The sequence below is a fragment of the Gossypium arboreum genome, chromosome 7, assembly GCF_025698485.1.
Source record: "Gossypium arboreum isolate Shixiya-1 chromosome 7, ASM2569848v2, whole genome shotgun sequence".
Classification (NCBI taxonomy): domain Eukaryota; kingdom Viridiplantae; phylum Streptophyta; class Magnoliopsida; order Malvales; family Malvaceae; genus Gossypium; species Gossypium arboreum.
Window position 1 is genome coordinate 6,659,738 of NC_069076.1, and position 72,089 is coordinate 6,731,826.

The following is a 72,089-nucleotide window of genomic DNA, read 5'->3' on the forward strand; positions in this document are numbered from 1 at the left end:
TAATTTAATTGAATTTTCGAACTTCACTTATTTAATTATAATTAATTAAATAATAATTCAAAAATCCTAAATTAATTCTTAAGTCATATCTATACTTAGTGAGAAAACACATCCATTTATCAATGTGACCCATTTATTTGACTTCAACATTTCCATCTATTTCTATTCATTTGGTTCTACATGCAATTTGTTTTTGGTTTCAACGAGCTAGTGAAGGGAACGATTGGACATATGTAATTAAGGCTCAAATAATTTATATTTAAGTTTTAGCTTTTTGCTTATTAATTATAAACTTAGTTGCAAAGTCATTTCATTATAGTATCGTGATTGAGTTCTCCCCAACAACATACCATTAAGAAAGCAACTCGATCAATGCTCATCTAATGACCTTGTCATAAGTGTGTTATTCTTATAGGATATCCTTAATCTCTCTATGATAAATTCATTCTACAATATGACCTTATTTTATCTCAAGGTAACCATTAGATCTTCCTTCATGAAAAGTCAATTACTATCAAATAGTAATCAAGTCATTTACCAAAAAGATAAATGACTCGTGGCCACGATTACTTTTCATTTATCATGTAATGTCAATGAAAGGATATCATTTACCCATTAGTTAGGTTATGAATTTCATTATTGTGAATGGTGCTACATACAACAAAAGCCATATATCCAATGCACCAGCTTTTGATTCCTTATTTATTTAAACTTAGACTTTTACTTAAATCAAATTATATGAGTCATGTATAGTGTTGGATCTAATGCCCTAAGTTTAGTATTTTTGTCTATATACATTTGTAATTTTTTGAACAGATTGGTTAATAAAATTATTCATGAATTACATTAATACCCTTTGTATACTATCCTCATGTGGTTTTTGCATGTAAATTAAAATAGAAGCAAATATTAGCTCATTAGTTGTCTAATATTTAACTAATACCAAGTGGTATTACGTGGTCGGATCATAATACAGAAAGACAACTTATATTAGTAAATGAACCTAAATATGTCATTAGTCTAATCGAAAATGAGCAAACCAATTGAAAGACTAATTTACCGTCTATCAAGTCCAATTATGGAGATGCCTTGTTTTGGGCATCGAAGCGGATGACTCTCAAAAGATAGAGACATAGATGTGACTGACTAGACTGACAGTACATCAGACTAAACCAAAGAAGAATATATCTTGAATCTGTTTATGAATTTATTCACTTGTGACATTCAAATTATAGCATACCTTAATCCTGAGTGGGTGATAGATTTTGTATGCATGACTTGTATACTTTAATGTAAGTAAAAGTCTGAGTTCAAATAGATAGGAACCAAAAGCTAGTGCATTGAGTATACGACTTCTGAAGTATGTAGCATCATTCACAATAGTAGAATTCGTAGCCCAAGATACAGGTAAATGATATCTTCTCATTGGCATTACATGATAGATCAAAAGTAAACGTGGTCACAAGTCATTCGTCTTTGTGATGAATAACTTGATTACTATTTGATAGTAATTGACTTTTTATGAAAGAAGATGTAATGGTTATCATGAGGTAAAATAAAATCATATTGGGAGAACGGATTTATCTCAAAGAGATTAAGGATATCTTATTATGGTAACACACTTATAACAAGGTCATTGCATGAGCATTGATCAAGTTGCTTTCGTAATGGTATGTCAATAGGGAGAGCTCAGTCACGATACTATAGTGGAATGACTTCGTGAGTAAATGAGTTTATAATTAATAGGCTAAAAGTTGGAACTTAATTATAAATCATTTAAGCCTTAATCGCATATGTCTAATCGGTCCCCCTGCTAGCTCGTTGAAACCAAAAATGTATTGCATGTTGAATCAAATGGACAGAAATGGATAGAAATGGTAAACTTAGAGAAATGAAAAACATTTGGAGATGAACGTGGTTTTCTCTAAATGGAAATGGCCTCAAAATTAATTTATAGCTTGTCAAATTATTATTTAATTGATTAATTAAATAGTTGAATTTCGAAAATAAAATTAAATTAATTGGTCATTGTGAATCCGTTGAATGTATAAATATTAAATATATTTTCTCATAGACTCTTTTATGGTAAAGTCTTCATGAATTTAATGTAATTAGAATCGGGTTGAAAAATTATTTAATTGGGAAATTAATTTATTTAAATTAATTTATAATGTTTATTTTGAGAAATAGAAAATATGTATTGGGTTGGATTGAATTATTAAGTACTAGATTACAAGTCTAGGAAATACTTATAATTGAATCCGATACGGGAAAGACCCAAAAGTCTTTCATATGTTGCTCACACAACTACCTATATTTATCGTCATCCATAATTAAATTCAATTCCTGTTGAATTGAATATTCAAGCATATTGTATTTTTCAGCATAACTCCATTTTTTTGTCGAGGTTCTGTTCATCCAATTTGATGCTTTGTTACTATTTTCATCAAATGGTTTTGTACAATCTGGTTCAAGATGGTTGATAGCAACACATGGGCCTTCGCGATTCAAGTTAGAAACACCATGCACGACCTCATCCAATGGAGTCATTACTTCGTTTCCGTGTTGCTGCTCCATAATGAGCAATCTACGGTTCTCCTCAATCTCTCATTCTTCGTAAAATCATTCCTCGAATATGTCATCATAGTGTGGTCATTTCGTGTTCCTCATCCTAACTGCTATTATCATTAAATTCATAATCAACTGCATTTATGATTAAATTAAATAATCGACAACATATCTAAAAATATTTAAATAAATAAAAATAGAAAAATAATGAAAATAAAAAAAATTAACACACTATCTAACTCGTTTATCTTTCAACTAGTATTATTTTACAAAGCAATTAAATTAATAACAAATTTCACCATTGCAATCCCCAACAACGACACTAACAACTTGATTGCTGCCAGATGTGCCAATGTTTGGACTAGAAATATTGTAGCAAAAAGATAAAAAATAAAATAAAATTAAGCAGCAATGTCCTCAAGCATACGGATCAAATTGTAATATAGTTTGTTTACAACGAAACACTTGAAAAATATTCCGAGGATCGTACCCAAGGGATTATAGATAGAGGTGTGCATGGGCCGGGCCCATAAAAAATTTTGGCCCGTTTTCAAGGCCCGGGCCCGGCCCGGCCCGAAATATGGGCCTGGAAATTTGTCCAAGCCCGGCCCGAGAAAAAAATGATAGGCCCGAGCCCGGCCCGACCCGGCCCGGTCATATTCAAATTTTTTCCTTTTTTTATTAAATAAAAACTTTAAAATATAATAAATCAAATACATTTTAAACATAAAAACAAATATTAAAACAAAAAATAAATAAATAATGGGACTAAAGTAATTATTAAAATAATATATAAATTAAAAATATAATAAAAAGTAATTATATTAAAATTAAAAATTGAAACAAATTAAAACTAAATAAAGAATTAAATTATATTAATAACAAAAATTTTACAATATCAAAATAACATCAAAACAACAAAAAAAGTAAAGTAAAAGTACTAAAGTTATTTAAAATTAAAAATAAAAATTTTTAAAAATAATTTGATATTAAAATCGGGCCGGGTCCGGGAAAAAAAAATCTTACCGAGGCCCAGCCCGTTTTCTAAATGGGCCTCGTTTTTTGTCCAAGCCGTTTTTCGGGCCTATATTTTTACCCAAACCCTCCCATTTTTCTGGCGGGCCTTCTGGCTGGGCCAGGCCGCCCAGCCCATGCACACCTCTAATTATAGATTAGAGAAATTTCTTATTAAATTAATTACAGAAAATAAGTACTAACTAATCGAGTTCCGAATTAGTAGTGCGAATTCAAATTAAAGTATTTATTAAACTAATTAAATTAATTAACCTAAACTAAACTAATGGAATTTCTTATTCCTAGTGTTGACAATGCAAGCTTTCGACCTATAATCGATTAAATCCCTAATTATCAACTAAGTCATTAATTACCCTTAAAAGAGTTGTTTACCATCCTCAGCTACGAATACCCTCTCGATCTCACTACTTGGCACAAGTTATACTCGACAGGCTACCCCCTTTCAGTCTCACCTGTCTCGATATTCTATTAGGGGCGTCACTCCCTAATATACTAAGTACTCTTGAATAAACTCTCAATTTAGGTAAATAATTACTTAATTAATAAATCAGATCCATAACCGAAATATGCTAGATATAAAATAAGCACAACTTATTCTAATATTCATATAAACATCAGTTGATTAGGCTAATGAAAATATATATAAAAGAATAAGAAGTAGAAGAAAGCTCTTGAATAAATATATGCACAGTTCCGGAGCAATCTCCGCTCACAATCGTCTTCACATCGGAACAAGGAAAATCCCGACTAAGTGAACATAAAATAAACAAATTACAGCTTTAAACAAATTAGGCACAAATTAAGGCTACCTTAGGGTAATTTATTCCTAAAATACCCCTGGTTTAATAAACAAATTATAGCTTTAAAATTCTGTTCACGCGACTGCTGATGTCATCATCTAATCATGTTTACATCATGACGTCACGACGCCAAGACCCCCATGTTGCAACATCAACTCTATTTTCAACCATTGATGCTTCGAAGTTCAATGCCGCAAAGCTGGATGTTGATGTCGCGACACGGTCGTCGTTCCTTGCATACTTATGCCCAAATTAATGCCCTACACACTCAAATAACCCATTACTCATACCCGAGGCCTGAGTTGGCCTTACATGTCATCAAAACACTAAAAACTACATAAAAACACTTATTTTACCGAAATTAAACCTAAGTAAATAAAAATAAAAATCGAAATAAAAACATATAAAAGCACTAGAAAACAAGCTTGTTAAGCGTCGGAAAGACCTTAATTTTCCACATCGAATTATGAAAGATCATGCTACATACTGCAAAAGTCGTATACCCAACGCACTAGCTTTTGATTCCTTATCTATTTGAACTCAGGCTTTTACTTACATCAAAGTATGTGAGTCATGCATATATAGTCTATCATCCACTCAGGATTAAGGTATGTCACACTATAAGCGTCACAAGCGAATAAATCTATAAACGAATTCAGGATCTATCTACTTGGGTCCTATTCGATGTACTGTCGGTCTAGTCAGTCACATTTATATCTTAACCTTCTGAAAGTCATCCGCTCTGATGCTCAAGACAAAAACATCTCCCCAATTAGACTTGATAGACGACATGTTAGTCTTTCAATTGGTTTTCTCATTTTCCAATTAGATTAATGACATGTTTATGTTCATCTACTAATATAAGCTATCTTTCTGTATTACGATTTGACCACGTAATACCACTTAGTATTAGTTAAACATTAGATAACTAGTGAGATAATAATTTTATTAAATCAATATGTTCGAGAAAATACAAGTATACAAACGAATATATTACACTTAGGACACTAGATCCAATACATTTCACCTTTGAAGTCGACTTTGACTCATTGCTCATCACTTCTATTTTGTAGGTGTATAATAGCCATCATTCTATAACATCTAAAATTTTGATAGACAAATGTCATTATTATAAAGAGAGTTAATAAGATATTGTAAATTTAATAATATTAGATATATAAAAATTAATTATTAAAATAGGATGTAAGTTTGACAAAAAAAAATTATATGAGTAAAAGATATAGTGTTTTTTTAGTGTTTAAAATTTTATACAGATGGTGAAGAAAAATATTGTGTAATTCATCCCTCTAAAATTGTAATGTAAAAAGAAAAATGTTTCCTTGAGAAGATCGGTTTGAGACTTTTGAGTATTTTAGGTTGACTTAAACAACTTAAAAACGAATTATTCAATAAAATTGCTTGATTTTGTTGATTAAAGTCCAATGCTCAGTTCATCGAATCTAATGTGAAAACCAAATTTCCCAATTCAATTCATCCAATCTACCGGACCACGTTTAGTTCGGAGTATTATGTAAACAGTTGTGGGGAAGGAGCATTAAATCATGTAAGTTGATAATATATATATATATATATATATATATATATAATTGATCACTTTTCTAATGCTTGCTTGTATAAAGAATAAAGAATTTAAGATTATTTACTTAGCTCAAATACATTTATTTTTAAAAAAATTAATCAAATAATTTTGATCACATTTTGATTTTTTTTAATTTATTCATTAAGCTTTAATTCGGTTGACATCGGTATTATTATCAAACAGAAAGACGTGAATTTGCGCCCACTGAAGTGTATTTAACCTCTTATTTAAGCTAAGAAAGAGTTATTAATAATTTTATAGATGGTATCATCGACAAGAAATCTCATAATCCAACAGCAAAACTAAAAGAAATGTATAAATCCGAAACCAAAGCACATAAAAGTTGAGTCTCAAAACTAGGAGAAAAAGAAATCAGCCGCAGCAGCTGCCTGCCTGAGAAGCCGAACCATCTCTACCACGTGATAAACCAGCGCCAGATTGATGTCCAAGTTTTATACCATAAGACTGTACCAAAGCAGAAATGAACTGAAGATTAATGGTTCAACAAGTATTCATCCATTCCATTATTGCAGCCTTGTAAAAAGCTAATCTTCTCCGAAACCCAACAATTTCTTACCAAATCCGGAATTTATGTACTATCCTAAAACTTGAAAAGAGAAATGAAATTGCAAAGTAACTATAAGCATTACAAAACTAACCTCATTAGATATGTCAATAACTCCATCCTGAATCTTCTTGTAGATTTTGGCAGCGGTGCTTATAAATGCCTGCAAACGAACATCATCGACAACCTTAATTATACGGGTTATCTCAAGTACAATGAAATCATTTTTTATATCACCTCTTCGACATTTTGAGCCGTTTTTGCTGAGGCTTCCATGAATACCAGGCCATGTTCCTTGGCAAACTGCTCACCTTCCTCTGTGCTCACAGCCCTTCTATGAGCCAAATCGCACTTGTTGCCGATAAGCATAACGGTCATGTTTGCATTTGCATGCTGCCTTGCATCCTCCAACCAGCTAGTCAAGTGATTGAAAGTCTCCCTCCTGATTATTAATCATATATTCATGTAGACATGGGTTGCTTAAAGCTTAAGCAACTTCATTGACTTAACTAAAGAGATCCTAAACCAAAGAATATATACCTAGTAATATCATAAACTAGAAGTGCACCGGCAGCGCCTCGGTAGTAAGACCTTGTAATGGATCTGAATGACTCTTGGCCCGCCTAAACAAAACCAACAAAATTCATCATCCACAACACAAAAGAAATATGTTTCAGATTTTAATGGCTTAAGCAGTACCGTAATTCTATACATAAGAAATCCCGAACCTTCAATATACAAATAAGGGTCCAAAAGCACTTACAGACATATTAAAGAGGATGTAACTTTAAAGTAAAACATTAAGAAGCTAAAAGAACAAACCGTGTCCCAGATTTGAAGCTTTATTGGGTTGTTGTCAATGCCGATCAACCTGGCTCCGAATTCAACACCAATGGTTAAATCATGAACAGGCTGGAATCTTTTGTCGGTGAATTGCAAAAGAAGACATGATTTCCCAACTCCTGCAGAAACAAAAATGAACATAATTGTGCTGTAGTAGCATGTAGTAATACACAGAATTGCAAACATGGCCAAAATGAGTATATCACATGCAAAATTGCTTAAAGAAGGAGAGTTTCATTGGTTGTGCAATTCCAGTCTTTATTGTCTCAGCAATGCTAACACATTGTGAAGCTTAATAAAGCCATTACTCGGTGCTAGATTCTGTTCAAACATAGGAATCAAGGGCCTAATCACATTACAAATTCTGATAATGCACCCTTTAGGTATTTAATTGGCAAAGACGAGCTTACAAGCAAAGAAATTAACAGTGACAACAAAAAGAAAATCCCAGAAAATTCAGATGATAATCATAAAACATATGAGAAACGACCCAGATATCCAATTTCAAAAAAGAAGGGAAAATCGTACCAGTATCTCCAATGATAATGTACTTGAAAAGGTAAGAGTACGACATCGTCTGTGGTCGTATTTTTACAAACCCAAAGACCCAAAATCCTAAATTTGGAACTCTAGTTTTGGAAACTGAATGATCAGATCTTTCAAACAAAATAATTCGATTTTATATTACCAAAATAAACAAATCAAACAAGTAAAAATAAGTTGTTTCTTTGAAAAAATGGTATTAACAGTGTTAAGAGTGCGCGAACCATGACAGTGATCAAAGAAAATCAAAAGAAATAAAAGAGAAATTGATGATCTCCTTCTTCTCCATTTTTCTTTCTTTCCTTCAAAAATTTCATTTTCTTTTTTAATTTGAAAAAAAGAAGAAGGATTTTAAATATAAAAATCACTTAACTTTTTAAAATTTATCATTTTTAAGGTTATTTAAATTTATCATTTAAACCTTTTATTTTATTTCAAATAATTAAATTAAACTCATAAGAATTTACTTATAATTTTAAAAGAAAAACATTAACATTGTGAATTTTGTTTGAAACGAGCCGCATTTCCTTATCACATATTGTCACTGACTCCCAATTCATCACCATTTGACTGACTTTTAACATTAATTTTTATTAAATTTTAATCCAGTTAGTATTGATATTTTTAGAGAAATTTCACTCATGAATGATTAAGGGACAAATAAAATAGATTAAATGAATGTAATAAATAATAATAATTTAAATGATATATTTATTTAAATTACAAGAGCAAATGTCCAACTAATTAAAAGCTTCAATGTTTGAGACTGTAAGGAGTCATAAATCCTCCAAATTGTAAAATTACGAGTTAATATAATAATAATATTATATTTTAATATTTTTAAAAGTTTATAATTCAATTATAATTTTTAAAACTAATTTTTGATTTTCCCTGATTTTATTTATTTATAACTTTTATAGAATTTTTTTTATATAAGGTCTATTTATTTACATGTAAAAAACAGTTTGGTTAATGGAAAATGATTTATTCTTTTAAAATAACTTACCCTTCTAAAAACGTAACTCATTTTCTAGAAAAAGTTCCTCTATATATAATTTTATTTTTATACAAAATAAGTTTAAATCAAATTTAATATTATTATATTGATAATAATTTTTATTTTATTTTAAAATTATTAAAATATTAATATAAAATATTATATTTTTAATATTATTAAACATACATATTTAATTATTTATATTTAGTTATATAATAAATTATAAGCAGCCAAAATAGTTAAAAATTTTCGACCAATGGGGTGAAAATCCAAAATCTCTAAAGAAATTTTCAACCACATTTACAACTAAAATTGACCAACACCCATATTTCACATATTGGGATTACCAAATAGCCCGATACAATGCCTTTATAATGAACAATCAACGTATAAGACATTCCTGACTCATATATTTCAAATGTGGTACCCAATTCAAATTCCTAAATTGGTTCCAAGAATGGAGAACTGGTATAGATCATCATCTTTCGATATTCTACCAGAAAAGATTCGAAACTTATAGACCAAATTCTTTGACAAATTTAAACCCGATCCAGACCAAAAACACGTCTACGGAATAATCTATTTTTTGTCAAAATTGTGTATTTCTTAGATTGTTTCTTAGAATTACTCCTATGAATAGTGTCGAAACCATTTTTAAAGAGTTTTAAAAAAAAACGGGAATCGACTTTTAAAATGAAAGTTTAGAGTCGCCGCCAATCTTTTTTTATTTAGGTATGATCGGATCACCTTGAGGTTGATCATTTTAATAAAACATTTGATTTATTAAAATAATAATTTTAGGTCTACAAAAGTTGAGAAAAAGGGTTCGGGAGTCGATTACGCACAAGGAAGGGTTAGCACCCTCGTAGTGCCTAAAATTGGTACCAATTGATTATTTAATGTCCTATCGTTGAAAACTTAAAGAAAAATTGCCAAAATACGATTCCTTTAAAAATGTGTAATCACTCGAATTGGATTTCAAGATTCACTCATTTCAAAGAAATAAAATACCACATCCAGCACGTTAGGACATGATATTTTAAGCCTCCAAAAATTGAGATCACCTCAAAATTTCCCAAAACACGCAACAAACTCTTAAAAGGGTACTCCGTTATTTGACAAAACAGAAAAAACGAAACCCAACACGTTAGAGCACGATTTTCTGAATTTCCCAAACACGAAACATTGCCTTGTTTTGAAAAAGTTTCCCAAATAAGCAATTATAAAATCGGCTCAAAATATATTCGCTTGGGTTACTTTAGGTTAAAAAGCAGTAATATGACATGGATAGATAATGAGAAAAATACAAAGGATTAGGATACATGTAAAAGCGACATACCATATATTAAAAAACCAATATTCACATTTGAAGGCTAACGAATTAAAAGCAAATTTAAAGAAGTTCCAAGCAAATTAACACAGACAATATGTGGCAAGTTTTAAAGCTAACAAACAAATAAGTGACATAGAAGAAATGCAATTTGGAATTATCAATATGCAAACAACCAAACATATATACAAATCTTAAAGTACCATACATGAAAGATCAAAATAGATAAAATAATTAAATAAAAATCATATATGAAATAATAATATTTGAATGAAATTTCAAAAGACATAATGTATATATAAAAAAAGTGAGTAACATATAACATAGTATTTGTCAATCTAAATAAATAATATACATGAAATGAAAATTTTATATATAAAACAAAGATACTAGCATATGAAAGTATTCAAAATAAATATAATATACCATTTAAAATATGATCCTTGGAAGAAGATATACATACATAAAATAATATAAAATCAATAATATATATATATATATATATATGCATATGCATATAAAGAGAAAATAAAAAAAGAAATTTAAAGGAAATATTTACATAAAATAATAGGAAATCAATAATGCATACTTAGAGTAAAAAAAAAGTATAAGTTATGTATATACATGAAATAAAGAAAACTTAATATAAGTAAAGCATATAAATACAAAATAATATATGAAAGTATTTTTGGAAAAAAACAAATAAATATGCACATGAAAAAGTACATTTTCATTTTGTTAAAATAATATATACAAAATATATACATCAATTTTGTTTAACAAAACTAAATGTTAAAATAATATATTCTTATTTTGTAGGGAAAAAAATGAATAAAAACTTAATTGGAAGAAAAACAAAATTAAAGGGACAATTTATGAACAAAGCAAACCATTTAAACAGAATTTTGGGCCAAAGTAAAATGCGCTCCAATGTTTGGGGACTAAAAATACAAATTAACCAAACCCTAAAACGAACCGCTTCAGCACGGACTAAAATGAACACTCGCGCAAATTCCTGGGACAATTTAAAAGAATTAAAGAAACCATGGAAAGGGCCCAATCGAATACTAGCGGAAAAGGGAAGGACTGGCCGCGCAAATAACCCATTTAAGGGGAACATGCGCAGAACCAACCTGTCCATACGCAGGCAATCTCTTTCCCTTTCCCAAAAGCTATTAAAATTAAACCTTTATTTTTTTAAAAAAAACATTAAAGAACTTTTAGAAAACTCAAATCCCCTTTTTAAAACCCCTTTTCCTTTTAACATTCACCCTTTTGTTTTTTGAAAAAATCTTAAGAACTTTTGAGATGCTCTCTCAACTCATGCACTCCTCTTCTCCTTTTCATCAGACACCGTCAAAGGTCCCACATGCCATGGCCGCCGACGACACGAGCACAACTCCGGTAAGACCTCTGTCTTTTATACTTCGTCTTTGTTTTGGATTCGAAAAAAGAGAAAAACAAAAAAAAAACAGAAGTAAAGTACAGTAAATGATCACCTTCAAAAATATTCTTCTAGTTGTTCTTCTACTGATTTTGTGTTTCTTTTGTATAAAAAAAAACATCCGTTTTACAATGAAAATACGAAGGCTTTATAGCCAAAATACAAACAGTTTCTCCCTATTTCTTTGCTCAAGTCGCAAGTATGGTGGACGTGGGGCGTGGGTCGTGCTACATGCTAGTTGGCCGGACATGCGAGGTGGAGTGCGTGGTGGTGGAAAACGTGGGTAGTGGCAGTTGAAGGGAGGCAACAAATCTAGGGTTTCCTCATTGCTAAAATGTTTTGTGGGCTAGGGTTTTTTTTTTAAATTTGGGCCTGTTTAATTTGGGTTTGTGGTTTGTATTTTGGGCCGAGCAAAATATGGGTTTTACAGCTGCCCCTCTTTGCTCGTTGTCGTGTAACGAGAATGAAGCAAAAGACTACAAAAGAGCTAATTTTGTCCGGTCTTGCTACATCTCAACTTCTTTATGCACCTTTTCCCCAAATAACCGCATTCTAACCCACTGCATCTTCAGGGGTATAGAAATTGTGCTTCCAATCCACTCCATATCCTTAGTCTGCTTCATTGCGACTTCGGGAAGATAAAATTTGTAATTTTGAGCCTACTCCATTGCAACTTTAGGGAGATAAGGCTAGTGCCTTAAATCTGCTCCATTACCGATACATGGAGATAAGATTCGCCATCTTCGATCTGCTCCATAGCCGATACATGGAGATAAGATCTGTAATTTTCAATCTGCTTCCAGCAACTTCAGGAAGATAAGACTTGCTATCTTCAGTCTGCTCCACTGCAACTTCAGGGAGATAAGACTGGTGGCTAAAATCTGCTCCATAGCCGATACATGGAGATAAGACTCACCATTTTCGATCTACTCCATAGCTGATACATGGAGATAAGATCTGTAACTTTCATTCTGCTTTCTACAACTTCAGGAAGATAAGACCTGTATCTTTAACCTGCTCTCTGCAAACTCAGAGAGATAAGGTTAGTGGCTAAAATCTACTCCATAGCTGATACATGGAGATAAGACTCGCCATCTTCGATCCGCTCCATAGCCAATACATGGAGATAAGATCTGTAATTTTCACCTATGTCACTACATTGTCCTCTGAGGAACATGCCCTGCAGACTGGGTTTCATGTCTATGTTTATGCCAAATGATTAGAATGCTATGATCGAAATGAATCAGATGCACCTAACCAAATGTGTTATGAACGATACGAATGTAGAAATGAAAATGACTTCTCTTTTTTAAAGCTTTAAGTGTCATCACTCATTATTCATCAGAGTTTTATCACATCGTATTATGCTGCCTTCTTGCTCAACTAGCGAAACCCACAGAAACAACCCATTTTGCTCAACTAGTTTGCCCCATTGCAACTTCAGGGTCTATTTCACTGTATTTCTAGGACTTCAGATTTGTACCATCTTCAAAACCCCCTCTTCCATCAATTTGGTCTATTACACCACTCCTCGAGCCCTATGACCAGATATGTACGCCCGATATTTCATTAATGAAGAACATCATGATCCCCTCTTATGCTTTGGTTGTCACAACATCCTGTTTTCTTATTCAATCAATATCTTTGACTGAAGAGATAATCCCAATTTGAACACAAATATTCCACCCCTAAGCTGGGTAAGTTCTAAACGATAGTCCTGTTTCAGGTTCTTATACCATTTAGAAACTTCCAGAGTAATATGCAAAACCTCTTTTGCAAAAGTGTTATTAGTCCATTAATCGTTATTTCAATACAAGCACGTGAACATAAAGATAAAGATGGTCAAAACTGAAGTTTATTAGGAACAAGATTCAAGAAAAATGGATTAATTACAGGAAGCAAATATTGCCAAAGTACAAAAATAGGTAAAGAGGAACAAAAATGAGTGCCTCAGATATCACAGCCCAAGCTTCTCCGTATGAACTCCACGAGAACCATTTTGAGCTTATCATGTGCCTAGGAGATCTAGCGTATTTTGTCGATGCCCCAAGACATGCGTACTTCTTCTTCATTAATTCCAGCATATCAAGACTACCTCTTGCCCCATCCTTGGTCAAAATTTGAATTGCCCTTTTCGGGTTTTCAATTCAAAACCCCTTTGGTCTCAAGGCGTCCTTTGCGGGTTTTCACCTCGGCCTCTCCTTTTTTTTTGTGCCTTTTGTTGGTTTTCACCTCTTAAGTGAAATACTTCTTGACTGAATCTAAATTTACTGGGTTAGGCAGGCTCCTACCATCCATCTCAGTTAATATCAGTGCTCTTCCAGAAAAAGCCTTCTTTACCACATAAGGTCCTTCCCAGTTTGGCATCCATTTCCCTCTGAAATCTTTTTGCATAGAAAGAATTTGTTTCAATACCAAGTCCCCCTCACAAAATACTCTGGGGCAAACCTTTTTGTTATCAGCTCGCATCATTCGCCTCTGGTACATTTGACCATGACGAATAGCCTTCAGTCTCTTTTCTTCAATCAAGTTCAGCTGATCATACCGAGACTGAATCCATTCTGCGCTTCAACTCTGATAAAACCCGGAGAAAAGGACTTTCGACTTCAATGGGCAAAACTGCCTCCATCCCATAAACCAATGAGTAAGGTGTTGCCTCGGTAGAAGTTCTGGTAGATGTTCGATAGGCATAAAGAGCAAATGGTAACTTTTCATGCCAATCCTTGTAGGTCTCAGTCATTTTCCCCACGATCTTTTTGATATTTTTATTAGCTGCCTCAACCGCACCATTCATTTTTGGACGATAAGGTGACGAGTTGTGGTGCTTAATCTTGAATTGCCTGCAGACCTCTACTATCACACTGTTATTCAAATTCAACGCATTGTCAGATATGATCCTTTTTGGCATGCCATATCGACATATGATCTCCTTCTTCAAGAACTTGTCGACTGTCGACTTTGTGACGTTGGCGTATGAAGCAGCCTCTACTCACTTGGTGAAGTAATCGATGACCACAAAGATGAATCGATGCCCATTAGAAGCCTTTGGTGAAATCGGCCCAATGATGTCCATGCCCCACATTGAGAAATGCCATGGAGAAGTCATGACATGAAGGGGTGAAGAAGGCACGTGGATCTTGTCACCATAAATTTGGCACTTATAGCATTTCTTGACATAGCTGATGCAATCTCCTTCCATTGTGGACCAGTAGTACCCGAATCTCATGATTTGCTTGGCCATTGTGAACCCATTGGCATGCGTCCCGCAGACACCTTCATAGACTTCTTCCAGGATTTTATTAGCTTTAACAGCATTAACAAATCTTAACAGCACTTGATCTTTTCTTCTTTTGTACAAGATTTCTCCATCTAAGACATAGTCACTGGCTAGCCTTCTCAACGTCCTTTTATTATTTTCAGTTGCCTGATCAGGATATTCATGGCTTTTCACATATCATAAAATATCATGATACCAAAGATAATTATCTCTCTCTTCTTCGTCGTATATACTGCAACAATGAGCTGGAGCCTCATAAATACTCATTTGGATTGGCTTCATATTCTCTCGTCCATTTACTCTGATCATAGAAGCTAACGTAGCCAGAGCATCTGCCATCTGGTTTTCGTCTCGCGGGAGATAATAGAAAGTGATATCATCAAACACCTTAATTAAATCCCAAACTAGCTCAAGATAGTTGATCAACTTTGGGTCTCTTGTCTCTCACTCCCCCTTGAGCTAATAAATCACCAGTGTAGAATCCCCATACACCTCCAACACCCTAATTTTACGCTCGATGGCTGCACGGATTCCCATGATACATGCTTCGTACTCTTCTATATTATTTGTGCAATCAAAATCCAATTTGCAAGTGAACGGATAATAATCTCCACCTAGGGAAATCAAGACTGCCCAAATTTCATTACCAACGGCATTTGATGCTCCGTCAAAATTCAATTTACACGGATGATCTTCTAAGGTGTCCTCTTCGGTAGTTGCCACATACATTAGATCTTCATTTGAGAAATTAAAGTCCAAAGGCTCATAATCTTCCAAAGCTTTGTTGGCTAGAAAATCTGCTATTGCACTCCCCTTTATAGCCTTTTGACTCACATAAACTATGTCAAATTCGAAAAGCAGAATTTGCCATCGGGCCATCCTTCCACTCAAAGTAGCTGACTCCATCATGTATTTTAAAGGGTCCAATTTTAAGATTAACCAAGTCGTATGGTATAACATGTACTGCCTCAATCTCTGAATGGTCCAAACCAAGGCACAACATAATTTCTCAATTGACGAGTATCTCATTTCACACTCAGTGAATTTCTTACTGAGGTAATATATCGCCTTTTCTTTCTTTCCCGTCTCATCATGTTGACCGAGTACACATTCTATTGAATTGTCAAATACTGGCAAATACAATATCAATGGCTTACCAGGGCTAGGTGGCATTAGCACCGAGGGATTAGACAAATACTGTTTAACCTTGTCAAAAGTTTTCTGGCACTCATCATCCCACATGCCTGAGTTGTGTTTCTTGAGAAGGCGAAACATAGGGTCACATTTCTCAGTCAGCTGTGAAATGAATCGAGCGATATAATTTAATCTTCCTAAGAAACCTCAAACTTCTTTCTAGGTGGACGACGGAGGCAATTTTTGTATAGCCTTAACTTTGTCAGGGTCGACCTCAATTCTCTTTTCGCTGACTATGAAACCAAGTAGCTTCCCTGACCTAGCTCCAAAAGTACATTTTGTTGGATTGAGCTTTAGCTGAAACTTCCTTAATCTCAATAACAAATTCCTCAAAACTTGCATGTGCTCCTTTTCTGTCCTGGATTTTGTGATCATATCATCGACGTAGACCTCAATTTCCTTATGCATCATGTCATGAAACAAGGTTACCATGGCTCTTTGATATGTTGCCCCCGTATTCTTTAACCCGAATGGCATCACCCTATAGCAAAAAGTCCCCTATAAGGTTATGAATGTGGTCTTTTCTATATCTTCAGGATGCATCTTTATCTGATTTTACCCAAAGAAACCATCCATGAAGGAGAACAGCGAGTAACCTGCCGTGTTGTTGACCAAAGTGTCGACGTAAGGCAGGGGGAAGTTGTCCTTTGGGCTAGCTTTGTTTAAGTTCCTATAATCTACACACATCCTCATCTTTCCATCTTTCTTGGGGACAGGGACAACATTAGCTACCCATTTTGAGTAATTAACAACTTGCAAGAACCCAGCATCAAATTGCTTCCGGACCTCTTCTCTTATTTTTACTGTAACATCGGGTCTCATCCTTCGAAGCTTCTGTTGAACAGGCTTGCACTCTTCTTTTATAGGGACGCGATGCACCGCAATATCAGCGCTTAACCTAGGCATGTCCTGATACGACCAAGCGAAGATATCTTTGAACTCTTATAGTAAATCAATGAGGTCCCGTCTTGTTTCCTCAGTTATGCAAGTTCCAATGTTCACCTTTTTCCCTTCTTCCAAGGTCACACTCTCGATTGTCTTTTTATGGGGTAGAATCTGTTTCTCCTCCTATTCTACCATCCTTAACAAATCTAAAGGTAAGTTACAGTCTTCATCATCTTCAAAATCCTGAGATCCCTCCAGACACACGTCTCGCTCAAAAAGGAATTCTGGGTTTGTAACAGCGTCACTCATGCCATTGATATCTAAAGACCTATTGTAGGAACGAAAGAATATCCAACAAAAAAATGAACCTGAGTATAGCGTTATTTGTATGGTATGATTATAAATGAAATGCAAGAAAAGAAAATTTGCTTAAGATAAAAGAATATTTGCTCAGAATAAAACATGAAAGTGTATTTATATTGAAATAAATGTTTTGAACATGTGCCTATTTCGCAAAAGATTCTTATTGCTTCTAAGATTTTAAAACAACAAGTGTGTTTTGAACATTACTCTGTATTAGCACTAAAAATTACAGGAATTTCCTCCGCAGTCCAGTTGTTCAGAACACTTCCAGGCTCATAAGAGCGAATGCTTGCTAAGTCATGTTTCATCACTTTCTCTTCAGATATGACATTGATATTCAAATTTTTGATTGCGTCTTCAGCTGTTCCCTCTCTTGTCATCTTCAATTCAGGATAAATAACTCCATCCGACACAAATGTATAGGATATATGGAGAAAAGTGATTGATTCCTACTCGACTTCTGCCCCATTCAGTCGCGCTCTTCATCTCTTTTGCCTCATTTCCATCTCCTTTCTTTTCTACTTTACATCTGGCCTATACCCTAAGCCAAAGCGATCTTGTTTATCAGCCAAAATCGGTACCTCAACTCGTCCATGAAGATACTTTCCAAGTCCTCTTCCAGGCAAAGCTCCCTTTCCCACTGTTAATTGCAAGCTCATCCTCGTAACCTCAGATATTTTTGGCATTGGGACCCTGCCCCCTTCAATGATGAAAGTTGCATTTACAAACTCCAATGACCGAAAGGAACACTCAATTGCTTCATCATCATTTTCTATATATGGTGCACTACTAATAACAGATGCAATAATGTCCTCCTCATCATTTATCATTATCAAGCAGCCCTCCATCACCAGCTTTAACTTTTGGTGCAAAGATGACGGTACTGCCCCTACCGAGTGAATCCAAGGCCTCCCCAACAAGCAATTATAAGAAGGCGTAATATCCATCACAAGAAAATCTACCTTATATGTGTTTGGTCCGATCAGCAGAGGTACCTCAATCTTTCCCATCACTTTCCTCTCAGTGTCATCAAATGCCCTCACTATGTTCTGGCATGTCTCCATATGAGAGCTGTCAATTGGTAACCTAGTTAATGTGGACAAGGGAAAAACATTCAGTGCTGACCCATTATCAATTAATACCCCCGGCAGTGTATACCCTTCGCAACGAGTGGTGATGTGCAAAGCCTTGGTGGATCCCATGCCCCCTGGTGGTATTTCATCGTCACTGAAGGAGATGAAGTTATCGGCACTTATGTTACTGATAAGGTGGCCTAGCTTGTTCACTGAAATATCTTCAGCGACATAGGTCTCGTTCAAACCTTCATCAATGCATTTCGGTGAACCTCCGAGTTTTGGAGCGGAGCCAGTATCGATGTGCGTGCCGACTGCTTGTGCAATTGTTTCACAACACTATACTCACTGTGTTTTAGGAACTTCAGAAATTCCTTAGCTTCATCTTCAGTTACTGGTTTATTAACCAGTGGTTTTGTCCTCTCTTTCCCTTGTTCAATCATCATGGACTTTCTTTTTCCATGCTCGACCTTTGTACTTAGTATGCTGACCAGACTCTCTTCCCCTGGATATATCACATTACAATTGTAATTCCAAGGCACCCTTTTGTTATCCTTATACGGAAAAGCCGCGGGTCTCTAGATTACAACTCTCAGTGTAAATTTTGCTCCAACTTCATTAATTTTCGGTCGCGAAATGATCACCACTGGGTGATTGACCTCAGAAACCTTCTCTATCAACCACTCCTCTGAGGAACATACATCTTCTTTCTCAGTAAACTCAAAGAACTCCACTTTTTTATTGTCCATTAGAGCCTATACCAAGGCCCTAAATTCATTACATGTTTCTATCTCATGGTCCTCCTCTCCATAGAACTCACAATAGTTCCTTACTTCTCGGGATTTGCTCCCAAAGTCTTGCATAACTAGACCTCTCTCTATCATTTTCTTCAAAACCTTCCTCATCGGGGTTCTCACTTCTGCTACATCCAACTTAATTCTTCTCCTAATATTCTTGACCATTGCGTTTACCCTTTTATCAGTAGGATTGGGTAACGGATTTCCTACACCAGATGCATCATCAAATTTCACAATACCCATGTTGATAAGCCTTTCGACTACCTTTAAAAGAGGTGCAGTTCTCTATCGAGTGTCCCGCGATTCCAGCATGGTATTCACATTGAGCACTCGCATCATACCACTTGGGGTATGGAGGTTGCAGTGGTTTTAAATAAAAATGAGATACGACGTGTGCATCAAACAAACTTTTGTACAGCTCCCGATACGTTACTGGAATGGGAGTAAATTGGGGCTTCTCCGTGTTCTGCTTTGTATTGGGCTCCTGTCTTGGCGAAGCTTGCTGGCCTGTAGCTACCACTTTCGGTTGATTTACCATGATTGGTTTCGCATAACCCATATTCACATTGCTGACTTCATTTTCTTTCTTTTTCGGGCTTGACCTCCTGTTACTTTCCTCTGCCTCTATCTTTTCACACCTTATTGCATTCTCAATCATTTCACTAGACATAACTATATCCGCAAAACTCTTAGTTGCACTTCTCAACATGTGATTAATAAAAGGTGCCTTCAAGGTATTAATGAAAAGCATGGTAGTTTCTTTTTCCAACAGTGGGGGTTAGACTTGTGTAGCAATCTCTCTCTATCTTTGAGCGTATTGCCTGAAACTTTCATTCGACTTCTTCTCCATGTTTTGTAATGTGATCCTATCAGGCACTATGTCAATCACATGGCCATATTGTTTCATAAAGGCCTGCCCTAATTCTTTCCATGATTTGACTTGGGTACGACTTAATTGATTGTACCACTTAGCCGCAGCCCCAGCCAAACTATCCTGGGAACAGTGGATCAATAACTGATCATTATTGATATGACCAATTATTCTCGGACAAAACATCATGATATGAGCCTCAGGGCAACTAGTTCTGTTGTATTTTTCGAATTCTGGCATTTTGAACTTCGGAGGGAGTACCAGATCTGGGACCAAGCTCAACTTATTGGTATCCATTCTGCAATGATAATCAGCGCTTTCCAACGCCCTAGATTTTTCCTCCAACCACTTGTATCGGTCTTCTAGCCGCTTTGGAAATTCTGCTCCTGCCTTTCCTACTTCCGCGACCTCATCGAAGTCAGGGACTATAGGATTTGTACGATTGTCTTTGGGGTTAAAACACGAGCCCGTTGGAAAATTTAGCGGTACCGAAGTACCAGTCTGATATTGAGGTTTGATATTGACGGACACCTTTTGCGGAGGCACTAGGGTGTTTATTGGGGTGAAACCCGGAGGGTAAGTAAGAATCCCGCTATCATCTTCAGCATTGACCATAGGACTCTTCCCCTTTTCTGGCTTTCCAACTAGTAGCTGAGTCAGTTCGCTCATCATACTCTTCTGAGATTCCAGCATTTGATCTTTCATATCTTGCTAAATCTTAGCTAATTGCTCTTGCATTTGCGCTTGCATCTGTTCCTGCATTTCTTTTTGCATTTGCTCCAACTTTTCCAACTTTGATCCATAGCTTTGATTTTTTTCCGTATGTAGTATTGATGTTCCAAGGTAACTATAATATAATTTTTAATCAGGATTCTTTTGTGAAATTTAATGCACATGATGCGATGAGATGCAAATGCATGAAATGAATGCAAAACTAAAGAGACGCCGATTTTGATTCAATTCCATTTAAAAAAACTTTATTAAAAAAAAAATCTTTTACATAAAATAGATCACATATACAGCTTAGCCCTAATGCTCAAAGTTTTAACTTTCTTAAGAAGACAAGCTAGCTCATGCTCTAACTCATACTGCACACTTACGACATCAGCCTGAACGCTAAGGTCTGTAAATAATCAGCCACTTCTCGAATCTGAGCCACAGCTTCACCCATGATGTGATCTCTATCTCTGACCTGGTCCTGCGATTGACGGAGCTATTCCTTCCACTGCTCATTGTTCAACTCAAGTAATTCAATTCGAAGCTCACAGTTTTGTAGTGCAGTCTCGAGCTCTTCTACCTTCCCTTTCAGATCTTCAATCCTACTTAAGCTGGCTTTTAATTCAATATCAGAGTTACGACCAGGGTACTGATGTAGGGCCTTTTCTAGCTCCGCTACCCGAGCCACCAACATCTCTTTCTCACATTGGCCTTCAACCAAGCTCTTCTTTAAGGCACTTTTATGTGCTCGAGCATCATGAAACCTCTTCTCCCACTGATCATGTAACGTCCCCCCTACCCGAGACCGTTGCCGGAGTCAAGCAGGAGACATTACAAAACTTATCTTAGCACTTAAACAGTTTTCGTAGTAAACTATCCATCTGCGTCACAGTCGCTAAAAAAATCATATCTCGAGTTACGAAACTCGAAATCCAATTCCGTAAATTTTCCTGAAACTAGACTCATATATCTACTTACTAATTTTTTCTAGAATTTTTGGTCAGGCCAATTAGTACAGTTTATTATAAGAAGTCTCCCTGTTTCAGGGTTCAGCTACTCTGACCCTTGTGCACTTCGAATCAAATTTCTTCCTGTACAGAAATCCAATGACTATGCCATTTGTTTCAATTAAAATAGACTCAATAATGAATCCATACATATAAAGTTTGAGTCCTAATTCTTAATACACAATTTATGGTGAATTTCTAAAGTCAGAACAGGGAATCCAGAAATTGTTCTAACCCTGTTTCACCAAAACGTAAATATCTCATAAAATACAACTCTTTTACCAATTTTGTTTCTTCCATATAAAATAGATTCATTAAGCTTCAATTACATATTTTATTCATCATCTAATTCACTTTATACTATTTTTGGTATATTTTCAAAGTTGGACTACTGTTACTGTCCAAATCTGTTTTAGTATAAAATGTTGATAACTAAGTTTATAACATCTTCATTTCTTCTTTCTACAACATTTACCAACAATTCCTCTTATTACTCTTCACTAACATATCAAAACATACCATTCTTAAGGTTTTGGTAACATTTACAAAACATACCAAAATATCATTTAACAACTTAGATACTTTCAATATAACCAAAAGACATCCTAGGTACAATGCCATTTTCCAAAAGATAGAAACTTCACCAATTTGAGTTTGGGGATCGGCTTGTATGTTTGAGTCCTTATACTTTCATACCTAGCTGCATGCGAAACAAACCGTGCGCTGAGAATACTCTCGATGGTATTTCCATAAACAATAGCTTAATCAACTTTAAAACATGGTAATTCAAACACATTATTGCTATTATTCAATATCAATCAGACTTTAATAACCTTTACTTTATTTACCCTTATTAACATAACTCGGACACTAACGGATACACGGATCCAACCCACACTCCGGGATAAGCACATAGTGCTTCATCGAACAAATCCGAACTTTAACATTATAGTACACAAAGTACTTCATCGGAACAAATCCGAACTTTAACGATGAGTCGACACATAGTGTCTCATCGACTCAATGTCGGAATATCCCAATACTTCCAATTCCTATGACATGTCAACTATATCCGACTAGCCCGACACTCGTTAATAGGGTATTCAAAATCACATTCATTTCAATATGGTAAAAATACTTACCTCATTCACATTTTCATACAATATAAATATCAAATATAGCAATAACGATTAAGCTCGGTTTATAGAAATACAAACCACTATTTATCGAATTTAATCGATATCTTCGTTCACTTTCTTTTCCCTTCTTTGATGACGTATCCGATTGCTACGTTTGCTACTAACAATCATACAATTAAAATTCATCAATATACTAATTCATAAAACACATTTTCACTTTCTATCAAACTTTTACAAGAATTCCAATTTCGTCCTTTTCCATTACTAATCTTTTTCTTTAACTTAAGCTTCATATTCTCTTTTAATCAACTCATTAACAATTTCTAACTCATAAAATTCATTATAAAACATAAATTTTGAGCTCTATTCAACTTAATCCCTATTTAAACCTAACTTAGAATTCTTTTAATAAATCACTCAATTTTCACTTCTAACTTCAATTCCTATCAATTTAACCCATAAAACCTCAATTTATTCAACTAAATCAATATCTAAAAATTTTCTATTTTCTTCATTTTAACCTCATACATGTAGAAATTTGAATTAGGCATCCATAAATATAAAAATCATAAGAAAATGAGCTAAAACAACTTACCAATTAAACTTTAGGGCCTTAATCCTCAAATTTCCTTTTCTTTTTCTTTCTTTCTTTCCTTCTTTCTTTCTCACGTTTGCTCTCTGTAACTCTTTCTATGTTTCTTTACTCATTATTATTTATTCATTATACTATATTATATTATTATTAACCTATAAAAATATAAATTAACATGTGTAATAGCTATAACATAAAATATCTTATAGCTATTACACATATATACCAACTATTACACATGTTATATCATACATTCACACACATGGCACTTAGGGTCTAATTGCTAGATTAGTCCCTTTTACTTCTTTAATCTATAATTAAACTTTTATTCCTTATGCAATTTAATCCTTTAAACTAAATTCAAGCTACTTCACTTAATTAAACACTAAATAACCATTCAACTATAATTCATAAATATTTCTAATAAATATTCATGAATAAATTTCACGGAAACAGTACTCAAGACTCAATTTCCGATACCGTAACTTTCGGTTCATTACAGATCAGCTCTAGCCTTTTTCGCTTGAATTTCCTGTCGCCACTGCTCTGACGTCTTCCCCAACTCGGCAGGTCTCATCGACATACGTAGCTTCTTGTAATCAGTTTTCAAACTGTCCAGGTCTTCTTCAACCTTCCTTTTCCCTTTTTTCAACTTCTCGGCCTCGAGTTTCTGAATGTCAGTGTCCAATATCAAATGCATCTTTTCTTCCCCCAGCTGTTATATCTTTTTCCCTAACTCCGCATTTCTCTCTTCGAAGTCCCGTTTTACGATTTCAAGCTCGGAGGGGATTACTTGCAAATATTCTTCCATCGTAAGAACATCCTCCAAACTCAGCTCAGGGATATTATCATTAACTCTTTTACTCAACCACCCCTTGTATTCAGGAGTCTTCATTGGTCCAACAGCCAATCTCTTCATCCGGCTTGTCTGTTTCCAAGCATCAGAAATCTTTTGAACTTTCTTCTTATAATTTTTCTCCTTATAAGCGTACTCACTCTGGGCTAATCCATGTGTCACTGGTACAAACTGCCTTGACCTGTATTGTCTTAAAACGAGCAAAGGGGCATATCCAGTAGCTCCCCAAGTTCCAAGTAGGGGTACCCAATCAAAACTCCCACACCTACAGAGAATCTCATCAGGAACAAACCAAGGAGCTATCCACTCAACATTCTCTTCCTGAATATTTCGGAGAAGCGCAACCCAATTTTCTTCTGATATGTCATCTCTCCTAGACATGGCTGCTATCTCCTTTAACTGGAAGTAACTCTCAGAAAAAACCCGATAGGAAACCTTATCTACCTTCCAGAAATGGCTGTGGAACCAAGCCAACAATAACTGCACACACCCAATAAATCTACCTTCACTTGCCCTCTGACATGCACTCAAGGATTTGAATGTTTCAGCAAGAATTGAAGGCACCGGTGTGACCCCTTTATCAAGTCGATCAAAGAAATCAGCAACTTCTTCATCTATATGCCTTAAAGCCTTGGGGAAAATCACCAAACCATAGATACTTAAGGCGAAGACGTCAACTTTCCTCTTTGTATCTGGATGTGCCACGATCAGGTCCCTCAAACTTACCCAAGGAATGCACCTACCATCACCCTTTTGCTGAATTCGAGCTATAACCCATTGTTCACTCATCCCAATGATACTCATTAACATCTTTACAAAAGCTGGGGCACTAGCAGCCTTGGAATAAACTTTATCGACTTGAACCTTTGGACAACGAAGCAAAGCCGTATACTCCTCCACAGTAGGCACCAAGTCCACCTTCCCGAAGGTGAAACAACTGTACGCCGGGTTCCAAAATTGAGCCATAGCCCGAAATAAGTACTTGTCCACCTTGATATCGAGCGGGTAGGGTAAGTCACCATAACTTTGATAGAATAGCTGCTTGGTCTCATCATCCCAATGAGCCTATATATCCCTCAATTCCTAGAACTCATTTTAGGTCACGTTGATACGAGTGAAGCCCAACAACCCCGATGTATACCACTCAGTTAGGCTATCCATTTTCTCAAGTTGCATCTTCTCTGACCACATACGGACAGCCGCATTATCCTCTACTTTATCAAGGAATTCGCTCTCCATAACAAGCTTTCTAATTTAGCAACCGAACAGAAATCGACACCTCTTTAATATGAAATGACATGCAAAACATAATCACAACAAAACACAACAAGTTAGTACCGAAAAATAAAAATTTAAGCGAATAGAAAATAATTAAACACCTAACTGGGTAATCACTAGAGTTCAACATAGCTCTACCTAGGGCGGGCTCCTAGAGTTCACTATATGCGGCTCGGTTCTAAGAAAATGGTACCTGAACTAGCAGATTCCTCAACCCTCACCCATTATAGGCTCATGCGGATCGAGTTCAGTTTAGGGGAATACATTTCCCTATGGCTATGTGGAGGTGAAAACCTCACGAAGACATAGGTACGGATGTATCCCGGAAGCAGTCCACTAGCCCATGCGGAGGTGAAAACCTCACGAAGGCATAGTTTCTCACTCCCACTTAAAAAAGTGCAACCACAACGGTCATGCAAGATGATGCGAAGGGATATAAAAACTCAAAATGTAAAACACGAATAAAAATGACCAAAAACCATAAAACCCATAAAATGCAATAAAAGGACCGTATGTTAAAATCTAAATTTTAAATTTTCGACAAAAGGACAGAAAATAATCAATTTTACGGCTTGACTCTCTTATTGTTCCCCAGTGGAGTCGCCAAACTGTCGAAACCATTTTTAAAGAGTTTTGAAAAAAACGGGAATTGACTTTTAAAACGAAAGTTTGGAGTCGCCACCAATCTTTTTTTATTTAGGTGTGATCGGATCACCTTGAGGTTGATCATTTTAATAAAACATTTGATTTATTAAAATAATAATTTTAGGTATACAAAAGTTGAGAAAAAGGGTTCGGGAGTCGATTACGCACAAGGAAGGGTTAGCACCCTCGTAGCACCCAAAATTGGTACCAATTGATTATTTAATGTCCTATCGTTGAAAACTTAAAGAAAAATTGCCAAAATACGATTCCTTTAAAAATGTGTAATCACTCGAATTGGATTTCAAGATTCACTCGTTTCAAAGAAATAAAATACCACATCCAGCATGTTAGGACATGATATTTTAAGCTCCAAAAATTGAGATCGCCTCAAAATTTCCCAAAACACGCAACGAACTCTTAAAAGGGTACTCCGTTATTTAACAAAATGGAAAAAACGAAACCCAACACTTTAGGGCACGATTTCCCGAATTTCCCAAACACGAAACATTGCCTTGTTTTGAAAAAGTTTCCCAAATAAGCAATTATAAAATCGGCTCAAAATATATTCGCTTGGGTTACTTTAGATTAAAAAGCAGTAATATGACATGGACAGATAATGAGAAAAATACAAAGGATTAGGATACATGTAAAAGCGACATACCATATATTAAAAAACCAATATTCACATTTGAAGGCTAACGAATTAAAAGCAAATTTAAAGAAGTTCCAAGCAAATTAACACAGACAATATGTGGCAAGTTTTAAAACTAACAAACAAATAAGTGACATAGAAGAAATGCAATTTGGAATTATCAATATGCAAACAACCAAACATATATACAAATCTTAAAGTAGCATACATGAAAGATCGAAATAGATAAAAATAATTAAATAAAAATCATATATGAAATAATAATATTTGAATGAAATTTCAAAAGACATAATGTATATATAAAGAAAAGTGAGTAACATATAACATAGTATTTGTCAATCTAAATAAATAATATACATGAAATGAAAATTTTATATATAAAACAAAGATACTAGCATATGAAAGTATTCAAAATAAATATAATATACCATTTAAAATAGGATCCTTGGAAGAAGATATACATACATAAAATAATATAAAATCAATAATATATATATATATATGCATATAAAGAGAAAATAAAAAAAGAAATTTAAAGGAAATATTTACATAAAATAATAGGAAATCAATAATGCATACTTAGAGTAAAAAAAGTATAAGTTATGTATATACATGAAATAAAGAAAACTTAATATAAGTAAAGTATATAAATATAAAATAATATATGAAAGTATTTTTGAAAAAAACAAATAAATATGCACATGAAAAAGTACATTCTTATTTTGTTAAAATAATATATATAAAAATATATACGTCAATGTTGTTTAACAAAACTATATGTTAAAATAATATATTCTTATTTTGTAGGGAAAAAATGAATAAAACTTAATTGGAAGAAAAAGGGACAATTTATGAGCAAAGCAAACCATTTAAACAGAATTTTGGGCCAAAGTAAAATGCGCTCTAACATTTGGGGACTAAAAATGAAAATTAACCAAACCCCAAAACAAACAGCTTCAGCACGGACTAAGATGAACACTCGCGCAAATTCCTGGGACAATTTAAAAGAATTAAAGAAACCATGGAAGAGGCCCAATCAAATACTAGCGCAAAAGGGAAGGACTGGCCGCGCAAATTACCCATTTAAGGGGAACATGCGCAGAACTAGCCTGTCCATACACAGGCAATCTCTTTCCCTCCCCCAAAACTATTAAAATTAAACCTTTATTTTTTTAAAAATATTAAAGAACTTTTAGACCCAAATCCCCTTTTTAAAACCCCTTTTCCTTTTAACATTCACCCTTTTGTTTTTTGAAAAAATCTTAAGAACTTTTGAGATGCTCTCTCAACTCATGCACTCCTCTTCACCTTTTTATAAGACACCGTCAAAGGTCCCACATACCATGGCCGCCGACGACATGAGCACAACTCCGGTAAGACCTCTCTTTTATACTTCGTCCTTGTTTTGGATTCGAAAAAAAAGAGAAAAATAGAAAAAAAAAACAGAAGTAAAGTACAGTAAATGATCACCTTCAATAATATTCTTCTAGTTGTTCTTCTACTGATTTTGTGTTTCTTTTGTATAAAAAAAAAACATCCCTTTTACAATGAAAAAACGAAGGCTTTATAGCCAAAATACAAATAGTTTCTCCCTATTTCTTTGCTCAAGTCACAGGTATGGTGGACATGGGGCGTGGGTCATGCTACACGCTAGTTGGCCAGACATGCGAGGTGGAGTGCGTGGTGGTGGAGAACGTGGGTAGTGGCGGTTGAAGGGAGGCAACAAATCTACGGTTTCCTCCTTGCTAAAATGTTTTGTGGGCTAGGTTTTTTTTTTAATTTGGGCTTGTTTAATTTGAGTTTGTGGTTTGTATTTTGGGCCGGGTAAAATATGGGTTTTACAAATAGGATCCATGTGTTGGAATTTCATTATTACTTCGAAATTTCAGAACTAAATGGTGAGACAAATTTAATGATAAAATTATGATTCAAAATATTTGGATATTTTTTTCAACAAGAATCCGAGATTATGTAAGGTCACAGCCCCAGATCAAACCATATCAAAATTCCTTTAAATAAAATCTGACTGTTAGTGCAATGTTAGCTCAAGCCAAAACCAAGAAATAATATAAAATACTTATGGCTAAAATGCTCAGCTCAATGGATTCTGGATCAGAAGATGAGAAATCCTCAACATCTTCAATCAAAACAATGGATCTTGCAGACGATACCACATCAATAACTATCACCAGAACTAAGAAAAAATTATCATAATTTTGCAAAGACAAGAGATGAATGAAAGCAAAAACAAAAGATGAACAGGGGAGATTCCTGTAGAGCAAAGGCAGAAATGAACAGGAGTGATTTCCTGCCAAAAGCAACTAAGAATGAATAGTGAGATTCCCTGCAGAGCAAAGACAAAATGAACAAGAGAGATTTCCTGCCAAAAATAACCAAGAATGAACAGTAAGATTCCTTTCAAAAATTTTGTAATAAAAAATATATTCTCTACAAATTATAATAATAATTTGAAAAATAACTATGATGCAATCTTTGTAATAATGTAAGGGATTGAATTTCCCATAGAAAAATATTGTAAAGAGGCATGAGCCCTCTATAAGCTCTCAATTTTGTAAAAAAGGACACGACCTCAAACCCTCAATACAGAGATCAAAAATTTGTTTCTCCAAACTTTCTAGCTTTCAGAATTTAAAATTTTCAAACTATTAAAATATTTAATTTTCAAACAAATCAAATTTAAGTTTTCAAATTTTGTTTTTCAAATTATGACTTCTATCCACTTAATCCTTATATCCTCGGGATTATCTGGTTATATAATTTATTATTTTAATAAATTATTTAATATTTCAATTTTATTTTAATAATAAATTTTAAAATAATAATTTTAAATAATATTCTTCACATTATTGAAAATATTCAATATTAATATTTTAATAATAAATATTTATTACAATTATAAGTATATTAATAATAAATATTTTGTAGTATAAAGGTTAAAATATGTCATAAATCTATATATTATTCACAAATTTGCAATTTAGTCTCTGTACTTTTATTTTCAAGAATTTAGTCTCTCTACTTTCCAGATTTGAAAATCAAGTTCAATTGTTGACATTATTAAAATTTTTGGTAATTTTGTTGATGTTACATTTTAAATAAAAATGCTTACTTGGCATCATGTAATTAAAAATGACATTGTAATGAACCCGAACTTAACAAAATATAATATATGCAAAAATAATGTAAAATATAAATTTATTTAAATAAAATAAACCTAATGAGACAATAAAAAGAAAAAAAATCTTAAATGTATATTTGTTTTATTGAAAATAATTTTTATGAAATATTTTTAAAAAATTTATCAAACAACAAAAATATTTAACACACATTCATCAAAACACTATAAAATATTAACTTTTCCTAGAAAGTAAGCCATTTTTCAGAAATTATTTTTGGAAGTTATTTTTAGTGAAACAAACATATCCGTAATTTTATCTTAGAAAAACAAATATAAAGTAAACTCTGAAATTTAATTTGATTGGCAAGTTAAAAAAGTAAAAGGAAAAATAAGAAGGAAAAGATGGAAAAGGTCTGATTCATCTAACTGGATTTCAATCATTTATTATTTGGCCTTGAAGAATAATATAGAACACATTGAAGGCCATGCCTAATGCAAATTAGAGGTAGCAACCAATGGGTTAAATCCAGGGATTAAAAACTTAATGCTAGCCCAAGCCTCTTTTTTTTTTTTTTTGACAGCTTTTATACTTTTAGACTGCCTTCACTACTATAGGACTCCTAACATAGTGTACATGATCTGACCATATCAACTGCCCATATACATATTCCTTAATTGCTTCACCTTTTTTAACCTTCAGGCTAACTATGAATGTCTTATCTTCGCCAACCTTTTTGAACTTCAAATTTTTCGGCTTAACCTTAACCGAAATTCCGACTGGTTTCTGCACTTGAGCTCTGTAAGTGCCTGGTGCTCCTACATTTTTAACAGTCCTGGTCACTGTAATGGATCCAACAAGGTTAGGGATAGTGATTGAAGGGTAGTTGAAGTTGGCAAGATTGATCGAACCGGGGCACTTGTAGTTGTCCTGCGAGAATGTTGATATTAGTGTGTCGTTGTACCCCAATGTGCATAGAAAGTTTAGGTAATCCTTAGTGGATAAGTCATAAACAAGTCCCGGATCCATAGCAAAGTTTGGTTGTATATGTCCCGATCCATAGCTGAACGGTCCGGCTTTGATGTATGATGCATTTAGAATCGGCTCGTTTGCGTTATCCAATGTGGTTGCTGCAACATGGGGGAATGTAGGGTTTATTCCGCAATCATAATCTTAATGAAAATTCAAGAACTAGAAACCCAGGGTTTATTCTTCAAGGTAACAGGTTTCTTACCACTGGTCATAATAGCTGATTTGATTGCTGCAGGGCTCCAATTAGGATATCGGGTTTTAAGAAGGCCAACAATGCCTGAAACATGAGGACATGACATCGAAGTGCCTGATACTGAGTTAAACTGAACTCGGCGCTTGTCGAAATCTTCATTTGTTGGCCCTTCTGCTTCTGTATAGGCAGCTATTACACTCACTCCTGGTGCAGTGATATCAGGCTGAATATTGGATACAAAAATACCGAGTATGAGATGCAATTTAGCAGATGAGAAAACAAATATATATATATAGTTGCTGCTGGTAGCAAGTACCTTGAGGATCTCAGGTGTGATGGTATTAGGTCCCTTTGATGAAAATGCAGCCATAAAGGGGGCTGGCTTTGTGCCAATTAGGGTGGTCACGGGCATAATACGAGCCATGGGATTCCTGTTCCCGATATCCATACATAGTCAGTGAACGTCTATTACTGTTGTCATATAAGCTCACAGAATGACTCGTAAGGGTAACATATTTATTGATCCTCGCACTTACTTTGTTGAATTAATGTAAGCGAAAACAGCAAGACCATCAGTGTAATTGATATGTGAAGCCGGGAGTAGATGAGCATCGGCAATAATTTCATTCCCTGTGAGAAAGTCATTCGCAAGAATCATGCCAACAGCGCCAGCCAGAGCTGCTTGCTGACCCTTGTCCACCCTCGCATTCTTCCCTCGAAGACAAACCAAGATCTTTCCAGTCACCTTTTTAGGATCAAGGGCACCAGCCTGGCATAATGTTCTGCATGATGTCTACAAATCAGCATATATATATAAAAGATAATGAGAAGAGAAGATACGTATAACAGTTGTTATAACTGAAACCAAGGTACACTATTTACAAGTGTTATATCCTTACGCATTTTGAATGGAGGCATTCGCCAACTTAGCATCCGCTGCACTTAAAAGAGGGAAGAACTTCTTGTCTGGCAAAACTTTAGATGATAAACTTTGTCCCTTCAAAAAGGAAACATAAGTATTTATAAGTGCTGGATGAAAACATATGAAGCATGTTATGAACCAAAAATCTTAAGTAGTAGTTTGCTTTCTCTCTATTTTTGTGTTTAATTTTGCATTCAATTGGATGATTATGTTGCTACTTTTTATTCTATTAGTCCTGATCGCATTTCGACTTATGTTTGACGATATTTATCATTTTGATCTTCAGTAACCAGACTTCAAGGAAGGGAAGAAATAACCTTGTAGTGCATATTGTTGCCAAGGACAACAACACTACGAAACTCCCTATCCATTGTGCTGGCTCCGACCGTTATCTGCCATGGTGCAATGTTGGAGACAGTCCCATCAGCAGGTCCTGAATTTCCAGCCGAGCAGACCACAACAATTCCATGCTTGATAGCATGAAAAGAACCGATCGCAACGCTGTCATTGAAAAAGGCAGTAGGATCTCCTCCCAGAGAAACTGACAGCACGTCGACACCATCCTGAATGGCCACATCAAAAGCTGCCAATATATCTGCATCAAAGCATTCATTTCCTGAAACTGGTGGCCAGCACACCTTGTATGCTGCTACTCTGGCTCTAGGGGATCCACCTTTTGCGGTTCCTTTGCCAAAACCGAAAACACTTGCCCTGGGTACCATGTTACCACCAGCAGTCGATAAGGTATGTGTTCCATGACCTTCTTTATCGCGTGGAGTATCGAATGACGAGTTGAGTTTGCCAACAACAGATGCATAGCCTTTGTTGAAGTACCTCGCTCCAATTAGCTTCCTTTAACATAAATCCAACAATTTAGGCACTAACATGGTTTAGAAATGCTAGAAAGAACACATATCATCAATAAACAAACTTAAATTTCGATTTAAATACCAACTTTATAAACCTAAACTACCTTCAGGAAAAGGGACAGTAGCTTTTTCCAGGATAAAAAAGACACCATAACAAGACAACAGCATGATAAAAATAACATTTCAACCCCAAAAAAAAAGGAGAAAGGTGATCTGAACAATGACAGCAAGGGAATATCAGAATAAGTATGAATATTTTATGCAATTGCAAGTTGCAAGCAAAGCAGTGCACGCATGCATGTGCCATTCAAGCTGCCAGAAGCTTTGTGTCACAGTCAGTGCGCTGAACCAATCACCTATACTGGCCCGAGCTTTGAGTCTCGGCCCACGACACTTTGCTGCTAACCGTGAAAAGTGAACCGTATTAAAGCAGATTATAGGGGATCTATAAAATGCCGGCTGACTATTGTGTGTCTCAAAGGTTTTTTTGGACTTGTCCAAGAACATGAACCTAGATCTTAAACAATTCAATGGCTTTCAAATTTCATTATATTTTATGTTTTTTAAATGGCAACATAAACAATTCTTTGCTGTCTTGCTTTTAGGCAACAAAGTGTTTAACTATATAAGAATATCAGATTAAACTATTCTGTCATTAGTGTGGAAGGGTAATACAAATTAGCTCATTGTTTGAGATTTTCAAACAGGTTGTGATAAACTATAAACAAAAATTTTCAGAATACAGTCAATTTATTTAAAAATATATATATTGCTAATATTTAAATCATACTCCATTGCAATACAGAGAGTCTTGCTTCACAGTGAAAAGCAACCCAAGAATTAAAAATTGCTCACTTACCAAAAATATATAACATGAAATTCTTTTTATATCAAGTAAACAATTTTAAACACATGACTTATTTTCATTGACAAATGTGAGGGAGAAAATAGGTGATAAAAGAATCTTATCTAGATTTTATCCACTTACAGACACTTCATTTTTTTAGTAAGTTTAATGACATAAAAAAGGGGTGGCTGGAACTGAATACTGGTTTTTAGACTAAAGCCTCAATGGTCCTACGGATGGAATCTATGTTATTCGGATTCATGTGTGAGTGTCTGATATCTACCCCGTATTAGAGCATTTTTATTTTTTCAGAGTCATATTTCATTCCTATATTTGAGTAGGTGTTGAACTTGAGTCGGATACAAAATAAAGTCATTGGAATTTTAAACTTGTATCTGTGTCTACTAGAAAAGGTGAACCATTATTTGTTCCCATGGAACTTAAACCACAGTATACACCCTTTTCTATTTGTGTTGAGTTTAAAATTCAGACCCCTTTTTTTTTAAAAAAATTCACTAACTCTTAGATAAAGTGGTACCCTCAGCTTTACCATGAAATTCCAAATAGCTATGCTTTTTATATTTATATTTATATTATTACAGATACCGGTCCATCCCCACCATCAAATTGGAACTGATGAAGATTCCTACATTACCTAAATTTCACCTCTGCAGTCTGCACACATGCCACATTCTTTCTGGGTTCACAACGATGGAGACATTTCCACAATTAAACCCTACATTATGCAATAACTAAGGGTTTCTATTAAGGGCATTCTTAGAACTGGGTTTTTAGCTACTTTCCTTTATCAAATTTAAACACAATAAGTGGTAAGAAGACAAAATGAACATCATCCTTGAAAAAGGTACACCACTGCCATGGGCGTGGGATGAAAGGTGGGGATGGCAGGGGAAAGAAACAAATAAAAAACAGACCTGTTGCAGTGAAATCCAGCATCTTTCTGATTTTGACAAATTCCCTTCCACTTTGAAGGAATCGGTCCATACCCATCATCACTGAAACTTTTTGATTCAGGCCAAACACCTTAGCATAAAAGCCAAAAATAAAAATAAAAATCAATCCCCATTCAACATGCGTTAATGGCTGTGAAAGTCAAAGCCTTTCACTAAAATACAAGCAAACCATGGGCAATATTCATCTTTGATTTCTTGTTTTATTGCACTACCTTTCAATCCTTGTCCTACCCCATTTTCTACTTCGCGTTTTTGCTATCTATTCAGTATTTAATTTTTGTTAAGCTGCCTTATCAATGGAATAGCTACATTATACATTTATAATATAGACGCTTCAACATGCACGAACAGGCAGTGGGACTAGAATATGACTGCATCTCAGGTTCATGGATTGGGAAAATCACCATCTATCATAATTTAAGCTACGTGTATGGTATATTTATACCAAATTGTCTATTTACATCATTATCTTAATTCCAACGTTGTAAAAAGCAAAACCCTTTTCTTTTTATTAAGTTCAACTTTCCAAATTAAAAATTATTAATATGTTAGATCCAATCTGTATTCATTTATGAGTTTTGTCATATGGGAACGAAGTTAACTGATAAAACAAACAAAACACATTGTCCAGTCAGTTCATGTAGTTATTATTTACAAGACCGGTAATCATATGAAAGATTAAGATGTAACTCACCAGTGTCAAGGTTTCCGATGATGGTGTCTTCACCGTATCTGGTTTTGTTCCAGATTGAGTTGGATGGAACGACACCGTTGTGATCCAAACCAAGGAAATCCCAGGATCGCGTTGTGTGTAGCTTTCTTCCCTTGTTCAAGAACAGTGAAACTACTTTCGGATGCCCTGCGGATAAAGAGTTTTTTTAACACAGTTTCTCGGGAAAATTGAAGCAGAGAAGAAAAAAAAAAAAAGAAATGGACATTTACTTGCGATCTGAGCTGCTACTTCATCGTCTAAATGGGCAGCGAAACCATTGATGTGCCTTGTGTAAGAGTAAAAGATAGCTTCTCGAGCATGCTCATGGCTGTTTCGAAACAAATCATTCAAGATGTAAAGAAAAAAAAATAGCTTCAAATATGTTTACTCCACGAAACGAACTTACCCGCCGAGGAATGATCCGAGAAAATGGTAGTGAGATTCCGTCACAGCATCGAGATCAACCGATGAAGATTGGATTCCATGCGAATGACCTCCCAAGTATACCACATATGACTACATAAACAACAACCAACAAGGAAATTTTGCTTTTTTCTTCAATAATCATTGTAAGCACCATTAATGGAAGAAAAAGGTGGGGGTTGAATCGAAATGCTTACCCTTTTGACAGCAAATGCGGGGCTCTGCAAAAAGGAGAAAACAATAAAGGAAACCAAACAAAGGATAGCATTTGAAAGTCTCATTTGCTTGGCCTGCAGCTTGTTCTGTATCACCTCTGTTCCAACCCCTCTGTTTATATAATAAAGTAGAATGGAACAGGGATATTGGAGTTGTGTTTATGACACTGTCTTGGAATTAATTAAAAACAATTTTTAATCATAATAGAATCTCAATTCTGACTTTTGAAAGTAAAATCATTAACATGTGAACTCCAATTGCAGGATCTAAATGGCTATGGCAGACTTATTTATAATCGGTTTATGAGTATAAATGAAACAGTAAAATAACAATTTTAGCGTGATTTTGGTTTGAATGTAGATTTGGAGTTGACGGGGCTAAACTTGACGACGATTAAAAAGAAAAAAGGATGGGTTTGTAGCAATACCATTAACCCTGCTTGTATGTTGAAGATAACAAAATTGACAATTATGAGCTGAAAAACATGTTTCTTTATTTATTTTTATTGAGCAAGGGAGATAGGAAGGCTAGACTTCGATATAGGGTCAAGAAGAGGAGTCAAGCATGTGTCAGCTGGCCGTCCGATGGGGCCACTTAAACACTCAACTTTGGACTAGTTGCTTTTGTCTACTTATTTGATGCCACGATCCAATCCATATCAAGAAATTATATTATATATATATTCGTATGGTATTATGATTGGTTTATAAGTATACATAACATGGTCCAAAGAGATGCTTTATTTAGCATTGAGATTAAGTTGAAAATGGAGGCAGGAGGCTTACTTTATTTTGCCTTTTATTGTTGTTTAGAAGTCAGCGGTGAGGTGGGTGAATATGAGTTTTCACTTCATTGTATGCCATTTGACTAATTGTAGTACAGATATTGGGCTAAGTCAATTCTAATATTATGGCTATCCCTATTGCCAAAAACAAAATATTACCTCTATTCCACAACTCTTTTCTTAAATTAAAATGTTATGAAGGTATTTTATCCTTTTATTTAAAAATTAATAAATTAATATTTATATTTAAGTGTTTAAACAATCGGTTCGATCTAAAATATTTTAGTTAATTCAATTGGTTAATTAAATTAACCAAAATTTATATATTTTTATTTTTGATTAAAATAAGTATAAAACATATAAAAAATAAATTGCTAATTTTTATTTTTTAATAGTTAAAAACATATATTATTTATTATTTATTCGGTTAATATAAAAATTATAGTTCAAAAATACATTACTAATATTAAAAATATATTATATATAATATACATTATTTATTTCGGTTAATTACGATCGAATTAATCGATAACCAAAATTCTAAAAAATCATTAATCGACTTCCAATCAACTAAATTCAGCCACCAACCGATTAATTGAATTAGATCGGTTCGATCAATTAATTTGGTTTTAATTGAACTGTGAACACCCTTACTTATACGTTAGGTCAAAAAGCAAACTAATCATTTTACTGTTAAAAACTGACCCCTTTACATTAGCATGTCACGTGTTATAGTCTAGTTATTCTATTGTTAGGGTCAATTTTAACCGCATAAATGAATAAAAATTTTAACAAAAAAATTAATTTATTTTTTATTTAATACACAGAGACTAATTTACTCATTTTATTTAATAATAGGATATGAAGCATTTATGAAAATTATCTGAGATGATAGTGTAAATACTCACAAGTGGCCACCCTTTAATTGACATGTGTACATTCAAAGCATTTAATATATTTGATCAAATTTGTATTTAGATGTCAAGCATTTAATTTTATTTATTTATTTACTTTAAAATTTTAATTCAAGTAATCTGTACGAATTTGTAAATTACTAAATTTCCTTCTTAAAGTTGCCAAATAAATATCCTTATTCTTATATAGTAAATACAACTAATCACATATATACACTATAGTAGGATATTGAAGCATTTATGGAAATTATCTTAGCTGGCTGCGTAAAATATTGACAAGTGGTCACTCTCTTTGTAACAGTCCGATTTACACCTTAATCTGAACGGTAGTTTCAGGACCATGAATTTGAGTTAGAAAAATATTTAAATATTATTTTTCGTATTTATTATATATGAATTTGCATGTGTGAAAATTTCGTATGAAAATTTGATTGTTTGTGTATTTAATTTGATAAAAGGACTTAATAGCGTAAGTTGAAAACTTGATAGTTTAATTCATAAAGGTCGAATTGATAGTGGCTTTTTAATATGGAGTATTTATGTTGCAAATAATCCTTTATATTAGTGATGGCCGAATGTACCCTTAATGTATATGTTTATGTTATTATTTTTATAAGGTTAAATAAGTAAAATATGTTAAATGTTAACATATAATATATTAAAACATAAAATAAAAATTATATTCATCATATTCCATCACCGAAACTTGATAAAAGAAAAAGAATCAAGAGCTTTGTGATTTTCGACCAATTTCAAGCTTGATTCAAGGTTAGTTTGGTTTCGGTTTTTGATAATTTTTACGTTTTTGAGATCATTGCTTCGAGTACTACCCGACCCATGCTTGAATTTTTTATTTCGGTGAATATTTTGAGTTATGCCATTGATGAATATTTGTGTTTTGTGATGTTTGATGATGAAATATCAAAAATATGTTTTAGATTAACATGTTTTGTATTGGAGTTTTTGATGATTTTTAGTTAATAGGACTAAATTGAAAAAATAATAAATTAAAGGACTAAAATGCAAAATAATTGGAATGTATGGATTAGTATGGACATAAGGAAGATTTGGCCTAGCTATGATGTGATGAGATTGTGAGTATTTTGTGTTTTATACAATTAGGACTAATTTGTAAAAAGTATGAAATATCAGGGGTAAAATGGTAATTTGCCCATTTATGTGTTTTTGGATTAAATTGAATGAAATTGTGTTTAAATGAGGTTAATTTGAAATTATATAGATCAAGAACAAAGGAAATCAAATTTGGATCGGGGAAAGACAAAAATAGTCGAATAGTCGATTTGTAACGTCTGTCGATATCCGAGGTAAGTCTTTAAGTAATTAAACATGGTTTATTTTGAACATAGAATGTTTTACTGTGATGATTTGAATTTTATAATCTATTAGTATAATAGCCGAATGTGATGTATCATTGAATTATTGTGATTGAGTTTCATTTGACTGATTTAAAACCTCTAAAAGTGGTATGTGTTACATAGAATATTGTATAATTCAATATATGAAATGTTGTGGAATGATTCTATATTTGTGATATTCGGGCTTTAAGCCTAGCAAGCCTTGTGCTGGTGACTTTGATCGGGCTTTGTGCCTAGTAGGCTTAGTGCCGGTGAATAAATATCAGACCTTGGGTCTAGCAGGCCTTGTGCCGGTGGGTGATTTAGGTTTATGCCTAGCAGGTTTTATACCGGTGATTTGTTTTCAAGTCTATAATTATAAGAATTCAAGTTATTGTGGATATTGAGCAAATGAAATTGAGCTAAATTTTGCATTGTATATGTTCAGCCAAAAAGGTAAGTACATGTGAGCTTATATTGAACTTGTATATTCAGTTAAATGTGAAGTTAACTTGAATGTGCATTTTCGGCCATATGTGACGTACTATTGAATTTTGAACTATAGGTCACATGTGATGTTATGATGAACCTTGTATATTCGGCTTTATATATAAGTGTCTATGTGATGATATAATTGATCTTGAGTAATTAGTTATATATGAAATATTTATATGGTATTATATAATTGATTGTGAACATTTGGCCAAGGTATTTTATTAAGATAAAGTATAGCATTATAAATATAATTTGTTTGAATATGTGAATGTTCGGAATTATGTTTTTGTTCAGTAATGCCTTGTAACCCTAGTCCGACGACGGATATGGGTTAGGGGTGTTACACTCTTTAATTGACATGTGTACATTCAAAGTATTTAATATATTTGGTTAAATGTAACTCTCCAAAAATTTGAGTGTTTGATTGTTGGATTTTATTGTAATTGAGTCCATGTATCTGTGATTATGTGGTTTGTTTATGTGTTTGAGGTCAGGGATTTGAGATGCGGTTTTAGAGGTTTTGCTATTTTATTTTAACTAACCTCTATTTCTAAGTCATTGACTTAGATTTTATTCTGTCTGAATTAATGTTAAGAATGAGCTTATTGGTTCAATGGTTAAGTATTTGTATACCCTCTAGTCTTATGTTTCAGTCTTGGTGTGCACGTTAGATAATATTTTTGCTTAATGTTGGAGTTGTGATAAGTGGTTAAATTAAATTAAACGTTCCTTTTTCTCCCTGCTTTTCCATTTCTCTCTCTTTTTTTTCCTTTCTTTTTCTTCTTTCTTTCTTTGTCTCTTTCCTTTTGAGTTCTTTTTCTTTTCTGTTCATTCGCTGCTTAGATTCATACATCTTGTTTGTTGTTGTTGTCGGGTAAGTTTATGTTCTGTTAATTTCTTGTGCTCATTTGTTCCCTTTTGGAAAAAAAAACATTAGTTGTTGTCTTTCTTGCCAAATGTAGTTTTTTGCGTAAACTGTTCGAACCTTTTGATTGTATGTTTAGTTGTTGTCCTTAGGGGAAGGTCTCGAAGATAATGATCCATCTAACGCTCTAAATTCGTGATTGTAGTGGTGCGGAGGTAATACGCGATTTAGGATTTTCTCGTGTCGAAATGTTTCGAAAATGTTGGTTGTGTGATAATCTTAGTGTTATTTCAAATTATCACTTAACTGGTTATGGATTGTTCGTTTTAGGTCTTGGGAATCTTCTGCATTTTTTCAGCTTTGAAACTACTTCAGGTGCGTACTAAAAACTTGAGCTTTTACGAATTTCAGATGTCGAAAAACATGGTTGTAGACGCTACATGGCCGTGTGCCAGGGCGTGTGGTAGGCTGTGTAATTCACTGTTCACTAGGGAAGAGTCACACGGGTAAGGGACACGGGTGTGTGTCCAGACCGCGTGTGGCCATGATAGTGCAGGGTTCACACTGGCCAAAGACATAGGTGTGTGTCCAGGCCGTGTATGTAACATCCCGAAATAGGGCCTAGTCAGAATAGTGGTTTTAGGACCACAAATCCGACATCAAAATATTTATTTTATGATTATTATGAGGCCTAGAATATGAATATATGCATGTGTTAAAGTTTCATGAAGAAATTCTAAGTATAAGATGTCCAATTGGAAATTAGGGACTAAATTGAATAAATTGCAAAACTTGATTTCTTGAAGCAATTTGTATGAAATTGCTTTGGGTTATGAATTAGAAGGTCTTGCAGAGCAATTTTCCCAAATTCTAAATTTTTGGACAAAAATGGGCTTGCATGGATGAAATTTTAAAAAAATAGTATAAGGGCATTTTGGTCATTTGTCATTTTAATGAATTAAAATGGGAAAAATCAAGCCAAAATCAGCCATTTTCTCCTTCATCCAGCTGAAAATTTGAGGTTCTCCATAGCTAGGGTTTCAAGCTTTCCAAGCTCAATAGTAAGTGCTCCCAAGCCCCGTTTTTCATGCTCTTTGTATTTTTGAAATCCCGGTAGCTTGCTCTCTCCATTTCTACCCATAATTCATGTTAGGGTTCATGTTTAAAAATTTACCCATGCATGATTTGCTTGTATTTTGATGGATTATGGAGGAATATGAAAGATGAATGTATATTAAACATCTTTTCCTAGTTGATTTTCATGAAAAACCCTTATAGGAACTATTTTGTAAAAGATGTAAATGTGTGGTAGAAATGAGAAAATAATGGATAATGTGGGCTACCATAAGAAGGAAAAGTGTTTGGCTAGGCTTGGGTAAGATAGAAAGTGCATGTGTTTCATTATACGAGCCTAAGGACTAAATCATAAAAATGTGAAAGGTAGGGGCAAAATGGTCATTTGGATCGAGGGTAGATATTAAACTTGAAATGCATAATGTAGTGAATTAATGAATTAATTTTGTTGTTATAGACCCCGAGAAACAAATTCCGGAGGTCGATCGTGGTAAACGTAAGGTTTTGGAATGACCGAAACGTAGCTCCGAAAAGAATACCAGGTAAGTTCGGATAACTTAAAATAAACCCCTAATATGCATAATTGAATGACTTATGAATGCATGATGATTGCAATTATTATTAGCCTGAAATATCATGAAAATGCATATTTGATGGTAACATGTGAAAAATGTCTCGGATGAGGTTGGCAAAGGGAATTCGATGGATAAACCCTCATTGATATGTGTAAAGAGATCCTACATGTGTTGCAGTAAGGATTTAGCCTGGACGGGTAATCTGTGATCTCGAGTATAGAAAGGATCTAACCCGGATGGGTGTTCCTTGAATGATCGAGTCTCCCGAAGAATATATGTGCATTGAGGATTTAGCCTAGACGGGTAATCCTATTAGGGTCTGAATTTAGCCTAGACTGGTAATTCAAATCCGAGCTCATTAAGGGTGTTTGTCGCTATAAAGGATTTAGCCTGGACTGATAATCCCGACATCACCTTATGAGTTTATGATATGGGGGATTTAGCCTGGATTGGTAATCCTGCCATGAGATGTGAGGTTCGCAGGAGTGCATATATGTGAAATGTTCATTCGTAAGAATTGACGGATAATGGGTATTTCATCGAAATTTTCCTAGAAACTCAACGGGATTAATATGATGTATGTCAAAATAAGATGATGAATGATGAGCTTATCTACATAAATTACATGATGCTTTGTTATGTGACTAACTTATTGATTGAGTGCATGTGATAGGAAATCATTTCATAATTGATGATTTCATGATTTAAGTATGGTTGTATGCTAATTACTCGGTAAGTTTACTTTCTGGTTATTCGAGCTTACTAAGCATGAAAATGCTTACCCCTTTCTTTTTCCCCGTCTCGCAGAGCTCGAGGACTCATAAGGACTGGAAGACGATTGGGGAGTCAACACACTATCAACTAGACAAGCTTTGGTATAAAGACTTAGTTTATTTTGTTCAATGGCATGTATAGTATTTTTGAGTATTTTGTTATATGTGTCATTTGATTTTCCAAATGAAGGCATGTAAAAAAAATATTTATCTCTTTGTATATGGCCATGAAAATTGACTTAATTGAAGTAGGCTATGACCTACAAAATTATGCATGGTTTTAATTACAAGTGATGGGTTGTTACCAATTGGCAATGAGTTACACGAACGAGCCAATTTTGGATGAATTAAAGTGACGTAGAAACCCATAACACTAAATGGAAAATAACCTTTTATGTGAGAAACCAATGATATGAGGTTTCCATACAACTAGCTTTATTAAGATTATTTACAAGTGTAAAATCATATTTTCTCTCAAACTTGGTAACCACTAAGCCTAAGTAGTAGAAAGGGGTGACTAAAGGCTTGGAAAATAGCCTATTAGAGTCCACATGGTTGGACACACGGGCGTGTGTCTAAGCCGTGTGTGACACACGGTTCTCTCCCATGGGTGTGTGCTATGGTTGTGTGTCCCCTGGACTTAAAATTTTAGCTCAAAGTTGTATACGGGTAGGCCACACGGGCGGGCCATGGCCGTGTTCAAATGATAGTGTCGTCCACGGATAAGCAGCACGGGTGTGTGTCCTGGCTGTGTTAATAAGTCAGTGTTGCCCATGGTTAAAGGGCATGGGCGTGCCCCAAGCCTCACGGGCGTGTGAGTCCCCACGACCCATCTACACGGGCGTATGCCTCTTTATGTTACAAAAAATTTTCTAAGGAAACTAAGATTTATCGAACGTGCTCAATTTGTCCCGCATTTCCTTTAGGTATGTTATAGGTCTCGAAGGCCTATACAAAGGACGAGATATACATGATCGAAAAGTTTTAATTTCAAGTGAAATTTTGTGACCCGAGTTAGTATACTGAAAGTGTAAAGTTCCGGTAATGCCTCGAGCCCTGTCTCGGTGTTGGATACGGGTAAGGGGTGTTACATTTATTGATATCAGAGCTACAGTTTAGTCGGTTCTAGGACTACCGTAGAGGATGTTAAAGTTGCTATACATGTCATTATTCGAATGTTGATAGTGTGACGTCTCCTAATTGTTTAAACTGTTTTGAATATAGTGAATGTCTTCCAATCAAGCACAATATGAGTCTGAGGCAACCAAGAGCCATGCTCCAGCTTCCGTACAGTGAGCTGTGTCTAGTAGTAGTAGAAGTCTGATGTCAGAAGGTCGAGAAGAGGCCCGAGCTGCCTTCTTTGATATGGTGAATGAATGGTTTGGGGATTATCTGAGATATCGCCCCAATATAACAAGACTTCCCCCGCCCCCTAACCAACCGGATAAGGATGTGCCACAAGGTATGGCACTAGTGAGAATTGATAAAGCCCTTGTAGATAAGCTTAGAAAGTATGGGGCTGAGGAATTCAGAGCTAAAGTTGATGATAATGCTGAAAGAGCTGAGTTCTGGCTCGAGAATACTACGCGGGTGCTAGATGATTTGTCATGCACACCTAAGGAATGTTTGAAGTGTGCTGTGTCCCTTTTGAAGGACACTACATACAATTGGTGGAAGACCGTATCCTCGGTAGTGCTGAAAGAAAATATTACTTGGGATTTCTTCCAAGCAGAGTTTAGGAAGAAATATATTAGCCAACGGTTTTTGGACTCGAAGCGAAAGGAGTTCCTGGAACTCAAACAATGGAACAAGACTGTAGCAGAATACAAGAGAGAGTTCGTACGACTAAGTCAGTACACAACTGAATAGGTCCAAACTGAATCGGAAATGTGCAAACACTTTGAGGAAGGTCTGAATGAGGTTGGGGTCTTAGAAATAAGGGAGTTTGCCTCATTAGCCGATCGAGCCAAGAAGGCTGAAGAACTTAATAATGAAAGAAAACAAGCTAAGAGAGAGGATCGAATTGCGAGCAAGAGGTCTAGCAATAAAACACTCTCGTTCTCCACGAAGAAGGCCAAGAGCCTGCATGAACTCTCCACTTCGTCAGTGGGATATTCGGGTAGATCGAGAAGCTCTAAATGACGAGGTCAAAAGTCTTCCTCCCCGATGGTGACTAGTGTGGGGAGTGTAGATGATCAAAAATCAAAATGTAAGAGTTGCAACAAATTTCACTACGGAGAGTGCCGAATGAAGAGCGGCGCGTGTTTCAGATGTAGTTCCCTTGATAACTTTCTTAGAGACTGTCCGAAACGAGCTGAAAAAGACGATGAAATAGCTCTGAAGTCGGATGTTCCCATTCTACGAGGTAGACCTTTGAGATACCCTGAGAGTGCTAGTGGCAGTCGAGTCGTGACTAAAGACGCTGCAAAATCAGAGGTTCGAGCCCCGGCAAGAACGTATGCAATACGTGCTCGAGAGGAAGCCGTTGCTCCTGATATTATTATGGGTACTTTCTCTCTTTTTAATATAAGTGTTGTTGCTTTAATTGACCCGGGGACGAAGCATTCATATATCTGTAGGAGATTGACGTCTAGTATGAACATACCTGTTGAACATACGGAAGATATTATTAGAGTGTCAAACCCACTAGGCAGATTAGTCCTAGTTGGTAAAATCTGTAAGAATTGTCCTTTGACGATTCAAGGTCGTTGTTTCCTGGTTAACCTTATGTTATTACCATTTGATGAATTTGATGTAATATTGGGTATGGATTGGTTAGCCCTTTATGATGTAACAGTGAATTGTGGTAGTGAGTATATTAAGTTAAAATTCCCGGATGGTAAGATTTTACGGGTCAAATCAAGAGAATTGGGTTCGTCACCGGTTGTAATCACGACAATAGTTGCCCAGAGATATATGAGGAAATGATACGAAGCTTACCTTGCATTTGTGTTGAATTCTAAGGAAACTGAATTGAAAATTGAATCTGTGCCAATAGTATGTGAGTATTCAGATGTGTTTCCTGAGGAATTACCTGGATTGCCTCCTGAAAAGGAGATAAAGTTTGGTATTGAATTGGTACCAGGGATGACTCCTATTTCTATTACCCCGTATAGAATGGCACCTACCGAGCTAAAGGAGTTAAAAGCACAGTTGCAAGAGCTGACGGATAAAGGATTTGCTAGGCCAAGTTTTTTACCTTGGGGTGCCCCCATGTTGTTTGTAAAGAAGAAAGATGGTTCGATGAGGTTATGTATCGATTATCGGCAACTGAACAAGGTGACTATCAAGAATAAGTATCCTTTTGCCAATGATCGATAATTTGTTTGACTAGTTTAGAGGAGCCACTGTATTCTCCAAGATAGACTTGAGGTCTAGCTACTATCAGCTGCGAGTTAAAGACTCGGATGTACCCAAGGCAGCTTTCAGAACAAGGTATGGTCATTATGAATTTCTTGTCATGCTATTTGGGCTGACGAATGTACCGGCTGTGTTTATGGATCTAATGAATAGGATCTTTCGGCCATACTTGGATAAGTTTGTCGTTGTGTTTATTAACGATATTTTAATCTATTCTAAAAATGAGATAGAGCATGCGAAGCACCTGAAGACTGTGTTACAGACCTTGCGGGAAAAGTAACTGTATGCTAAGTTTAGCAAGAGTGAGTTTTGGCTCCAGGAAGTTAGATTTTTGGGTCATATAGTTTTGGGTGAAGGCATCCGAGTTGATCCAAGTAAGATTTCTACAATTGTTGAATGGAAATTGCCCAAGAATGTAACCGAGGTTAGAAGCTTTTTGGGCTTAGCCGGTTACTATCGAAGGTTTGTTAAAGGTTTTTCCATGATAGCGACTCCAATGACGAAGCTGCTATAGAAAGACGTTGAGTTTGAATGGACGGAGAAGTGTCAGCAAAGCTTTGAAAAGTTAAAGACATTGCTGACTGAAGCTCCTTTTTTAGTGCTACCTGAATCGAGAAAAGAATTTATGGTCTATAGTGATGCATCCTTAAATGGATTGGGTTATGTGCTTATGCAAGATGACAAGGTGATAGCCTATGCTTCACGGCAATTGAAGCCTCACGAGAAGAATTATCCAATCGACGACCTAAAACTTGTCGCTAGTGTTTTTGCCTTAAAAATTTGGAGGCATTATTTGTATGGCAAAACTTGTCGTATATTCACGGACCACAAGAGTTTGAAATACTTGATGACTTAGAAAGAATTAAATTTGAGACAAAGGAGATGGTTAGAATTAATTAAGGATTATGATCTGATTATCGACTATCACCCGGGAAAGGCGAATGTAGTCGTCGATGTATTGAGTAGAAAATCCCTGTATGCTTTGAAAGCCATGAATACTCGTTTGACATTGCTTGATGATGGTTCAGTTTTGGCTGAGCTGGAGGCTAGACCAACATTTCTGCAGGAAATTCATGATGCTCAGCTTAATAATGATGACTTGCAAGCAAAAAGGGCTCAATGTAAGTCTGGTGTTGAGTCAGATTTTCGAATTAGTCCTGATGGATATTTAATGTTTAGAGACAGGGTTTGTGTACCCAAAGACAATGAACTTATTCGGACGATTTTGCAAGAAGCACATAACAGTCGTTTGTCTGTTCACCCGGGAAGTACCAAGATGTAAAACGATTTAAAGAAGATGTACTGGTGGAACGACATGAAAAGAGATGTTTCTGAATTTGTATCGAAATGTTTGGTATGTCAACAAGTTAAAGCTGAACATCAAGTGCCTTCAGGTTTGTTACAGCCTGTAATGGTCCCCGAATGGAAGTGGGACAGAGTTACCATGGACTTCGTGACGGGATTACCTTTAACTTCGAAAAAGAAAGATGCCATATGGGTTGTAGTGGAAAAATTGACAAAGTTGACTCATTTTATCCCGGTAAGGACAGATTATTCTCTTGATAGATTGGCTGATTTGTACATTTCCAAGAAAGTAAGATTGCACAGAGTACCACTGTCGATTATTTCAGACAGAGACTCTAGGTTCACTTTGAGATTCTGGAAGAAGTTACAAGAAGCCTTGGGTACAAAGTTGAAATTTAGCACAACTTTTCACCCTCAGACCGAAGGTCAGCCTGAGCGGATGATTCAGATTCTCGAGGACATGTTACGTTGTTGCATCCTCGAATTTCAGGGTAGTTGGGAAAAATACTTGCCATTGGTAGAATTTGCCTACAATAATAGCTTCCAAACAAGTTTGAAGATGGCGCCTTATGAAGCCCTATATAGTAGGAAGTGCCGAATTCCATTGTATTGGACATAACTCAAGGAAAATTAGATTCATAGAGTTGATCTAATCAAAGAAACTGAAGAAAAAGTTAAAGCAATACGAGATTGTTTAAAAGCGGCATCAGATAGGCAAAAGTCTTATGCTGATCTGAAAAGAAAGGAAATTGAGTTTGAAGTTGGAGATAGAGTATTCTTGAAAGTATCTCCATGGAAAAAAGTATTGAGATTTGGTCGGAAGGGTAAACTGAGTCCACGATTTATCAGAACGTACGAGATTACCAAAAAGTTGGACCGTTAGCCTATCGTTTGGCGTTGCCACCCGAACTGGAAAAGATTCATGACGTGTTCTATATATCCATGTTAAGGAGATACCAGTCAGACCCCTCTTATATGATTTCGCAGACTGAAATTGAAATTTGACCAGACATGACTTATGGAGAGGAATCGGTTAAGATATTGGCTCGTGAAGTTAAACAGTTAAGAAATAAAGATGTGGCTCTTGTAAAAGTTTTATGGCATCGACATGGTGTAGAAGAGGCCACATGGGAGCCGGAAGAAACCATGAGAAGTCAATATCCGAATCTGTTTTCTGGTAAGACTTTCAAGGACGAAAGTCCCTAAAGGGGAGAGAAATGTAACATCCCAAAATAGGGCCTAGTCGGAATAGTAGTTTCAGGACCACAAATCTGACACCAAAATATTTATTTTATGATTATTATAATGCCTAGAATATGAATATATGCATGTGTTAAATTTTCATGAAGAAATTCTAAGTATAAAATGCCCAATTGGAAATTAGAGACTAAATTGAATAAATTATAAAACTTTATTTCTAGAAGAAATTTGTATGAAATTTCTTTAGGTTATGAATTAGAAGGTCTTGGAGAGCAAGTTACCTAAATTCTAAATTTTTGGACAAAAATAGGCTTGCATGGATGAAATTTTAAAGAAATGGCATAAGGGCATTTTGGTCATTTGTCATTTTAATGAATTAAAATGGGAAAAATCAAGCCAAAATCAGCCATTTTCTCTTTCATCCAGCCGAAAATTTGGGGTTCTCCATAGCTAGGGTTTCAAGCTTTCCAAGCCCAATGTAAATACTCTTAAGCCCCGTTTTTCATGCTTTTTGTATTTTTGAAATCTCGGTAGCTTGCTTTCTCCATTTCTACCCATAATTCATGCTAGGGTTCATGTTTAAAAATTTACCCATGCATGAGTTGCTTGTATTTTGACGGATTATGGAGAAATATGAAAGATGAATGTATATTAAACATCTTTTCCTAGTTGATTTTCATGAAAAACCCTTATAGGGACTATTTTGTAAAAGATGTAAATGTGTGGTAGAAATGAGAAAATAATGGATAATGTGGGCTACCATAAGAAGGAAAAGTGTTTGGCTAGGCTTGGGTAAAATAGAAAGTGCATGTGTTTCATTATACGAGCCTAGGGACTAAATCATAAAAATGTGAAAGGTTAGAGGCAAAATGGTCATTTGGACCGGGGGTAGATATTAAACTTGAAATGCATAATGTAGTGAATTAATGAATTAATTTTGTTGTTATAGACCCCGAGGAACAAATTCCGGAGGTCGATTGTGTTAAACGCAAGGTTTCAAAATAACCGAAATGCAGTTCCAAAAAGAATACCAGGTAAGTTCGGATAACTTAAAATAAACCCTTAATATGCATAATTGAATGACTTATGAATGCATGATGATTGCAATTATTATTAGCATGAAATATCATGGAAATGCATATTTGATGGTAACATGTAAAAAATGTCTCAGATGAGGTTGACAAAGGGAATTCGATGGATAAACCCTTATTGATATGTGTAAAGAGATTCTGCATGTGTTGGAGTAAGGATTTAGCCCGGACGGGTAATCCGTGATCTCAAGTATGGAAAGGATCTAGCCCAGATAGGTGTTCCTTGAATGATCGAGCCTCCCGAAGAATATATGTGCATTGAGGATTTAGCCTGGACGGGTAATCCTATCAGGGTCTGAATTTAGCCTGGACTGGTAATTCAGATCCAAGCTCATTAAGGGTGTTTGTCGCTATAAGGGATTAAGCCTGGACTTGTAATCCTGACATCACCTTATGAGTTTATGATATGGGGGACTTAACCTGGACTGGTAATCCTGCCATGAGATGTGAGGTTTGCAGGAGTGCATATATGTGAAATGGTCATTCGTAAGAATTGACGGATAATGGGTATTCCATCGAGATTTCTTAGAAACTCAACGGGATTAATATGATGCATGTCAATAAGATGATTAATGATAAGCTCATCTACATAAATTACATAATGCTTTGTTATGTGACTAACTTATTGATTGAATGCATGTGATAGGAAATCATTTCATAATTGATGATTTCATGATTTAAGTATGGATGTATGCTAATTACTCTGTAAGTTTACTTTTCGGTTATTCGAGCTTACTAAGCATGAAAATGCTTACCCCTTTCTTTTTCCCCGTCTCGCAGAGCTCGAGGACTCATAAGGACTGGAAGACGATTGGAGAGTCAACACATTATCAACTAGACAAGCTTTGGTATAAAGACTTAGTTTATTTTGTTCAATGGCATGTATAGTATTTTTGAGTATTTTGTTATATGTGTCATTTGATTTTCCAAATGAAGGCATGTAAAAAAATGTTTATCTCTTTGTATATGGCCATGAAAATTGGCTTAATTGAAGTAGACTATGACCTACAAAATTATGCATGGTTTTAATTACAAGTGATGGGTTATTACCAATTGGCAATGAGTCGCACGAACGAGCCAATTTTGGATGAATTAAAGTGACGTGGAAACCCAAAACACTAAATGGAAAATAACCTTTCATGTAAGAAACCAATGATATGAGGTTTCCATACAACTAGCTTTATTAAGATTATTTATAAGTGTAAAATCATGTTTTCTCTCAAACTTGGTAACTACTAAGCCTAAGTAGTAGAAAGGGGTGACTAAAGGCTTGGAAAATAGCCTATTAGAGTCCACATGGTTGGACACACGGGCGTGTGTCTAGGCCGTGTGCGGCACACGGTTCTCTCCCATGGGTGTGTGCTATGGTCGTGTGTCTCATACACTTAAAATTTTAGCTCAAAGTTGTATACGGGTAGGCTACACGGGCGTATGCCATGGCCGTGTTCAAATGACAGTGTAGTCCACGGGCAAGCAACACGGGTGTGTGTCCTGGCCTTGTTAATAAGTCAGTGTTGCCCATGGTTGAAGGGCATGGGCTTGCCATAAGCCTCACGGGCGTGTGAGTCCGCACGACCCATCTACACGGGCTTGTGCCCCTTTATGTTACGGAAAATTTTCTGAGGAGACTAAGATTCATCGAACGTGCCCGAATTTGTCCCGCATTTCCTTTAGGTATGTTATAGGTCTCGAAGGCCTATACAAAGGACGAGATATTCATGATCGAAAAGTTTTAATTTCAAGTGAAATTTTGTGACCGGAGTTAGTATACTGAAAGTGTAAAGTTCCGGTAATGCCTAGAGCCCTATCCCTGTGTTGGATACAGGTGAGGGTGTTACAGTGTAACTCACTGTTTACAAAATAAAGATTACACAGGCAGGCAAATGGGCATGTGCAGGCCGTGTGGGGCCACACGGGCCATTTACCCAGGCCGTGTGAGACCACACTGGCATGTAGGCCTATTTATGAAATTTTTCCATATCCCCGAGCATCGCTCGAACCGAATACAAGCCTTTTGTGAGGCCATTTGAACCGAATTAAACTATATAGACTGATATTCTATGATCTGGAACTTGAGTACTAATTATCAGCGTGTGTATTGTGTTTAACTAATGTTAATGGAATTGATCTAGTGTATTCGAGTATGAGTTGTATTTGAGTATTCGCATAAAGCTCTATATTAACTGTCATGTGAAGTCTACATGTGCATGGGGTGGGAATTGAATTAGGAAGAAGTATTTTGTTTTAGAACAGTGGTTAAATCACTGGTATCTGTTTTCTGATCTGGCAACTAGACTGTATTCTCTGAAACGTGTCAGACTGACATTGTGTGGTGTGTGGGGTTGGAAAGGTAATAAATACCCTATTTGGTGTGTTGGGTTGGTTGGAGATGGTATGTAACGGCTGGTATTAAGTAATTGCATCTATTCTACATCTGACTATAGTTTGAATTATTATCTATCTGTATGATTCTGATATGTAACTGAATGAACTATTTCCTGATTCTAAATCAACATCTGCAATTGGATATCTTGGTTTTACTAATACCCTATTGAATATGTAAATAGTTGGTTCCTTTCTGATATATTAATTCAATTATTTTTGAATGAATTTCAAGTAAATCACAGACTTGAACAGGTCAGCAGATGGGGAGCTCAGTTATGTATTTTACACCGTTTAGTATTATTAATAATGTTAATTGTTTCGTGGTTTCAGTTAGTTGAATGATAATCATGAATTATTGGGTAGGCTTTATTAAAACTTTATATGACTTTAAAGGAGTTTTAATATAAACTGTAAAGTAAGTTTTGATTGTTATTCATTGTAACTCTCAGGCTTGGCTTTGTTGTCTAGGCCAGTTATGGGGTATTACATTCAATTTGCATTTAAATGTCAAACATTTAATTTTTTTTATTTACTTTGAAATTTTTATTCAAGTAATTTGTAAACTATTAAATTTCCTTCCTAAAGTTTCCAAATTAGTATACTTGATTTATATACAATAAATACAACTAATCATATATATATACATATAATATATATATGCTAAATATAGGAATAAATAACTAAGATTTTATCCTAATAAATATTAAATATATTATAAATAAATACCAAATTTTCTAGAAAGAAAACATATATTATGTAAACAAAATTTGCACGCAAGGTTTTAAAAAAAAATCCATTTGCTTCATACTCCATAGATGATCTTTAGACAACTTGCATGTTTTATCACAACCCCAGTTCGCATTCTTCTCATGACTTTAGTTCACACTTGTCCAGCGACCACAGCTTGCCTAAAAGAAGCTCACCACTTTGTGGTAGCTCTCCAATCTTAGAGAATTCACTCGTATTGGTGCGTATGCCATTCTAGGGGAGTTTTTCAATCTTGGTGAGTTCGCCAATCATAAAGAATTCACCAAACTTGAAGGGTTCACTAGCTTTACGTACTACATGAATGATCATCTCACAATAATATCATAATCATGCTTGTTCAAACCCATCTCAAATTCTGCCCATTCCACATTTCCATCCTTCCTATTGTTACGAACCACATCATCCTATCATAGAATCTAGCCAAACTTATTTGGAGACCTATAGCAATATAGTTCATTTCGTTAAAAAATATAGAGCTTTTCTTTTAAAAAAAATTCTCTTAACGAAAAAACCTTTCTTTTCTTAAATTGTACGCTTGTTAAGTTTTCTTTTGTAAGATTATTGGTGAAAATGCTTTCATTCTTTCACTACATCAAAATTAGTTTTTGGCAGAGGTTTTTTTTTTTTGCCTATAGCAGCACTTATAAGCGCCACCAAAACTATTTGCGGCATTTTTATTAGTGCTACAAAAAACACCGCTATAAACAACACCGCTATTGAACATTACCTTTAGCATCGTCTTTACTACAAACACCGCTATAGAACGTGAGCTTTAACAACACTTTTGCTGAAAACGCAGCTAAATCTCATGTTCTTTAGCGGCGTTTGGGAAAAAACGCCACTAATTTTAGCAGATTTCTAACATCCCATTTTAATTCATATACAACCCTTCTTGTAACAACCAAAAACAATAACAAATACAAATCCAACCAAAAGCAGTAAATACAAAACCAATCAAAAACAGCAAATCAAAATAATACTTCAAATCCAATGAAAGATATATAATCTAAATTAATAAAAGAAATAACAAAATATTCTTACAATAATGTTAAAAATTATAATGTTAAAATATTCTTACAATAAAAAAACAGACGTCTAAGATGGCAGAGGATTCTGCGACTGCTGAAATATCTTCATCTTATTCTGAAGCTATTGCTAGAGTTCGTTGTATTTTCTGCTTTGCTTTGCTTCCCTCGTTGCTGCCTCCACTTTAAGTTGAGCAATTTGCTCAACTGTGCTCGCTTGCATCTAAGCTAGCTAGTCTCTTAACCTCTGAACTTCAACTTGAGTTTGACTACTCGAAAGCATGTATTGCTGTGAGCTGAATCCAAATATTGGGTTGGGTTTACAAAAGATCCTTGAAATCGAACCCAACCATACCTTTCTGTACCCAAAACTTCAGTAATAATTTGGTTATCAATGTCGTCAAGATTAACAGAACTATCACTCGAAGCGATCTCTTCATACTTTGCCCTTTTATCCTTTAGTTTCTCCTAATAAAACAATCAAAGAGTTAGAAACAAAATATATAATCAAAACAAATGCAACATAACTTAACATTATTTGCATTACAAACGAAGAATTAAATCATTATAATTAAGCATGATAAATATTTAAAATAATTCAAAATTTATTAAGTAAATATACCATAATTTCTGCAGTTTTAGTAGTCATAAGAGATCCATCTTTCTTTCTATGTGAAATGTCAAAAAGATGAAGGCGTCTAACTTTTTGACCAGACGATTGTTCCTACAATATAATAGTAAAAATATTATTTAATAGAAATTAATTAATATTTAACACAATTGATAAATTCAAAATACCTCGTCCTCAACCCACAAGCAAAACTTTTCGACCCAGCTGTGTGCGTGAATTTTTGTTTTTTCCTACTTGTAGTTCCAACGCGCTCACGATCCTACATTATGAAATTATTATTACGTATATAGTAAACAATATAAACCGAAATAATTATACGAGTTTGGAAATACGTAATACCTCTCCTTCCTTTGAATTCCAAAATCTAACTACATCTTCCTATTGGTATCTTAGCATTCCCAGCGGGACATTTCGCAGTTTCTCTTCGAGACTTATATTTTTCTTAAAATATTCCTTCTTTAGAGCACTTTTATGGTCTCTCTATTTTTTTCCTAATGCCTTCTTGACATAATTATTCGAGACCTCTAGAACAAATCTCTCCTGCAAAAAACACAAGTTTAAAAAGTACAAATAAATGAAACTTAAACCAAAATATTATAAATTACATTTATGTTATTACCTTAATATTGTCGAGAGCTTAATTTTTGTTACTATCAGGCATATGATGCCATGACTAGTAGTTGATAGGCAACAGATTGGCATTTCGTGCTATAATGCCCAAGTATCCTACTAAAAGTTGAGTTTCTGATCCAACAGGCTGACCAAGACTGTTTCTAGCTACTTCGACACGCTCGACAAAATTTAACTCATATAAATCTTTTAGTAGCGTACATCCTCGAGTTCTGCGCGTCCCACTGCTTTCAACTGCAAAATGGTATATTATAATATAAGAATTTGAAACAGAAATCAATAATAAAAGTTAACACGCCTGTAAATTAAAGTTTAACATTACTTTGAACTTTTGCAGGTTCGTCAGCTGTATTCGGAACATTTGAAGATCCAATACCAGTTTGTTGTTCACTATTTATTTCTTCCAAATTTGGAGGATTTTGAACAATACTTAGATCTTGCAATCTTCTTCTGGGCATTTTATCTACAATACACATAAAATAGTTGAAATATTTAACAAGATCAAGATTTAAATTATAATATTACATATAATTAAAAAATTGGTAAATCTTACTACATCATAATTTGTAAATATCTTCATCCACATCCTGGCAAACCCATTGAAATTGTGTACTAGTACTAGGGATATTTTCATTTAAGTTTTGTTCTGGAAAAGGCAAAGTTTCTGATCTTTCGTCGATGTCATCTCTACTTCCATTGCCTATGTCAAACAAGTTTCTAGGGGTGTTACAAAATACAACGTACCAACCCTCATTAGTTGGATCTTTCAAGTAAAAAACTTATTTCACTTGAAAAGAAAATACATACGACTCGTCTATCAATTGTTGTCCAGTGTGAATTAATCGAGAGAAGTTCACCATTGTAAAACCAAATTGATCTTTTTTAATTCCACGAGCAGTATTAATATCAGCCCAATCACATCGAAATAAGACAACCTTCCGTTTGCCATAATAATCCAACTCAATAATGTCAGTAAGAAGTCTGTGATACTCCACATTTCCCTCAATAAGATTACTGTCCCTAGCACTAGCATAACTTTTAATTGAAGAATTAACAACTATTCCACAATTTTGAGTCCTCTTCAATCTTTCGTGAGATTTTGTATGAAACCTGAATCCATTGATGAGGAAGGCACTATATCTTTTTACTACTCTATTCGGACCTTGAGAAAGCCATTTAACGTCGTCATTGACATCCTTTCCACTCAAACCTTTTGAATCGAAAGTAAATTGATTAATTATAAATGTTATGAGAAAACATTATTTTTTGTCGATGAAAGCTTCAGTTGCATACCGTTTGCCCTAACCATTCATGAAAAGATTATGTGAATAACTTATGAATCTCTCGATGTTGTAATCTCTAGGAGCGTGAAAGAGATCGCAAGACTTGTTTGTACTCGCTATGTTAAAAAGTGGATTACTTGGTTAGAAGATAAACAAATTAAAAAGATGAATATTTATCAAATTCTAGAACTTACTTGCGTAATGATTCAATTGAATCGTGGTGAAAAAGAACATATCGATGTGCTTGTACCCAAGATCTATCATCTAAGTGTGCAATTTCAACTTTACCGATTGGTTCTCCATAACTTCGAAATAAATAAGGACGCTACCTAAAACGGCGTCATTTAGTTAAAGTAAAATGTTTTTTGCGGCATTTTTTCAGTAGCGCCACTAATGGTCGATCTGTTGCGACATTTTTCACATAGCGCCGCTAAAGCCATTAAAGATGCAACTTAAAACGGCGTTGTTTTATCGGTGTTTTTTACCAAGCGCCGTTAATGCTCGATCTATTGCAGCGTTTTTTGCCTAGCGCCGCTAATGCCACTAAAGAAACGACATCGTTTTGTTTAAGATAAAATGTTATTTTTTTGCGGCTGCTAATGCCTTTGATAGTAATAAATTTTTATAGTTTAATTATTTCTTAAATTCCTTAAAATTAATTTTTTTGTTTCAAACAATATATTTCATTTGTAAAATTTTATAATTGTGTGTGAAAATAATTTAAAAAAAGGAAACCAAACTTCCTTACAAAGAGTTTGTGTCCATGAGTTTAATTTTTTGTGTAACTCATAGAATTTATCCAAATTAATTTTGATAAAATTTAACTTCTTGAATTTTATTCCTAAACCCTAAAGCCTAGACCCTAAACTATATACACTAAATCTTAAATCCTAAACCCTAAACTATACACCATAAACCCTAAACCCTATATATATTACAAGGTACAAAAGTAATTAAAAAAAGAATCTTATTGTTTACCTAAACCCTAAAATAACTTGATTTTTTGTCATTTTTATCAAAATCCCAAACCCTTAAACCTTAATACCTTGACCCTTAAAACCCTAAACACTAAGACCCTAACTACAACACACTAAACTCCAAACCATAAACCTTAAAACATTAAACTCTAAACCCTAAATACTAAACATTAAACCATAAACCATAAACCCTAAAATCATAAATCATAGTCCTTAAACCTTAAACATTAAATCTTAAAACCTAAACCCTAGTATTTTAAGGTTTTAAAAATTAAATACACTATTAAAATTGAGATAAATATTTACAAATATAAATATTATTATAATGAATTATTTAGAAGTCACAATTTTAAATATAATTAACAATCTACATTTACTAATTAATAATTAAAATTAACTTACAAATCATTTATAAAAATAAGCTTCCACACATTATACTATTATAATATTTATATTTTAAAATAATTTCAAAATATTGTATATTTAAATTTATTCTAATAACAATTATCATATTTTAAAATTAAACTTATATATTATGATGTTTTGATTTTATAACCATATTATTAATGAAAACTTACAAATTTTATGAAAATTGCTAACAAACAATTAAGTGTAATTTAATTAATGTATACAATCAACCCGTGTGAAAGAAAATTAATATGTTATATATTATGAGGTTCTTAAATTTTAATGCGTTCACATTATAAAAATTTGACGTGTGGCAAAAAAAGTAAGCATTTTAGAGGAAAAGTTGCAACATAAAACCCTCCTTTTTTATATAATTTTTAATAACGTTTTACATGTTACATTTGCATAAGAAGTCTATGTCAATTTTAAAATCATTTAAAAAATCTTTTAAGTTAATTACTGTTTTTATAAATTAAATACACTATTAAATACACAATAAATTATTTAATGGTCACAATATTTAAATTTAATTAATAATCTACATTCATTAATTAATAATTAAAATTAAATTAGAAACTATATATAGAAATATAATTTCACACAATCTATTATTATGATATTTACATTTTAAAAGTAATTTTAAAATTTAGTTTATTTCAATTTAGTCGAATATCAATTATCATGATTTTAAAATTAAACTTATATATTATTATATTTTAATTTCATAACCATATTATTAATGGAATATTACAAAATTTATGAAAAGTTTTAAGAAATAATTAAATGCAATTTAATTAGTGTTTTAAGAAAAATATGGTTATGATCAATTAGAGTTTATTTAAATCAAGTATGATACTCTTAAAAAATTCCCTTGAAAAAAACGGAAAACGGTACTGGAGCGACAAAGAAAGTGCGGCGACAACAGGAGGATCCACCGGATGAAGGGGGAGGTGATACTCCCATGAAAAATCTGCTCCCAAGGTTGTTTCTTTTAGAGATATGGTTAAAACTTCCTCACATGGGGATAACTTGAAGAAGGATTCATGGGCTGATGATGATATCGAATTACAATATGGCGATGTGTGAAAGGGGGTTATTGATAGAGTCCCATCCATTGATTTCTTCGATCGAAGGAGGTTATTGGTAGTCAAGCGGCTTGGAAGGAAGATAGGGTACAATGCTCTGTGGAACAAAGTATGCGCTTTATGGAAGCCGACAATGAGACTCCAACTGATGGACATTGTAAACAATTACTATCTTGTAAAGTTTGAATCTTTTGAAGACTATATGAATGTGTTGCCCAAAGGACCTTGGGTGGTGTTCGGACAATACTTAACAGTGCAACCATGGTCACCCCAATTCTCACCCTTGCAACCTTTTCTGCATTATGTTGTTGCATGGATATGCATCCCAAGGCTATCAGGAAACTTGTATAAAAAGAGCATTCTAAAGGAGATTGGCGAAATGGTTAGAACAGTTGTCAAAATTGACCTTCAAAAAGACAAAGATTCAAGAGGACAGTTTGCATGATTCAATGTTCATGTGGATTTGCTAAAACCTCTTGTATCTAAAATTAGGGTCGCCAAACGAACCCATCAAGTAGAGTATGAATCGCTCTCTATGATATGTTTTCAATGTGGAAATTATGGCCACTTCAAGGATAACTGCCCTCAAACCCAGAACAAGGAACTAGTTGATGAGGAAAACAAAGAAATTCAACAGCCGAATAAGTTTCTCCAACACCCAAAAGTTCTCGTATAGGAAAGAGTTGAGAAAGAAAATTTTGGGGATTAGACAGTGGTGGAACTCCGAAAATGGAGGTTTGTTGGGAGAAACACAGCCGCTTTTAATGATAAACAAGAAAAGAATCTTGGTGGATCAAGATTCAATGGTTTCACAAAATCAAGAGATAATGCTAGAGAGACTGAAGCTGATAATATGGGTGAGACAACAGCCGATAATGAAGGAACATTCATGTTTGGGAAGCAAAAAAATCCTCAAGTAGAACCGATGGCAGGAAGTTCGGGATTCATACATGAAAATCTTTTAATAATAAAAGCAAAGACATAGCTAGAAGATCAAACAATGGGGCTGCAAATAGTAAACATAGTAAAGGTAAAGGTCTAGAGAAAAGTCAAGCCCAAAACAAAAGGACAGAATCGAAAGCAATCTGTGGTGGGCTCGAATGGAGGGAAAACAAAGAATATAGATCCAGACAACAACCAATTGGGGTGAGAGTCAGGTTGGACGAGCCTGGCAGAGGATTTAACTGGTGCGCCCTCCTTGCTTAATTGTTCAACCCACAAAGTCCAAACGGGATTAGATCACTTGCATCATGCTATTGTTATTATTGAGCAAAGTCAATCCCCAATGTTAATTGTTGAGAATCGGGAAACTTCAAAATCTAATATGATTATTCAAAACCTAGTGTCCTCATCCTCTCTACCACCAGAATTAAAAACGTTATTTTTTAAAGAACCTTTACGACCTGAGAATGGAAGCGAAAATCAAGATTTGCCTGAAGAAGACGAGTCAATCCTGGTACAACATGCCATCAAAGGAGTTGTTGATAGATTGGAGTTTCATTAAGGGGTAACAACTCCCAGTTCAAAATTCACCCTAGAGATGGTAGTTCGGATCCCTTGGATCAAGGTGATGGAGAAGGGGCTACTGATATGGATGATACCCCTGGACCGTCACTCCTAATTGCAGGTTAGCCTTTATCCTCTGTTTTCTTTTATGATGAAAACAAATATATTCATTTGGAACTGTGAAGGTGCTGGGCATCTAAATTTTCATCGATTTTTGAAAGAATAATTGAAGGATTTTGATCTTGGAATTGTGGTTATGGTAAAGACTCGGCTGAGTGGTGCCAAGGCAGATAAGGTGATTGGGAAAATTGGTTTACCGTTTTCCTATAGAATTAAAGCGAAAGGATTGTTTGGGGGAATTTGAGTACTTTGGAAGGAGAATATTCAAGTGGAGGTGATTCTCAATCATACCCAATTTATTCACATGAAAGTCTGTTTTCCCAATTTGGCTGATTGTCTATTTTTTACTGCGATTTATGGGAGTCCACAACAAACCAAGAAGGGAGCCCTTTGGCAAGGCTTGGACCATATTGTGCAAACCATACAAAATCCATGGTTGATAGTCGGGGATTTTTACGCAATGCTGAGTGTAGATGAGAAAAAAGAGGGTTCAAGGAAGACTCTAGTAGGATGCCTGTTATTCCAACAGGTTATTCGAGAATGTAATTTGAAGAACCTTGGCTATAAAGGACCTAAATTCACATGAAATAGAGGTTTTATCTTCGAATGGCTGGATCGAGCTCTTTGTAACTATCAATGGGAATTGACCTTCCTGTGTATGACAATGTATCATATTCAGAAGATAAAGTCTGATCATAGGCCATTATCTATCAGTTTTGGTAAGAAAGAAGATTCAGTTTCTTCTCGTCCGTTCAGAGTTTTTAGCGGATGGCTTTCACACGAAAGCTTCAGTTCACTAGTTAATGAAAATTGGGTTGGTAGTGAACTTTTTGGAGAGGTTGATCCGTAACTTTACTAATGCAGCAAAAAAAATGCAATAGGGAGACATGGACATATTTTTGGCAAGAAAAGAAGAATCCTAGCTCGACTTAAAGGGATACAATGAGCTCTGGAGAGATTTTATTCCAATAATCTGGTAAAGATTGAAAAGGAGATTGGAGTTGAACTAAAGAATATTCTTGACAATTAATAACTTCTTTGGTACCACAAATCTCGAAACGATTGATTGATTAAAGGTGACCCATAATTAATAATGACCTTTTTCAAAAAATTCGTAACTTTTAATTTCTTAAAAACATTTAATTCACTAAAAGACTATTTTAAAAGATTTTCCAAAAAAAATCAATTAACTATTTTAATTTACATTGTTTTTTAAATATTCTTTAAATATGGTACATATTTACATTATTTTCATTTAATATTTCTCTAACAACAAAACAATACATTTTCACTTAATCAATAAATAATTTTTCAAAATTATATATTTAGAAAATTTTCACACTCACTAATGTATACATCATAACAAAATTAACTAAAATACTTCTATATTTATAAAATACTTTTTAAGTATTGAATAAGTTTAATATTTTAAAATAATTCAAATTTTAGTATATAATATTTTTTTATTTTAAAATATTATTAAATTAACATATTTATGTAATTGTGTTACACAAAACAATACAGTTAAATTATAATATATATGATTTAATGTATTTTTGAGAATTCCAGCAATAGTGAAGAATTGATGTGAAAAAGTGAAGGAAGAAAGAAATTTGATATCAACTTTTTTGTTAATGAAAATTGTATATGAAATTACAACTTATATGCATTTATATGCCAACTATCATCTCTTAACTAACTAACTTATGGTTATCTCTTCAATAACTAATTGATGATTATCTCTTCAACACTCCCTCTCAAGTTGGAAGGTGATAGAGATCCTTGACCCTCAACTTGGATATCAAATATTCATGTTGTTGGACTCCAAGCGTCTTAGTCATCACATCTGCAAGTTGTTCTTTAGTGCACACATGCTATGTTCAAACCAGTTCATCTCATATTTTTTCCCTAACAAATTGATAACCATTTTTTATATGTTTAGCTCGCTCATGAATACAGGATTTCCTACAATTTGAAGTGTTGCTTGGCTGTCATAAAGTAACAACACTGGATCAAGTTTATCAAGACATTTTCTTTAACAAGCCATCCAGCCATATTATCTCCACAACTGTCGATGCCATGATTCTATACTCAATTTCAATTGATGAACGTAAGACTTTATTATGCTTCTTTGACTTCCAAGAGATAAGAAAATCTCCGAGTTTGATGTAGAAACTAATGATGGACCTTCTAGACATGGGGCATGTGGCCCAATTTGAAGAGCAATAGACAACAAGCTGCTGTTTATTTGATGCAACCAACAAAATCCATTGGCCAGGATCCTTTTTTATGTATCGAACAATTCGACATACTGCTTCAAAATGAGATATCTTTGGTTTTTGCATAAACTTGCTCAAATGTTGAACCACATATGATATGTTTGGTTATGTAATCGTTAAATACAACAATCGGCCCATGAGTCTTTGATATGTTGACACTCGTTACAATCTCCTGAATGTACAAATTCATCATATTCAAATGTGGTGAGTTTCTGATTTTGCTCAAGAAGTGTGCTGATTGGTTTTGCCTCTCCTAACCCAACATCTGCTATTAACTCCAACGCATACTTCCTTTGGTTCAAAATAATTCCCTTGCTCGATCATGCCATCTCTATACCAAAGAAGTATTTCAACTCACGCAAATCCTTCATTTTAAAATTCTAATGAAGAACTTTTTTCAAATCATTATTAAAGAATTCATATTCGTTGTCATTATGAGTGGTTTTGACAGTGGTTGAAAATTGATTTTTTATCATAGTAAGAAACTGCTTGAGTTGTACAATAGCATCACTCTTTAATCGCAAAAGATACACCTAAGTCATGCGTGAGTAATCATCAACAATGGTTAAGAAGTATCTATGCCCACTATGTATAGAAACTCTATAAAGACCCTCCACAAATCAATATGGATAAGAGAAAAAATTGTTTTAGCCTGAGTTTTACTTATTAGAAAAGATAACCTAGTTTGTTTTGTAAGAAGACATATATTATTGGAAAAGATAACCTAGTTTGTTTTATAAGAAGACATACATGGCACTACTGTATGGGACAAATATTCGAGAATGTACATGGTATGTATAGCATCTTATTCAACTTTGAAAGAGAAGCGTGACCAAGACGTGCATGCCAAAGTAAGGAGGATTTTACAATTGCAATTGTGTGGAATGAGGTGTCAGCTGTGTTTGAAACGGGTCAAGTTGCATTTTTAGAAGAGTAGAGGACGTAGAGACCACCTTGTTCTTTACTAATCCCCTTTATCTTTCCACTTGAGAGATCCTAAAAAAGATAAAAATAAGGATAAAGCGAAACAAAACAATCTATGTATTTAGTAAGTTTGGAAATTGAAATAAGATTTTAAGGAAAATTTAGAATATAAATCACATTTGTAACCATTAGGTAATTGTTAAAACCATTTTTAAATCGAGTTTTGGAAAATGGGATCGACTTTAAGAAAAACGAAAACGGGAGTCGCCACCAATCTTTTTAGGTGTGATTGGATCACCTTATAAAATGTTTTGTTTTGTTTTAAAACATTAATTTTGGTCTACGAAAGTCGAGAAAACGGATTCGGGAGTCGGTTACGTACGAGGAAGGGTTAGCACCCTCGTAACGCCCAAAAATTGGTACCTAATTGATTATCAAGTGTCTTTAATGTCGAAAATTTGAAAGTTTTAAGATGCAAACCTCTTTTAATTAGAATGTCTCAATTTTGAAAATTAAGGCTCACTTCAAAACATCACATTCAGTAAGTTAGGACGCAACATTTTAAAACCTTCAAAACTAAGCTCGTCTTTCGAAAATTTCTATCTCGAAACAACAAAATGCCATATCCAGTAAGTTAGGACACTATGTTTTGAAATCTCGAAATAATTGTTTAAGTTTTGAAAACTCAACATCACTTAGAAGTGTACTTGACTATTCGAATTCAACGAGAAAAGTCGCAACCCAGTAAGTTAGGGCACTATCTTTCTCGAAGTTTCCAAACATCAAGCATTGCCTTTTATTTTTTTTAAAAAAAAAACCTTGGAATATTATTTTAAATGACGTTTTAAGGTGACATATTAATGCATCATGAAGCATAGATGTACAAAATATTCTAACATTTCCATACAAACATAAATAATATCATTAAGACAAAACTAAATAACATGAACATACGTTTAATGAAAAAAATCATACTAGGGTAAATATAAGATAATAAACAAATAAAAACATGAGCAAACTAAAAGAAAAACATAATACATGCAAAAATTATACAACAATATATATCATAAAATAGCACATAAAAGAAATAATTAAACATAGCATATAAAAAAATGAAACTATGCACAAATAAGTTAAATGACATACACTAAAAAAATGAATAAATAGAACATTTACAAATTATAAAAATATAATGCAATAGTTCAAAATACATGAAATGATAATATAATATATATACATGCATAGAAAATATATATTTGAAAATAAACTATATAAAAGGTTAAATATTATAATATATAAAATACAAAATCAAATGTATAAAAGATAGGAATAAATATACATATTTGAAAAATGAAGAAATTAAAATAAAAAAAGGTTGAAAAACTAATATAGACGAAGAATAAAATAAGAACAAACCACAGAGAGTAAGAACGCAAGAGGGAGAGAAATTTGAATGAATGCTCTCAAGAATTCTTATTGCTTCCCAAAACTCCAATCCTTTACAATGAAGGGAGAGGCCTCTATTTATAGTTGAGCCGCCCCAAATCCAATGGTACAGATCAATTACATCAACGGTTAAGATTAAAGGATATCTACAAATTAAATCTCCAAGATTACAAGATCATATCTTCAAGATTGCATATCATATCTAAGATTGTATCATATCTAATATTGCATATCATATCTAAGATTGCATATCCTTAAAGATTATATTTCCATATGAGTCAAGCTCATAGATGGACCTTCAATCTTTTCAAGTAATGGGCCATTTCGATTGGGCCAAATTATATGTTTGTAATTTTGTACTGGACTTGGACTTTGTTTTTTTTTGAACTTATTTCTGGGCCTGGGCAAAATTGAGTGTCTACAGCTGCCCCTCTTTGCTCATTGCTGTGTAACAGGAATAGAGCAAAGACTATAAAAGGACCAATTTTGCCCTGGCTCGCTGAGTCTTGAATTCTTGATCCTTGATCTTCTTTAAATGGCCTCTTGACTGCTTCAATCTGCTTCACTGCAACTCAGGAAGGCGATATCTGCTATCTTTGATCTGCTCCCCGTCTAATACAGAGATGCCAAATCTGTTATCTTCGATCTGTTTTCTGATAGTACAGAGATGCCAAATCATCTTAGATCTGCTTCAGCGTAAACACGTAAAAGCCAAATCTGCTATATCTTTGATTTGCTCTTTATGAACACAAAGATGCCAAATCATCTTGGATCTGCTTCAGTAAAATCATATGAAGGTTAGATCTGCTATGTATCTGCTCTTTGTCGAAATGGAGATGCCAGATCTGTTATCTTGGATCTGCTTTGGTGTGAGAACATCCGAAAGCCAAATCTGCGATGTCTTCGATTTGCTTTCCGTCGAATATAGAGACGTCCGATCTGCTATCTTCGACTTGTACGCTGTCATTGCAGAGATACCAAATCATCTTGGACCCTACTGCTTAGGGGGTTAAGATGCATCGTCTTCGATTTGCTCCGCTACTGCTTAGGGATAAGATCTACAAGTTTAACCTGTTACCCTACTACTTAGGGGATTAAGGCGGGTCTTCGATCTGCTCCACTACTGCTCAGGGAGATAAGATCTGCAAATTTAACTTGTTACCCTACTGTTTAGGGGATTAAGGCGAGTCATCGTCAATCTGCTCCGCTACTACTTAGGGAGATAAGATCTGCGAACCTGTTACCCTACTGCTTAGGGGATTAAGGCGAGTCTTCGATCTGCTCCACTACTGCTTAGGGAGATAAGATCTCCAAATTTAACCTGTTACCCTACCACTTAGGGGATTAAGGTGAGTCTTCGATCTGCTTCACTACTGCTTAGGGAGATAAGATCTGCAAATTTAACCTATTACCCTACTGCTTAGGGGATTAAGACGAGTCTTCGATTTGCTCCACTACTATTTAGGGAGATAAGATCTGCAAATTTAACCTATTACCCTACTGCTTAGGGGATTAAGGCGAGTCTTCGATCTGCTCCATTACTGTTTAGGGAGATAAGATCTGCAAATTTAACCTATTACCCTACTCCTTAGGGGATTAAGGCGAGTCTTCGATTTGCTCCACTACTGCTTAGGGAGATAAGATCTGCAAATTTAACCTGTTACCCTACTGCTTAGGGGATTAAGGCGAGTCGTCGTCGATCTGCTCCGCTACTGCTTAGGGAGATAAGATCTGCGAACCTGTTACCCTACTGCTTAGGGGATTAAGGCGAGTCTTCGATCTGCTCCACTATTGCTTAGGGAGATAAGATCTGTAAATTTAACCTGTTACCTTACCGCTTAGGGGATTAAGGCGAGTCTTCGATCTGCTCCACTACTACTTAAGGAGATAAGATCTGCAAATTTAACCTATTACCCTACTGCTTAGGGGATTAAGGCGAGTCTTTGATCTGCTCCACTACTGCTTAGGGAGATAAAATCTGCAAATTTAACCTGTTACCCCACTGCTTAGGGGATTAAGGCGAGTCTTCGATCTGCTCCACTACTGCTTAGGGAGATAAGATCTGTAAATTTAACTCATTACCCTCTTGCTAGGGGATTAAGGCGTGAATTCGTAATTTTCAATCAACCTTGCTACATTGTCCACTGGGGAATCCACCAGTAGAATTGATTTCCTGGAATTTATGCTTATGCTAAATAATTAAGATGCCATGATCGAAATGAGTCAAATGCTCCTAATTAGACATATTATGATGCAAAATGTTTATGAAAATAACTCCTATTTCGGACGTCATCACTCATTCATCTATCGAGCTTTCCACCTCGTTCTTCTCGACATATCAATCATACTCTGCTTGTATGCCTCGAATCTTCTCCATCAATTTGGTCTACCGTACCATTCCCCAAATGTTACGACCCACTGAAGATGTTTATAAAATGATCCTTTCTTAAGATCAATGCTGCTTAAAACGTCCAACCACCTTTTGGACTGAAGAAGAAAATCTCTCGAGTATCTCTAACCCATACATATGGGAATTCCTTAAATAATTGTCTTGTTTCAGTTTCTTGTATTATATAGAAATTTCCAGAGTAATATGCAAAACTTCGTTTGTAAAGATATTTAGTTCATCTATTATTATTTTAATGCAACATACTTTAAGAATAATGGAAGATGAATTTAATCTTGAGAATAATTAGATTTGAATAAATTTGTCAAAAATACAAAGAAAATTAATCTGAAAGCCTATCTTTGAGAAGAAAAAGAATCTAAAGATAGCAAACAGGACAAAAGTTAGATGCCCTAGATATTGCCGCTTGATCGTTTATATGCCAGCTCCATGAAGACTTTCTTGAATTCAACATGTGTTTAAAAGATCCAAAGTACTTTGTTGATGCCCCGATATGCAACGTGCTTCACTCTTCGTTGAATCAGATATAGCAAGATTACCGTGTGCTCTTCAAAATTTGAGCTGCCCTTTCGAGTTTTCAACTTAAAACCCCTTTGTTACAAGGCGTCCTTTGCAGGTTTTCACCTTGGCCTCTCCATTTTTTTATTTTTTTTATTTTTTTCCTTTTTCTTTTCTTTTTTCCTTTTTTTTTCTTTGAAATAGAAGTCCCAAAGTGCCCTTTGCGGGTTTTCACCTTGGCTTCCCTTCTCCTTCAGACAAAGTACTCCTTGACCGAGTCTGAATTCACTGGATCAGATAAATTCTTCCTATCCATTTCTTGTCAAAATTAGTGTACCTCTAGAGAAAGCCCTCTTCGCAACATATGGCCCTTCCCAATTCGGCATCCTTTTGCATGGGAAGGATCTCTTTCAGCACAAGGTTTCCTTTATGAAATTCTTTTGGATGAACCTTCTTTGTCATAAGTCTGTGTCATCCATTCTTGGTACATTTGCTTAGGATGAATACTTTCAAGTTAAGTTTACTATAGGTATTCAATTCTTGACTCCATCAAAGCTTGGAGGAAAAATCTTGATTCATAAACCTATGAGAAAGGGATTGCCCCAGCAGCAGTCCTGGCTGTTGTTTGTCAAACCCTACAAAAAGATGGTTCAATGATTCTCAGCAGACAAGAATGAAGTTGCTGACTTTATCCTTCAACCTGGAAAGTTGAGGTACAGAGATTACTCCCGGAGCATACATCTCACCATGACTCGATGATGTTTCTGAAACATCCCTAATCTTTATAAATTTCCCCAACTGTGAAGCTGCCAAATGAGTGTAGCAAATAGGAGCCACAACAAATATGGTTGTGGTGATCTTTTGATATATATAGGATAGAGAATGAACAAATTCTTGCAGATCATCAGCCGAAAACCCAGCCTGGTCTAAGAGAATATGATAGTGGGTCTGCCTCGTGATTCCAATCATTCCAGCATGGGTACCAAGGTAAAAATCATTGTTCTTTGGATGTCATACTTTGTTGTCAGTGACAGTACCATGTAGCACATTGTCAGGAGATCCCTGAAGTCTCGATAACTTGATCAAATCATTTGTTCATCATTTGACTGAACTGAGACTCGCTATCTCCATGACTTGATCAGGCTTCCTCCTCTCTGAACTTGTATAGAAGTCTAAGAGAGTTTCTCTCATGATCTACTTTGTCAGAAACTGGTTTGAAGAGAGAATCTATCATTTCAAGCTTTAGAGACTGTGTATAGTCTGATGCTCTATAGCGGGAAATCGATAACTATTACGTTGATCTATCTAATGCAGCTATTGACAGCATATCAGACTCCCTAGGAGATCCATGCGCTGCATTCATTCCAAGGATGATAGTTGGGATCCTTGAAGTCGCTTGCCCCAAGCATAAACATAGAAAGTAGGTAGCGACTTTTATGCCAATTTTACCAAGTCTCGGTCATCTTCTGTAACTTTTGTTGATTTTTCTTTCTTTCTTTTGGCAACCTTTGATGTATTGTGGCATGGCGTCTACTTTTTAAACAAACTGCAAACCTTTGACATTGTGCAGTTGGATATGATCTTTTTTTTCCTTCTTTTTTTTTTGAAACTTGATGACTATTGACTTTGTAATATTGGCATATGAAGCTATCTCCACCCTCTTAACAGAGCAGTCAACAACCACAAAGATGAACCGTTGTCAGCTTGAAACTTTTGATGGGCCCATAACATACATACCCTATAAGTCTTGACTCATTAAATTCGACATTTATGGTATAACTGATGCGATCCCCTTCCATGGTGAACCAACAGTGCCCAAAGCTCTTGTTTATCCTGGTCATTATGAATCTTTTTGTATGCGTTCTTCCGACATTCCTATGGACATCTATGAATTCCCATAATAGTCTCAACAAGCTCTTGTTTTGCCTCTCTGGTTATGCACATTCCAATTTCTCAATCCTTCCTTCCTCTAAGGCTAAATTCTCTACCACTTCTTCATGGGGTAAATTTGCTGCTCTTCTTGCTTTACCATTTCCAACAAATCAGAAGATAAGTTACAATCTCTGTCATCTTCAAAAATACTGAGATCCCTCTAAACACATGTTGCGCTCAAAAGGAACTCTGAATCTGTAATATCGTTGCCCCAGTCTTTGATATTTAGGGATCTATGGTAAGCACAAAAGAATGTACAAGGAATAAATGTATTCAAGAATGTTTATTTACATGTTATGAATGCAATGAAAATTTATAAAGAATATTAAAGGTCAAAAGAATCAAAATGAAAGAATATTTACTTGGATGAATAATAAAAGTATGTTTTATTAAAATAAAAATGTCTCAACATGAGCCCATTTCACAAAAGAAATCTTATTTCTCCTAGGCTTTAGAGCAACAAGAATGTTTTGAATATTACTTCGTATAATTTCTGAATACTACAAGAAGTTCCTCTGCCTTCCAAGTGTTTAAGGAGCTTTCCAGTTTGTAGGGACGAATACCCTCCAGATTTCCTTGTTCAGCCTCATCTTCCCCAATCACATTTACCTCCTGATCGCTATGGTTTGGCAATGGGTTCTCTGTATCAAACTTTATAACACCCATTTTGGTGAATTTTTCAACCAATTTCTTGAAGGTAGTACAATTTTCTATGGAATGTCCTCTTATCCCTGTATGGTACTTACATTGAACATTTGCATCATACCATTTGGGATATGGAGGTTGCATTGGTTCTAAGTAGAAGGGAGCTACCACGTGTGCATCAAATAAATTCTGATAAAGTTCCTTGTACGTCACTGGAATGGGTGTGAACTGGATCTTTTCAGAATTCTGTCTCATACCAGATTCATTCCTTTGCGAACCCCGCTGTCCTACAGTTACTACTCTTGGTTGACTAACCGTAGCTGATTTCGAGTTATAATTACTCGCATTGTTCACCTCATTTCTCCTTGGGGTTGATTTCTTAGCAGTTTCCCCTTCTATCTTACCGTCCCTTATGGCGTTTTCAATCATTTCCCTTGCCATAACTATGTCAACGAAACTTTTTGTAGTATTTCCAATCATATGGGTAATGAATAGAGCCTTTAAGGTGTTGATAAAGAGCATAGTGGTTTCCTTTTCCAAGAGCGGTGGTTGAACCTGCATAGCAATCTCTCTCCAGCTCTGTGCATACTGCCTAAAGCTCTTATTAGGCTTCTTCTCCATGTTTTCTAGCGTGATCCTATCCGGAGTCATGTCAGTCACATGATTGTACTGCTGCATGAAAGCTTGCGCAATATCCCTCCATGAATTTATTCTGGCTCGGCTCAACTGATTGTACCACCTCGGTGCTGCTCCAATTAGGCTGTCTTGGAAACAATGGATCAACAGTTGATCATTGTTCACGTAACCCGTCATCCTTCTACAAAAGATCTTAATGTGGGCCTCTGGGCAAGTAGTTCCGTTGTACTTCTCAAACTCTGGCATCTTGAATTTGTGAGGAAGCACAAAATCTGGGACCAAGCTTAGATCTTTGGCATCAACTCCCTGATGCCCTG

General features: G+C 34.7%; 3 protein-coding genes and 2 long non-coding RNA genes across 7 annotated transcripts; 2 read left to right on the top strand and 3 right to left on the bottom strand.

The window, feature by feature from the left end:
* Positions 1 to 6,197: 6,197 nt before the first annotated feature.
* Positions 6,198 to 8,297, bottom strand: LOC108484963 (ras-related protein RABB1c-like). Its single transcript, XM_017788841.2, has 6 exons — positions 7,940 to 8,297; positions 7,391 to 7,530; positions 7,109 to 7,191; positions 6,806 to 7,010; positions 6,663 to 6,731; positions 6,198 to 6,468 (listed from the first exon to the last, which is right to left on the bottom strand). Exons 1-6 carry the CDS (start codon positions 7,983 to 7,985, stop codon positions 6,376 to 6,378), a joined length of 636 nt encoding a protein of 211 aa, XP_017644330.1. The 5' UTR covers positions 7,986 to 8,297; the 3' UTR covers positions 6,198 to 6,375.
* Positions 8,298 to 24,358: 16,061 nt separating this feature from the next.
* Positions 24,359 to 25,462, bottom strand: LOC108476629 (uncharacterized). The gene has a single exon (XM_017778901.1). The coding sequence runs from the start codon at positions 25,460 to 25,462 to the stop codon at positions 24,359 to 24,361; it is 1,104 nt and encodes a 367-aa protein (XP_017634390.1).
* A 2,807-nt stretch (positions 25,463 to 28,269) lies between these two features.
* On the top strand, positions 28,270 to 29,031 carry LOC128295087 (uncharacterized). The gene is made up of 2 exons (XR_008285396.1): positions 28,270 to 28,444; positions 28,633 to 29,031. It is a non-coding gene; the product is annotated as an uncharacterized LOC128295087 (long non-coding RNA).
* A 1,596-nt stretch (positions 29,032 to 30,627) lies between these two features.
* LOC108468619 (subtilisin-like protease SBT5.3) lies at positions 30,628 to 36,938 on the bottom strand. Of its 2 annotated transcripts, XM_053030918.1 has the most exons (12): positions 36,824 to 36,938; positions 36,378 to 36,507; positions 36,164 to 36,273; positions 35,988 to 36,085; positions 35,740 to 35,904; positions 35,007 to 35,115; positions 32,673 to 33,207; positions 32,333 to 32,430; positions 31,970 to 32,215; positions 31,750 to 31,864; positions 31,443 to 31,656; positions 30,628 to 31,338 (listed from the first exon to the last, which is right to left on the bottom strand). In XM_053030918.1, the coding sequence occupies exons 2-12, from the start codon at positions 36,459 to 36,461 to the stop codon at positions 30,803 to 30,805; spliced, it is 2,310 nt and encodes a 769-aa protein (XP_052886878.1). In that variant the 5' UTR covers positions 36,462 to 36,507; positions 36,824 to 36,938; the 3' UTR covers positions 30,628 to 30,802. The 2 variants fall into 2 exon arrangements, with proteins under 2 accessions (XP_052886878.1, XP_052886877.1); XM_053030917.1 differs by having other exon boundaries at positions 36,378 to 36,910.
* A 23,449-nt stretch (positions 36,939 to 60,387) lies between these two features.
* On the top strand, positions 60,388 to 61,315 carry LOC128295495 (uncharacterized). Of its 2 annotated transcripts, none has more exons than XR_008285945.1 (2): positions 60,388 to 61,006; positions 61,107 to 61,315. It is a non-coding gene; the product is annotated as an uncharacterized LOC128295495 (long non-coding RNA). The 2 variants fall into 2 exon arrangements; XR_008285944.1 differs by having other exon boundaries at positions 61,151 to 61,315.
* Positions 61,316 to 72,089: the final 10,774 nt, after the last annotated feature.

Excerpts from the sequence above, each read along its gene's own strand:
- LOC108484963 (XM_017788841.2), bottom strand. The coding sequence starts at position 7,985 with ATGTCGTACTCTTACCTTTTCAAGTACATTATCATTGGAGATACTG. Across the intron at positions 7,192-7,390 it reads AGCTTCAAATCTGGGACACG|GCGGGCCAAGAGTCATTCAG; the intron begins GTTTGTTCTTTT and ends GGTTTTGTTTAG. Across the intron at positions 6,469-6,662 it reads TTATTGACATATCTAATGAG|TCTTATGGTATAAAACTTGG; the intron begins GTTAGTTTTGTA and ends GCTTTGGTACAG.
- LOC108476629 (XM_017778901.1), bottom strand. The coding sequence starts at position 25,462 with ATGGCTCAATTTTGGAACCCGGCGTACAGTTGTTTCACCTTCGGGAAG.
- LOC108468619 (XM_053030918.1), bottom strand. The coding sequence starts at position 36,461 with ATGAGACTTTCAAATGCTATCCTTTGTTTGGTTTCCTTTATTGTTTTC. Across the intron at positions 36,274-36,377 it reads CCGCATTTGCTGTCAAAAGG|TCATATGTGGTATACTTGGG; the intron begins GTAAGCATTTCG and ends TTGTTTATGTAG. Across the intron at positions 36,086-36,163 it reads CTCGGATCATTCCTCGGCGG|CCATGAGCATGCTCGAGAAG; the intron begins GTAAGTTCGTTT and ends GTTTCGAAACAG.